This window comes from Pholcus phalangioides, unplaced genomic scaffold (genome assembly GCF_987345545.1).
Source record: "Pholcus phalangioides strain wild (caught in Gottingen) unplaced genomic scaffold, Ppha-v1.0 ptg000022l_1, whole genome shotgun sequence".
NCBI lineage: Eukaryota > Metazoa > Arthropoda > Arachnida > Araneae > Pholcidae > Pholcus > Pholcus phalangioides.
Window position 1 is genome coordinate 39,766,207 of NW_028301615.1, and position 72,089 is coordinate 39,838,295.

Below are 72,089 nucleotides of genomic sequence, written 5' to 3' on the forward strand. Positions count from 1 at the left end.
CCAATAGACGGCAGGATCCATTTTTTATCGCTTTCAACAGAAACATAACCATTTCTTCTCAAAGATCATCACTCATCTCACAAAGTCACCATGAAAAAAAAAATGCAGATAAGAATAATCATATACCCTTTCTTTACACATGTAACGTGTTCAGAAAAATCGATATGCACGAGAAGTGAAAAATCCCGGGGAGAAAAGGCTACCGGAAATTATTCGAGAGCAATTTAAAATTTAATAAAATGCATTAGAGATTTCGTTGCGAGATTTCATGAGAGAGCAGTAAAAAAAAAAATTATTTCGAACGAGAATCCACATGGAGATGGATTATTATTTTTCTTTAATAAAAGAGAATATGTGTGCTCCGCTCGCTTATAATTTCATTTTTCCTATTCCCCGAGTTTTTAATTATGCTCTAACTTCTTCCAGCGAGAACCAGAGGAAATGAGTGGAAAGTGGGCATTTCTCAATAACCGTATATGGCCATAGCCTTTTACTAAAGACGACGTTCTCATTTTATTTATGTTAGAATACGGAAATGGAAATTCTGGGAAATTATGGTTGAAAGCGTGCATCCAGAGGGGGAGGGGAGTGATCTCCTCTTATAAGAGCTGAATAACGTAGAGAAAATTGCCTGTTCCGTAATATACGGGATGATCCAACGAAACTGCACGATAAGTCGTTACTCGACTTATTACTTCGACACATCAGCCGAGATCCCAACCTGCCTCCCCTCCATTCGCTGTTGGTATAATGTCTGCTTCGACTTCCTTCGCAGCAGAAAGTGTCTGTCTCCGCTCCATTCCCAGCTGAAGCTACAGAAGATGCCTGTCTCCACTCCAGCTGAAGCTATCTGCCTCGGCTGTATTCTCGGCAGAAGATGCCTGTCTCTGCTCCATTCGCATCTTCTGCTGATGATATTTACCTCGGCTTTATTTGCAGCAGAAGATAATTGTCTCTACATAATCCGTTGCTAAAAATGTCTGCCTTGGCTCCCTCGCAGCAGAAGATGCTCGTCAACTCTCCATTAGCTGTTGATAATGTCTACCCCGTCTCTTTTCGCAGAAGAAAATGTTTCCGCTCCATTCGCAGCTGAATTTATCCACCTCGGCTTTATTCACAGCAAAAGATATATTTTATTATCTATCGATTGATGTTGGGAGAGCGTTTAACCCCATTGGGATTAGTACCAGGAAATGCTGGTAGAATCTTCACACCAAAAATCTAATGAAGACCAAGATATATACTATAAATTTACAATTAATTCCTAAATTTCCTTAACAAAACTATAACAAATCACAAAAACGTTTAGAGGAAAAATATGACCCACGAAAGAGTTAATTTAATTTTTTAATATTTTCCGGAAACTTCATGTCAATTTTCTGATTTTTATTCTGGACCAGTGTTGGTCCGGTACCGGTCCGTGGGAATTTCTTACCGGTCTGTGAAATATGTCTCCTAATTCTCGAAGCAATGCAGGATTATGAAGTTGCATTGCTGAGGAGAGGGAAAGAATCTGTTCGCTTTCAAGTCATGATACATTTGCATAGAAGAGACATTTTTTTATTTGCAAAAAACAAACACAAAATACATATAAAAGACAGAACAAAAACCACATAAAAAGGGCAAGACATGAACACAATAATCATATTGGGCCTCAACGGACATAACGTTCTTCCAGGCAGAGCTATTCACTGAAATGAAGAAACTTCGCATTGCGACTCCTGCTGCCACTTGTTAAAATAACAGAATTATTTGTTATAAATTCTTCAAAAAATTGCTATTGGTTTTATACCGGCGTGCATCTTTAAAATATGGTACGATATCATATACTGTTTATTTCCATGCTGCATACCGATGTTAATCTCATGCGCCATATTATACCAGTTACTGTATCTTTATGTTCGAAGCAAAATAATTTTTCTGCAAACATAAAACTTTGCATTATGGTGCATAACATTTACATCGATATGCAGGATGAAAATAAAATAAAAAATATATGATATCATGCCATATAATATTCTTCATGTTGCACACTGAGTTGAAACCAAAGAAAAGGTTGATTTTAAGAATTATAGTAATCAAATCAGTTCGCGTGCGTTTTTATTTCATACGTGGTCGCGGTCATACTAGCACAATTAATTTTTTTTTTTTCGCTGTGTCATAAATAGCTGTATAAAAGCATGGCAACAGATGTTGTGCCGCCACATATAATTTACACCAATTGGTAGCACGAAAATGAAAAAAAAATTATATCATGCTACACACCGGTTTGAAACCAACAATCAATTCTATTTGACGAATTATAACAAATAGTTTTGATTTTATTTAATAGGTGGTAACACTGGTCCCAGCTCAACGATGTTTCTATCACAGAAAAATTATAAATGTAAAGAAACTTTCCTAAATATTTCTTTTATTTTTTTATCCGCCGGTTTGGAAATTATTTCTCATATTTATGCAGTCGAGATAATTTTTTAGTTAATCTAACCGGTCGAAAAGTTTAAAAATTTGTAAAAACACTGTTCTAGACGGTTGCGGTTTGGAGTTTAAACTTGAACTGTAAAACCTAAACAAAAGAACTAAAATTTACATTGACTCTAATTACATCTATTGGACTCAAGGTTTAACGTAGAAGCTTCGATTGTTTCTGAAACAAAAAGGAAATAAAAATGGATGGAACGCACACACATCTCTTATCTAGTGATATACCATCTGATTACATTGAAATGATGTTTCCGCTGATCCTCTTTCTAGCAACTTGGTTCCGTCGATGATCTCCTTTTTCTTTTCGTTTCCCCATATATGTACTTTTTCCGTGACAGGTGAACATAAAAACCTGGAGCGGGATGAGAACAATCTATTCCGAAGTATAGAGACGTGAGAGCGAAATAATCACCTGGCGTGGTTGAAAGTAACGTAAGTTGCGAAACGTTATAGCCGTCGGACGACGTTATCATCGGAGATCGAACCGAAACGTGCAGTTTATCCAAGGAGAACGCAAGTTCGTTTTCTTTTTCTACTATTTTTTTTTTCCTTCGATTATTCATTTGATTGCATTATATCGGCAAGATGATATAAAGCGATAATCTTTTCTTGCCCTACACCGATATCTTTTTGGGATATAGAAGTGATATTAGTTTCTTTTATCTAGAGAATTTTTGTCGAGAAAATGTTTTTGAACGACGCTTGATTTTTTCGTATTTCTAATCTCATGAAAAAAGAAATTCCATATCACTTACAATGAAGAAGTTTCTAGCGAGGCTGGACGAATCTCCAAAAATGTACGTGCCCGGTACGTGCATGTAACTTGCAATAGTGGTTGCCCGAATCATAATTTTACGAGTCCGAAAAATATTATCACCGGATTTGTACCTTTGAAAAACATTAAAAATACATGAATTTATTTGCAAAAAATTAAATAAAAACTAACAAAAAAGTGTACAGGTTTTTTGATTTTTATTATCATTTTTCAAGAGAACTGTAAAAAAAAATACGAAAATCCTCTTAAAGGAATATGGTTACAAATACGACGCCACAACAGGCAAATTGCCCAACGAGGTGGCTGACTTAAGAACATCATGGATCCCCGAGCCATTTTTGGAGGCCCTACCTACTACTGCTACACCACACATGCACCGCGGAACCCCCACGAATCGGTACATGCGGGAATGTGCGTGTACGTGTAGTGAAACCTGACGTGAAGTTTTTTTTTGTTTCTCTGTAATGCTTGTTATGTGTAGTGCTGCCATCTGTCACCAGTTTTTTATAACTATGAGTGAAGTGTTATGATTGAATGATTTATCGTTGTAGGGCTGTTGCTCTCTGTGGCGAGACTTTTTAACGGGGAGATCGGCTCGCATTTGCGCCTTGAAGTTGGGAATCACAGAAAACAAACTTCAGCCGACCACCACTGTGGGGTTCGAACCCGGATCCTCACATCGCGAGTCCGTCACTATAACCACTCGACCACCACAGCGGCAAAAATCCACAATTCATTTAACCACTAATTGCAATTCTCCGCGCTTTTCACATCGGAAAAAATGTCACCATATTAGAATTCAATTCACGTAGCCGATTTACAGAACTTGAGCAGGCTCGAGCCCACAATGTATACAGGGTGGGCCAGACCATCAGACCACGGGTTATTAACTGGTGTTCTGCGTAACCCTGGGGGTTCCGTGACAGCTCTTCTGGGGTTCCGCATGATCAAATGGGAGATTTAGTTAACACCACAGAACCCTGAAAAATTCCCGATCCCGGAGAGAAGAAAGGAAAGAAAATGTACTTGTGTTACTCGCATTTAAAAGAAGTCCACAACTTTTGAATGGCTGACCCAGAGAGTGTACAAGTATGTGAGTAACCAAAAGAATGACGAGGTGAGCGAGGGACGAAAACAGTGACCCAGAGAGCCCCAGCGCCATATTTACGGTGTGGGGAAGAACTACACGGCCTCTGGAAAAAATTGTATGTGATATTGAATATTACAGTCCAGGCCGGCTAATTTAGAGGAATGAGTAGTCAAGAAAACTAGACAAAAATGGGTGAAGGGCGGCAAAACTATAAATCCGCTTCTGGAGAGTGGGCCCCTAGGCAACTATGAAAATACCTGGGGCTTGTCAATCGATCGAATTTTCGCGTGGGGAAAATGAGGCATTGTCCGAACGGCACCTGCTATTTATCATAACACCGGATACCATTATCGGAGGAGAAGACCCTCTGGGACGTGCTTGGTGGGCCCGGGCATTAAGACGGCCCTGGGGTAGTTTGTTATAAAAATTAAGAAATGTGTTCCTTCTTGAACTCAGAAACAAACAACATGAGTGAAGCTTTGATCATTTTTGTCACACCACGGTCATTTTCTGTACACGAGACCAAATTACACCGTGACCTACAGTTGATTGTTGATTCCAAACGGCAGCCTTTTTTATACTCACGGAGTGGTTGGTGTCCTAACCCCTCGGTGAGGGACTCTACTGGTAGCAATCTGTTTCTGTGTTGATGTTGCCGTTTCTGTCATACTCCCGCGTCAGAGACGTTTCTGACAAGGACAAATCGGGTATCGTACTCGCGACCCCCATAAACAACTTATCCATTAGTTTCTTATCGATCTGCGCTACTCTGCTCATAAGTGAAGCAGCACTAATGCTTGATAATTAATAAATAGCTACCCTCCGTTCAAAACCATCGCAGGTGTGGTTCTGTTTTTGTTGGGAAGCAGTTGTTGTTCATTGCTGGTGTAGTAGCGCCATCTCTCGTAAACATATGTAAGGAACATGGCTAAAGATGCGTGAGCAGGAATCCTCATTTCCAAGTCTAAGAATCTCTTGTAACACTACTTCAACGCTATGTGCCTAGCATATCAGGGATGAAATTATAAATAGCATCATTACACATTGGAACACCACCTGGTATCTATTTCTGATATATAAAAGATACTAAATATCAACGTGCTTAAAAAATCCCGCTGAGCTGAATCAAAAGTTTTATTTCGGAGTACCAATGATCTCTCTTATTTCCCAGATAGCGAGAGCACTCTCTTTAATTTCACCTGCACAGACCTTTTTCTCTGCCCACAGAATTTTGATTGGAATTTGTGTGGAAGGAAAAAAATATCATACGATATGGGGAATTTTTTCTTCAAAGCCAAAACTTTGTTTACACAGAAGCATCCTCAGCAGTGTTTGCCAATTTCACTTCAAATTTTGTTGAAGGATGAAATACTCCTTCAAAGTTTAGGTAATTTATTTTGATAGAGTTATTTCTCTTTTTTTTCAGAGAAGAAGAACAACCTCTCATCACAAAATTATTCCTTAAAATTTTGGAGAGGAGTAAAATTACTCTTTGTAATAATTTTTTGGACAACATTGATTCTCAGTCATTCTCAGACTCTAAATGTAAATACTTTATCCACCATGAAAAAAATGGTGTATTTCTTAGTCACTCTTGTCCATAGCAAACAAAAGGATAGAAATAAAAAAATTATCAGCCAAATCATGGCTTCTAGCAAATAATAACAAAGAGGTATGTATTATACAGACAAACATCATTAAACTAGAACCCCTTCTACCTCCTACGAAATAAAAATCCCAACTGTTATAACTCAAATTGGTGATCGGTTTCCGATTAATGTGCCACATAAAAAGAACAACACAGTATTATATTAGTAGGTAATTTAGAAGCAATAATGTTAATTGAAATATTGAGTTTCTGCGTGAAATTTTAACATTTGCTGTTTATGTGTAGCAAAATAACGTTGATAGAACTCGAAACGCTTCCTGTGACTAATTAGAAAAGCGTATAATCTGGTTATCGATTGCATGTTTTACTAATGTCATTTTACGGTATATAAATATCAACTGTCGAAATTCCATGGCAACATTCTAATTTATATTATCGCTTATAAAATATTCACTATCATCATAATTGTATAATTTTTTTTATCCGGTACATTAATCAAAAGTTGGCTGCCAATTAGAATCATAATAGTTATGCTTTTTATTTGTAAAAAAAAAACCCATAACTATAGAAAAGTACCAAAATATCCTCTGAGAAGTACGATTCAAGCCAGTTCCACACCAGCGGAGCTGCACAGAGTTTTGCAGAGCAAAAAAATGGTTTTTAAGGTGTGATTACCCAAAATCGACCACTAAAATCACCCCGCTGGTGTGGATAAGGTTTTTTGTATATACATTTAGAGATAATGAAATGCTTCAAAGAAAAGAATTGTCATTGCTTCTGTAATGAATCGTTAGTGTATTTGACCAGATCGCGAGGAAAATGTGGTTCGATTTCCCACAAGAGTCTGAATTTCCACTGCAAAAATCATCTCCACACTTTATATCCAGATCAATATAGTTTGCCCATTCTTGTTTTTTTTATTTCTATAACATCAGTTGTAAATTCTCCAAAAATAAAATTCTGCCGCAAAAAGTTCGTTGAATCAAAAATTTCCACAAAACTTTTTGGCATCAATAATTCGCTAACGTTCCTTAAGGCAACACTAAAACGCAATAATACAAAATTTTGCTAAAGAAAAGGAAAACGCATTCAGACACGATACATCCTTCCTACATCGGAACGCATCCCAACACAAAGAACTGAAAATATAAGAAAATTCTCATAAAATATACTAGATAAAAATTTATAAGCTTTTACGGTAAATAAGAAATATCATTTTATATATAAAAGTATTGTGTGATCCTCTCTCTGAAAATAAAAAATTTAGCGTTCTTTTTTTCTCCCTCTAGGATTCATAATAATAATAATATATAAAAAAAATGGGTAAAGGGGAGCTGATGATTCTCTTTCGATAACTTGACAGTTTTAAGAGAATCCTTCTTTTCTTTCCCCAGAAAAAAAAAAATTTTATAAAAATAATTTTTTTTAACAGTTACTTCAATTTTTGTTCTATTATTTTCGGGGAAAAAATATTTTTTGGCAAATGTTCAAAGAAAAAAAAATTTTTTTCTTTCATTCTGATATTTTTTTTTGCCGTCGATGGAAACACGTTACATTATTCAGTACGATGTGTCTGTTCTTCTTTCTTCACAGCTTCCATTTTAACTTCTTTTTTTTTTTTTTCATTTCTTACCTTTCTTATCCTTTCTAAGAAACCTATTGAACGGCTCTTTTGTATGGATAAAACATTTTCCAGAATAAAATTGCAGCGATGAACTTGTCCGAATAAAAGATATACAATTCTACTACTACTAGTAGTAGTAGTAGTGGTGGTGGTGGTGGAAGCACTTCTGTGTCATTTACTCTCAAGTTGTCTAGATGCTTCCGTGAGCGCGGTATATCTCGTAAAATTGGATAAGTCGGCAGTATTATATCTAAGTGAAATTTCTAAAAGCATTTAACAGCGAAATATTGTGACCATAATTTCACTTGATGAATCTCATCAGCAAGGCGCGGATGCTGTTTTGGTGATCTAAAAAGTTCTACAAAATGATCCAAAAACTCGAAAAAAAATGCCCTGCAAATTTTAAAAAAATGCCTTGAAAACTGAAAGTAAAATACCCCAAGAATTATAAAGAGAGAATGCAATTAAAATAACAACAAATTTGTTTAGAACTTTAACCAGTCGTTGTATGAACTGCTGGTAAAAAAATAATGATAATCGCATAGCATCTATTGAAAATCACATTCATTCTCAACATTAGATTTCACCGAAAATTGGCAAAGGAATTTTTCTAATAAGCAATTCATAAGTTATGAGTAGGTGAGGAAATCTACAAGACACAAAATAGAAATTTCTAAAAAGACAAGACTAACTTCTTTCAACATCAACAGATGCTATTGGGGATACTTGGCGGGGAATCTGATCTTACTCACAGTGCTAGTTTCTTCAATTTCAAAACTTTAATACGTTCCCGTACAGACATCAGAAAATTTTCTGCACACACACACACACACAGTCCACCTATCTTCCCCTTATTTTTCAAATTTCGTGATGGCAAATTGGCCTATCCCCGTATTAGTACACTGACTTTATCGATATCATCAATATTAAAAGCTTCATAATTTTCTTCAAGGACTGAATGGTAGAGACTAGAATGCTGAGGAATGATCTTATGTACGTCATCAGTTCATCAACATTCCTAAGGCACAACAAAGCTTACGAAATCTTACTGCATGCAGCATTCTTACGGATGATCAAAATTATTTAACACAAATTTGCACATTTCAAAATTCGCCTTGTAGTACATGCAAGTATTAGACCGGTTTCCCTATTATATAATGAAGGTTCCTCTCTCTCAACATCCCATATAGGATCAGAATTGCTTGGATTCACTTCCATGTATTGTTCGGCTGAGCATGGCCAGCTCTTGATATTTTTAATGAAAACTAAATTTACCTGGAATTAATGCTAAACTATTTTTTGGCATCTATAAAGGCAGATACAAATAAAGTGATGAAAAAGTACTGCATCTCTCTTTTTTTAATTTTAGTTTAATTTTGAAAAAAAAAATTCAAAAGTAAAAAGAAAAACTAAAAATGCAAAAAAGAATGCCCTAAAACTCTTAAAATGTCGTAAAAATGAGAAAAGTACTGAAGAATGCAAAAAATGAAAAATTCATCAACATCCGAGCCCTGCTCATCAGATTCAGAAAGTTAAATTTCAACTCTTGCTGATAGTGAAAAGCCCTGCAGTCTATTCAATATATATATATATATATATATTTTTTACATATTTTTTTTAAACATAATTATATTCCGTATATATAACATTACGTCGTATATAGCCTTACGTCATAAGTATTCCACTGAGTAGTGATGAGGAGAGAAAAATGTTATATCAGTGTGTAATGTGTAAGTTCTATATTAACTAAATTTCATGAAAAACTTCAATGACATTGTTTTCAATTTCAATGGCAATTTTTCGTCGAATTCCGAAGTCTTAAAACTGTATTTATATTTTATAATTACAACTGTCATTTTTTCTAAAAGTTTCAGATGTAATTTTTTTGAATTTCGATTGCTATGTTTTTAATTTTCAATGCCATTTTTTCAATTTTGAATGCTATTTTTGGGAGATTTTTAATGGTTTTTTTTTTAACTTTGAATGCTACTTTTTAAAATGTTCAATGCTATTTTTAAATTTTGAATGATTTTTTATATTTTTATTTTGAATGATTTTTTATATTTTTATTTTGAATGATTTTTTATATTTTTATTTTGAATGATTTTTTATATTTTTATTTTGAATGTTGTCTTTTTTCAGTTTTCAATACATACATTTTATTACAATCCGAAATACATGGCGTTTCAAAAAGAGCCGTCCGATTTAAAAAAATCATAACTGTTCAGCTTTCAATCCGTTTTGATCGAATAACGTAAATAGAAAGAAGGGAAATCTCGAGTTTCACGCAGTTGCCAACAGGTAGCGCTAACGCTCTTCCTCCGTCTACCACTTCAGTGTTTGTCAAGATTGGCTTTCCCACAGTTAGAAACCGATTCGAATGAATTCATTTTCTAGTAGGACGGGGCACCACCACACTGGAGCTTGGACGTTCGAGAATTTTTGAACAATCGCATTCCTAAACGATGAATCGGCCGTACGGGACCTGACGATTCAGTTAAACACCACTGTCCTCCAAGATCGCCGGACCTCGCAGTGTGCGATTTCTTCTTCTGGGGCTTCATAAGAGACTACGTTTATGTGCCTCCCCTTCCAGCTACATTAGCCAAACTGAAGATACGCATAGCAGCAGCCGTGGAAGCAAGCATGCTCGGAAAAGATTGGGACAAATTTGACTATAGCATAAGCATATGCCATGCATTCCACGGCGGACATATTGGGCACCTTTAATTTGTTTTGTAAAAAAAACTTTACGATTAAACCATTTAATATAAAATTGATCTTAAGCGTCATGTGTTCAATATTTTTCGTAATATACGCATTTCAAATAGGGTGATTCTTTTTGAAATACGCTGCATAATATATTTGATTTTTTCTTAATTTTGGATGTCATTTCTAAAGTTTTTCATTTTCAAAATTATATGTGGCTTCATTCAATTTGATGAAATTATAATAATATTTGATTTCAAAGTAAATTGAATCTTTAAAATAAATTTCCGCTTAATGTAATTTAATATTTCTTTTCCGAAAACAAATTTAATTTTTAATAACTTTTTTTATTACATGAAATATAATATCATTGTCTTGAAATTTAATTAAATTTTTGATGAAATTTTCATTTAATTGTAATACAATAACTTTTTTCCCCGAATTCAATGTAATTTCATAGCAGCATTGTTTCTTAGAAACGTTTACCATTTGAACAAAAAAATTTGTTTTGAATGTTCAAATTTAGAACTTTTCTTAACGTCTCTCTCTATCTTTATTACTTTCGATCATTTCCATTTCATTTAATTTTCGTAGTTCTCTTAATCCTACAAGTTTTTATCACACTATTATTAGTTTTTTTCCCCCAAAATGATCATTTTTAAACAATGATAAACATTTATTGCATTTTTTTTAGACCCCTCAAACCTTAATTCAAAAGCCAAAATTAAATTTCAATAAAATTATGATATTGAATCGACAATGCAATGCAAAAATTTCAAAGTAAATCCCAAAAAACCTGGTTTTCGCCAAAAAAAAACTTCACGGTGAAAATAGATTTCAATTTTCTTCAAGTTTTTGATTTTCGTAGATTAAATATCAGGACGGCTTGATAAATATTTAACATAAATGCTTCAAAATGAAAACCTTAAAAAAAGTCATTAAAATTTCAAAGACAAACACATCACATTGGGTGATCTCGAGTTGATTAAGAAAAGAACGAGGGCTGCTTATAAATATTTTCCATCTTTATTTTTTGATTTTTCTTGATTAGAAAGGAAAAATCAAAAATCCTTCGATATATACTTTCCAGGACCCTTCCCACCACGTTGAACGTAAAGAGATGGGGAAAAAAATACTGTTTCCCATGTTGTTCTTAATCCTCATGCTTTTCACGCGAAGCTCAAGAGATTTATAGGATTTACCTTCAGTTGATCGAGTTTTCACATAATCTGTCGGAGGAGAGAAAATAGTCTGTGCCTTCACTCCTCTGAGCTCACAATGTAAAAAAGAAAAAATATCTAGACTTGGCGATAGCCTTTTCCCCTCTTCAAAGCAGAAAAAGCATAAAGATTGGAAATCCTGAGTATGTTGGGGGCGTATTCCCTCCTCCTCTTCATCTAAGAACTACTTTCTTCTTTGGATCTCATCTTTTCAATCTTCTGAATGATGTTCATTACATCTCCCGTTGCCTAATAGAGAGTTTTCTCTTTTATCTATCAACAGATCTTTGGCTTTGCCAAGCAAATCGTCCTTTTCAGGAAGGACCTCTCGACAAGTTCGTGTTAAAATCTATAAATGAGTTGACCGCCAAAGAACTCTCACAAACAAATACTAGATACGTAGTGCCATTCGGTGTAATGGTGAGTATGGGATTTGTGTAATATAGGTTGTGGGTTCGAAAACCCACTCGATTTTTTACTGCTACGGTACCGCGATTGGTACATGCATGGCGTGAGATACATAGGGACAGTCGTCGAGCGGTCTGGGTTCGAATCCGAGCTGCGCCACAGCTTCACGCGTTTTAGCAGTAATGGGACAATGGGCTTTCTCTCATCACCAGCACGACTAGACCGACTGCGTTTCCAAGAATGGGGAATAAAGTAAATACTTTATAAACATTCACACATCTCAAGCACTATGCGGAAAATATGGATTTTTCAGTGGCTTTGAATAGATCTCGTTTAGACAAATCCAAATCACAATCCTACTGGCGTGAATACGTCATCCGTGTTACTTATATACCACACCGGCAGCACACTAGCGTAACAGATTATTTACACTTTTCTGAAAAAATCGAAATGCGGGCGCAAGCCTATGGTATGGATTTACAAATACATACAGGGTGTCCTGTAAGGGCTAGCGCGGCCTTTATCTCATCAATAGCGTAGAGGTATGATTTATATATTACCCTGTACTAGTTTTGAGAAAGTTTTCCCAACTTTTCGCCGATTTTTTGAATTCAAATATCTCAGCAAACATTGCATTTAGAAACATTAGTTTTTTTGTTCACTTCAGAAGAGACAGGGCAACAATTTTTTATGAGGTCTTTAAGGACAGGGTGTCGCTAAACAAATTTAGATTTTGTGACAAATTGTACTTTCACTCTGAAAACTGGTACAGGGTGATTTTTGAACACATTTCAAACATTTTTCTGAATGGGAATCATTCGTCTACAACGAAACGCTTGATTACTTAAAAACCGAATTAGGACCTATAGGACACCCTACATATAGAGCTTGTTTGAGCAAACTCACTTCATCAACATTCCTCTGGAAAAGTTCTAGCAGTTTGGTGCTTACCACAATGTATCGCATGAGAGTGGAAATACGTGGTTCTAATGTATTTATGATACCAAATGTATATTGGTGTTGTTTTTTTCGTATTTGAGATATTCAACCATTTTTCTTTCGTATTGAAAGCGAAAGTGACTAATACATAAAATTTCATGATTATGTAATATCAAAGTTGGGGGTATTTTTTATCTGTGCGAAAACGCTTTTTTGATTGGAATATCGATTCGCATTAGCACTTTTATGTTAAAGAACCGCAAACTTCGCAAACTGCGAGTCAGCCTATTGGTTGCTGAAAAATGCGTCATCATTTACTTTGTCGTTTTCTTCAAAACTTTCTTTGTTTTCACCCATTTTTTGGTAACCGAAATGGCATTTCACCGCCATATTTAGTCTTTGTATAGCCCAGTAGTAGATATTCTGGTTGAATCCTTAAGACATGTTTCGAAAAATCACATGAATTGATGTACTAGAGACAAATTCATTTTCTTTATCGGAAATGAATTTATGACCAAAACCATAACAGCATCATCAAGATAACGGCTTTAAACTCAACTGTCATGAAATGTGAATGCTCTCGTGCGTGGGTCGAGAAGACGAGTCTATATTAAAAGGAATTATGTTTGTTGGACCCAATGCAAGCACGCTGCTGGGAATTACTAAATTCTATTTCACCTGTTACTTACGATATGGTTGCCCCAATCACGATTGCTTTTATAACTAATTTGTAACTTTTTAATCACTTATCGTGTACCGAACAACTCTTGTGCCAAAGTAGGCAACAATTGCCAAAAGTAGAGAGCATTTGAGACAAAATTGTTTTAAAGCGTATGAAACTCTAGGCTTGATATTTTTGCTTAGTTTGAGGACCAAGTGAGCTCGAAGCTCGTACTAATGCATCATGTTGCTCCATGGAAATTGCAATTTATGAAATTACAATTCAGTCATCAGTTCCTTGGCGTAACTTACCTGAAATAGTTATGTTATGAAAATTGTTTTACTGTGATTAAGCTTCAATGTGTACGCCGCTCATTTATGTATTATGTAGATTATGGCTCATTTTCCAGGGACCGTTACTCAATGAACCACAATTATTTTATCGCTATTGAAATGTACGACCTGAGAATGAAACTTTTAAACTTGACGGGATCGTATCAAGCATTTTGGGGCATCCAATATGAATAGTCTGGGTAACTCATCAATTTAGACCTACTGGTTCTTATCAGAATTAAAATATTGTCTAACATCTAGAACATTTATTAATCATCTAAGTAAATCAGAAAACTCAGTGGAGGAGTTGTTATTGACGAAATTCATCTGTAACTTATATATAATAGGTGGGAAACATGAAAATAAATTTTCGAATCTTTCTATGTGCTTATCTTAAACTGATATTGACAAAAATTAAGTCCATTAAAATCCAATTCTGGAAAACGGCCCGAAAAAGCAGAAAATTATGTATTTAAAACAGCAAGATAACAATTTGACTGATAGTTGTCATTGCAGAAACTTATTTTTTGTTGCGGGAAAAATCGCTAAACATTGAAACATTCACGAAACTATGTAAATTCACATCGCACGTAATCTGATACATATTATAGAGTCTGAAAAAATTCCCATGATACATCTTTGTTGCATAAAGTTACACCCTACCGATGATTGCAAATCGCCAAGTGTCTCTAAAATACGTTCTTTAAATAAAACGCATTTCCGTAAAACCCCATCGGCATGTTGGTAAAAAAATGAAAATGCAATATGTATGTACATATAAATATAGCTGGCTTATCTTCTTTGGACATTTAGTGTCGACGCCCTTTCTTAAGAAACTATCTGATCAAACACGGAGGTGTGCTAGAGAGGACTAGAGGCTCTCGCTATCATATTTCAAACGCTTTTCGCTCTTCAAAAGAAGCTTCATCATATCAGTATGAAGCTATAAAAATTGAGAAACGGGTGTTCTACTCTCTCTCTCTCTCTCTCTCTCTCTCTCTCTAACGTGCCCGTCCACCATTTTTTTTAAACTTCTCTACGATCGCTTTTGCTACATCCTGATGCGTAGCAAGTGAAATTATGAGCCATAAAACTGAAATTTATGGTTGCAGGGATACTTTTTTCGTATATATTCATTCTTTTCTTAAATAACGTCTTGGAAACCTAGCCAGAGAAGTTATGGTACAGATACCATCATGAAACATGGATCGCGTTTATTTTTTTCCTTGCTTTAATAAATCTCTTAAGAAAATATTGGCTAAAAATAAACCTCCTTGCAAATTAAGGATTTACTTTTTTCTGCACTTCATTGATGTTATGAAAATTACGGTATTTTTGACGCGATTCAAAACCGAGAATAATGATGGATATGAATCAACAAGCTATTTTAAAATTCTCGATAATGGTGAATATTGCTTGATGAAAGCAGTGTATCCGAATGTCTTGGGATCGGAATATTGATAGAAATAGAGCTTCGTGTAAGTTAAGATCTGTACCTCGCTTCATGTGAGACGGCACAGACTCGTCGTCAGATCTATGGAGTAGGTTTCATGATCCGAATGTCATTAATGATGACAATGCTTCTAAATGATCGAAACTGTTATAGGACGGCCTGAAAAAAAACGCAGAATGATGCAAAAGAGAAAGTAGAATTTAGTGAAAGAGAAAGGAGAATTTAGTGAGAGATTATTATTCTTTTAGAGAATTTAGGAGAAGTGTTTCCAGAAAAAAAGATGAGAATTCAGAAAAAAAAGGCGAGAATGTAGCGAAAGTGGAGGCGAAAATTTGGAGAAAGTGAGAGACGACATTTCATAGAAATAGAGACGAGAATTTTCACAGAATATACGAATAAAAATATGATACTGAATTGTTTCTGACATGCATGATACCATGTTAGCTTAACATATTTCATACACTGCCTGGAAAAAAAAGCACACAGTTGGACACTCGATCCTTTAGCACGAATTACAACACGCATTCAGCATGAATTTGTTATGACGCTACTTTTATTACGACATGAATTACAACAAAAAGTTTATTTTCAGCCTGGTTTGTATTATTCTTCTCTCAAGATACTTGGTGGTTTGAGGAATAAACAAACGACTTCTCTGATGTCTAAAGGCACTGGAGAACTTTTAGAGAAAAAAGACTAGAGAATTCAGAAAGAGGGAGAGAGGCCTGAATTCGGAGTGGGGGGCGAGAATTTAAAGAAACAGACGAGCATACTTAGAGAAGAAAACTGGACAATTTAGAGAAAGAGAAAGGGAGATGAAAATTTTGAGAAACAAAGATTTACGGGAAGAAAAATGAGAATATAGAGGAAGAAAGATTTAGAAAAAGAATGATGACAATTTAGAGAAAGGAAGATTTAGAGAAAGAAAAATTTGGAGAAAGAAAGATTTAGAGAAAGAAAAATTTGGAGAAAGAAAGATTTGGAGAAAGAAAGATTTGGAGAAAGAAAGATTTGGAGAAAGAAAGATTTAGAGAAATAAAAATTTGGAGAAAGAAAGATTTGGAGAAAGAAAGATAAGAGTTTTGAGAAAGAAACGATGGAATTTTCAGAAAGAAAAGATGGAATTTTCAGAAAGAAAAGATGGAATTTTCAGAAAGAAAAGATGGAATTTTCAGAAAGAAAAGATGGAATTTTCAGAAAGAAAAGATGGAATTTTCAGAAAGAAAAGATGAGAATTTAGAGAAAGAGACTCCATAACTTGGTGATAGAGAAACGAGACTTTAGAGAAAGAAACACAAGAATATGCACAAAGAAAAGTGACGCGGAGCGAGGCGGAATTTAGAGAAATAGAGACGACGATTTTGAAAAAGGGACATGACAATATATATTGAAGGGAGAGAATTCACAGAAAGAGGCAAGAGAATTACATAACATATTACAAACACACTATTCCAATGATCTAAGGAATTCTAAACAGCAATAATGTTAAAGAGGTGTTTCTGAAAAGTGAGTTTTGTTTTATAATCATCATAAATTTTTATATTTTATTATCACGAATATATTCGTACAAAATCAGTGTATGGTTACCCAAAATTAAAATCCTTGTTTATCACACAAACCTCATGGCAATCTCGAATTATATTTAATCAATAAAAATTTCTGAAATTTACAATTTTTTTTTCGAAACTTTAACAGCAAAAAATATATAAACAAGAATACAATTGAAATTTTTAAAGAAAAAAATCCGGTGAATCCATACGCATTGAATATGCCTGCAAAACGATTGTCATATATGAATACGCCTGAGCTACCCTATGCATACAATTCTAAAAACTAAAAAAAGTAGTATAAAAGATAGCTACTTACGTAAAATTTCCACGCACAGGGCGAAGAAATTGAAATATTCCCGGAAAATACATTACTCACTTCTCTTTTCCCCACGGGATGAAAATTTACGTCGAATACAAAAAAAAAAAAAGAAGTAAAATAATTTCCAGAGAAAGAAATCATGGAAAAACGGTTCAAAAATATTAAAAAAAATGAAATTTGAAATTAAATTGGCTCGACTGAGACACGGAAATACGGAGTCAAAATTACAAGTTAAAGAAAAAAAAAATTCGGGAAAAAAAATGCAACAGAAATGTTCCTGAAATGAATAACGTCACCCAATCTCCGGAGAAATTTTTTCTTATATTTTATCCTCGTCTCTCTTACGATCGACTTTTCAATTAGGAGAGAGAGAGAGAGAGAGAGAGAGACTCCTTAAGAAATAAGCGATAGCCGAAAAGAAATGGCCGCTTTACGACAAGGATAGCAAAAAAATGCATTATATATATATATAAATTCTTGGAGCTATTGTTAAAGAGAACCTTAAATTACTTTTACTGCAATATTTCTTTCATTTTTTTTTTTTATTACGGACTCAGCGATACGTCGGCAAAAAAAAAACTAAAGAAAAGTCGTTTTCTTACTAAGTGTTGTGCGAATCTTGTTCAATTTCCTTTTTCTTTTATACGCTATTACGACCTATCGCTAAAAAATTGCACTTATGGAGCACATTTAGCTTCATTTTTTTTTTGTACATTTATTTATTTTTCTAGAGAATTTTCTTCCCAATTACGGTTTCCATTACTGTCTCGTATTGCAGGTCGGAAAATATATATATATCATATTCGTTCCAATATTTTCGAATATCATCGAGTTTATAATATTCTAGAAACTTCATCCCAATTATAGCTGAAGAAATGAATACGAGAACTCCCTTAAAAGAACTAATTTTCCGGAAATGTACTTGGAAAATTGAGTATTGGAAACGATCGTGTTATTTAATGCAGAAATATATTTGTTTATTTGATTGAATGCATTTCTGTGTTTCTGAATTTTTTTTTATTTGGGATTTGAAACGTCTAGTTTTGTCATAGGAATAATGAATTTTTTGAGGTACGTGAGCATTGGAATAATCTTGTTATTATGAATGTGAAGAAAACGAGATTCCGAGAAAGGCATGCGGTACAAAATTTTTGAAAAAATATATTTGTATGAAGTATATGTTGGAATTTTCCGAATTGATCTGTAGATGATGTCGAAATAGTTAGTTCATTTGAAATGACATTTTAAAATGTAGATAAAAAGTCGGCAAAGATGGATTGCTCAATCGAGGGGATAATTATTCGATTTTAACGGAAATGACTTACAATAAAATCAGGAATTGGTATATAAATTACTTGATGGAAACATTACAGAATATCTCGTCATATAACCACATAAACTCAGCAGAATAAGATTTACCTGCTCGGAGTAGATGAAAATTGTCCAGAAAAAACATAATTCTACGACCTACAAGAACTTATCGTTCAAAAACGTGAAACGATGTTTATGACGTCACGTCCGAACTGAACGTCATTGTCTTGTTCAATTTTCACTTCATTGCCAGAGATGTTACTTTTTTTTCATTACTTTCCACGGGGCCATCTGAAGAAATTAACGTATCTGAACATCACTTTTTCTTCAAACACTATACGGATTGTCCAAATTGTTTGCACAGCAGATATCTCTGCGACCGTTGACTTCAGAAACATATTTTTAAATACAAGAAGTTTTCAAATGACATGCAGTTACTTCACATCTGCATATTTGTTTGAGGCGTTAAATACATGAAATAATAAAATGAAAACACTTTTTATATAGTCCTCGTGTGCTAAAATTTCCAATTATTCGCATGTAGATCGTACACTCGTAAAAGTCATTTGTAAAAAAGGGATATTGGTCATATTGTTGAATGCAATATTCATCGAGATATGAAAATCGAATATTGAAAATTACTATATTTTGGCAACTTATCACTGCGTTAACAAGTTTAAGTTGGCTCAAAAGTTGTCTTTTTACGGACGGTACAGAAATAAAATGAACTTAACCATTTTATTTTTTAGTCAGAATAAATAACAATTACATTTTTGATAATTATTTTGACAATTAAAGAGTTTTTACAACTTTGAATAGAATTTACGTTCCCGCAATTTCTTAGTCACATTCTCAATCATTGGCGACAGTGAACTTAAAAGTCAAATATTTCCATTTGCATTTAAAATGTGCAATTTTTTGTTAATGGCTTCTCAGGCCTGCATTTAAATTTCACCAATTGGAAGTTTTGCCACACAGGGTCTACATAAAGAATTATTGTTCTATATTTTTTTTTATTAACAGTATATGGCTGCTTGGAAATTTTAGACATTTCGAGTGTTTGCATGTCATTTCAAACCTTTTGTCATTGAAAGCATGTTTATGAAGTCATGGGGGTGGGGGCTGCAGTGACATCCACTGTACAAACAATTCGGCATGGTCCGTATATGTTACAATCAATGTCTAAAGTCTAGAATTGGTCATCAACTGGTAAATCACATCGTGAAGTGGCCGGTGTCTGAAGCTTTAGCCTGAGATATATGCACAATATCCGTTCACCTCGTGGATTGCCCAAACTTCGAACTTGGAATATACAGTAAAAGCGGTTTTGCAGATACCGGTAGGACAAAATAAATTGTCCTCAATTGAAAGGTGACCGTAAAAAACAATAATTCCTATTGAAGCCTTTCAAATAAACTTATCATTTGACCATAAAAGAGGGGTGACCGTTAAGAGGTGAGTTTCACTGCATATAATTGCTCGCCACAAATGATACCAGTACTACACGGATAAGTCAATATTGGTCACGGTAGAGGACAGACTCGTGTGAGTTTTAGGATAGTGTTTGTCCTTTCTGTTTCTATATATCAGAAAAGCATGGGACATAAGAAAAGAAACCATATATAGAGTTGAGTCTAGAAATGGAAATGGAACTCGGATTCAGCTCTACTTTTTACTACGACGCTTCAATCATACTCACGACAGAGCAGTTCGTCTACGTATTCGACAAAGTTTAAAATGACATTTTGGAGAAAAATATCGACATTTCCTCATTTTTTATCGTTTATGAAATCCTTATTCTTTGTGATTCCGAAACAGGCCTTGTTTTTTTTTTATATATGACGCTCAAAAAACAGAAGTTACGTTCACTTTAGTGTCCCCTTTTTACATACTTATGAATAAAGAGTTCAACGCGTTTTACGAAGAATGCTATTTTTGAAATTTTAATTAAAATTTAAACAAGAATTTTAAAAATCAATTGTTTGTATCATTACAAAATTTTGATTTTATATTCGGCCATATACCGTTGGGAAAAGTCTATGTGTACGTGTATTTGTGCATTTACAATTTGCGCGATATTTTAAATGAAACTTCAATAAATAACACACGTAAAATAAATAATAAAATAAATTCGCACGTACATCAACAGATTTGGACGCAACCTATGAGCATACCATACAATCCTTTAAATTTTTATCCATAATCTGCATCATCACCAGCTATATATACTGTGAAAATAACAAAAAAAATTCATTCATAGAATTTTTTACAGTCAGGTATCGAACATTGCATGAATTTTACTTGGAATCAGACATAAAAATGACTTTCATAAAAACAAATCGCATACGCGTAGTTCAAAATGTATTATTTTTTCACCATTTTGTGACATTTTCCATCAAAAAGTGTTATTAAAGTTTTTATGTAATAGTGCTGAAAAAGTAGTCGGATCCCTTAACCTAGTGATGGGCAAGCTACGGACTTGGACCGCGAATGCGGCCCGCTTTGTGGTTATATTCGGCCCGCTGCAGATCTATAAACAATAGCGTAGAAAATTCAATTTTCTACGCTATTTTTGAAATTTTCAATTTCAGTATTTAAAAAAAAAAATCATCTTTCTTTTTTAACAGTGTGATCATCACATATTCCCAAGAGATCTTTACGATCTGTCCAGGGAATTTGTTAGGGTTAGTAGACATCCATGCCCGAACTGGAATTCGAACCCAGACCTGCACAGTGAGAAGCTAGTTCCCTAACCACTCGACTGTCGCGTCATTTTAAGAGGATGTTCTTTCTTCTGCGTATGGAAAATATAATGTGAGAATTTAAATAGAAATCTATTTAAAAACTTTTGCACTGGCGAAAAATGGAACACATATGCAATAAATAAGCATAGTTATTAAAATATACGTGTATTTACTTTTTCACAGTTGTAATGGATACACTCATGCAATGAAACCGTCGCAGTCTTCAACGTATACAACACATCCCGCAACTTTATTTCTAAGCATATAAATTCCAATTATGAATCAATGTTCGAATGTTTCAGGCCCGCCAAATATTTTTCGTTTGTTTGTTGGCCCGCTTCTGAAAATTTTATTCCATCACTGTCTTAAGTACGACACTGAAACTTCCTTCCGAAAGTCTACGAAAGAATTTGAACTATGAGTATCCACACTCCTTAGAATTTGTGTATAGATACCGGATTCTAGTCACCAATACTTTCCTAACGATCACTCGTTTCACGAATGCTATACTTAGCGTCTAAATGACCGAGCTTACAGATGAAATTCACAAACTATCGTCTATACAACAATTCGAAATCAAATCATCCTTCCAATTGAAGATTCTAAGCCTTATATGCTCTAAAAATCATCCTCTCTCGCATGTGTTTGTCGCGTCACCGGGCGAGATGACGACATATTTTGTATGCAAATCTTTATTTGGACTGCATCGTTGAACCGATCCCTCCAGTTGAACGATCTTCCCAAAACACACACAAAAGTATAGCGCTGTATGTGTTTGAACAGTGCTCGAAACTTTCTCAAGCGCATTAGTTGAAGGCTTCTGTTTCATTAGATCGAGCAGCTTTCGGGCAATCAGTGAGTCGTTTTCCCGGGGGAACCTGTCAAAATCCCCTCGTCCACGTGTTACAACGCTCGAGAGATAGAAGCTTTGTATTTTTAGTCTTCTGTCGAGACAAGATACGGATTTAAGTCTCTTCCCACAAACAAGGATCTCTTATTCTTTTCTACCTCACCAGCCAAAGATAATCTATCAAAAATGAGGCAACGAAAGTAGATTCTTGTACCGTAAAACAGAAATGACTCTAGAAGACACCGTGTTTTAATAATCTTCAACGGTGTGTCTGAATACTTTTATGATCATTTTCGAGCTACAGTAACATTTTCTGTTTTTGAAGTTCTACTTGAAACTCAATGAATCTTTTATAGTAGCTATTCTATTTGTAACCCCTTTTAGGTCCTAATTTCAACTGGTGGTAGCATCTACGCAAATTTATGTATTTTTCTATTGTTAATTATTTTCAGACTTACATCTGCAGGTTTCACAAGTGCAAAATCGGAAACCACAACAGAAAAAATGCCTGTTGGCTGGAAAATTAAGGAAACAGAAGGAAATATGTATATGTTCGGTGTCCACTGTATGTGTTATCGTTATCCACAGTTAGATATATATATATATATATATCCCTCTCTCTCTCTCTCTCTCTCTCTCTCTCTCTCTCTCTCTCTCTAACCAATTTAGACATGACTTTGAATTTTAAATGTTTCGAATGATGTGTCGCCCATCATCTTGAATGCCGTTCAAATGGAAAAAAAATATTAAATAAAATTTACAAAATTTAAACTTTTATGTGGTCCCCCTCTGTCCTCTAACTTCCAATTGGAAAGTTGTTACTCTGTCTCTCCTGAGGCCAACCAAAAGTTTCTACGTTTATTTCTAAAGTACAATATTTGCTGTTATACAGTAAAACCTCTCTTTTGAGGACAGCAGTGGAGCAAAAAAATTCGTCCGTTAAAGAAGAGTGACCGTTAATTAGCGGTTTGAAAACCATGCTTTTATTATACACGGGGAAATTGTTATTTTGCTATAAAAGAGGGTGACCGTTAATAGGGGTTTTATTGTATTTGAATTCAAAAAAATCAGAGGAAAAAAGGGATAAGAGCAGCATATATAAACTAACGGAAAACGCTTCTTTTCCTCATTTATGCTTTTCTTTCCCTTTTTTCTGTATTTTCAATTTTATTCATCACATCATAAAACTTACATTGGCAAAACGAAGAAAACCCATCCAAGGGATCGTTGTCGATCCATACTGGTAGACACGATTATTATTGAGTTAATTTTTAGACACCAATATAGTAAATATTAATAATAAACTAATCGTAATTTAAAAAAAAAATAAAAAATAAATAAGTAACAAACAAAACAATGTGGAAAATCTCAAGACAGAGAAACCATATAATGAATATGACATACATACATATACACACATATACGCAGACACAAAATATTACATTGATTTAAATTGAGATTAGTGATTAGTTTTATTCATATAAATAAAATAAATTATAAATGAAGCAAATAATTAGTATTAGTATTAAAATAAACAATGGCAACAACGGAAGGTGCGATTCAGAAATTTTTGAGTGATGGAGTAGTGTTTTCAGCCACCTCGTTGGGCATTTGGCCTGTTGTGGCGTTGTATTTGTATTTGTATTATTTGTATTTCCTTTTTTGCGATTCAAATATCTCAGCGCATATTGCACTAAGAAACATCGATTTTTTTTTGTGGGCCTCAGAAGAGACAGGGCAACAACTTCCCAGTCGGAAATTAGAGGGCAGGGGGGGACAGTATAAAAATTTAAATTTTGCTTAATCAATTTTTTTTTCTTCATTTGCATGGCATTTACGATGATGCGCGACATTATTTGAAACATTTTTTGTAATTAAAAAAAAATGTCTCTAAAACCAATGGTGCAGGATTTAAAATGGTGCAAATTTTAATAATTTATTCGTCCTAATCAAAGCTTAGGCTGTCGCCTCTTACAGCTTGCCACCCGGGTGCACCGGACCCCTTGCATGCTTGGTTAAGCCGCTCTTGATCTCTCCAAGTTTGTGTGCAAAATGGAAAGGATTCCGTTCTAGAGAAACATAGACAGAATCGTCTTAACAGGAGCACCATGGGTGACCAGGAAAAGTGATGTTCTGGAGCTCGTACCAAGCTCGCAGTAACCGCGTACCAACTGTCAATAATTACTCTAAGAAATCATTGTATATCTCTCTCTTTGTTGTAAAAGTAGGCATTATGATCATTGGGTCATAATGCCATGATCATTATGATCATGGATTGGTTTTCATTTTTGTGGGTTTTTGTTTTCTTGGCGCTAGGACCAATTTCGTCGCATTTCACCAAAAGAAGCAATAATCACGCTTCGCCGTTGCTCTTCTTATTCAAGAAAATAGGAAGTATAAGAATTTTCTCCACCTTTCACACGCAAGCCTCCTGGTTCCATGTCGTATTACTTTTATATAAGTAAGACACTGATTCCAATGTAATACCATAAATTATTTTGTGAGTTTTACTGAACACCTGAGTGTCCAAACATTGGCTGATTTGGACATTTGGACCAGGACTCCATGTGACGCAAACATGACATCGATTTGTCGTCGTTGTACGGCCTACACGAATATAACATGTGGCATCCAACGAACGTGGACGGACCGCCGCCAACGGAACTTTGGTTATTGTGTCCAGACTTGCCAAGGACGCTATAATATGAATTTAGATTTCGATTCTTAGACCACAATTCATCATAATTATTCCGTTGATTTATACTCCTGTAATTGGACTTGTTATTCTGTTATACAAATTTATATAGATACGTATACATATACTCATTTAATAAAATTCCGGATGTACCCATCTTTCGGGAACGCTTCGATATCTGCTTGAGATGGAAAGCGGAGTGAGTCCGGTCCTTCAGTGTTTAATGTTGAATGTGAGTTTTACTTCAAAACCTGCAAAGGTATCATTTCCTGAATTTCATGTATTCCGTATTAGGTTCTTGTTCCGTAGAACTTTTGAGTTCCGAACAGGACATCCTTGTATTTACTATAAATTTTCTAATTGAAAAAAAAACTATCAGTATGTTTTTATATCCTATAAATAATGATAAAAATACTGAAAAGTTTATTTGTAATAGATTATTTAAGCACGAAAGTCCATAATAATTTTTTGATCAATTTAATTTTTCAATATGCCAATAAATATTTTATAATTACAATTTCAGTTTCTAAAATTTGGTGAAATTTATCGTATTTCCCCAAAAGAAAACCGAAAACTACTCTATTTTATCTTTCACTGAATTTTAAAACTTAGGAAATCGAGGGGAAATTCAGTCGCTTAATTAAAGAGAAGCTAGGACGGCATATTTCAACAATGTATCGGGCATCGCGGTGAGCTGGTGATATCGATGTATGCGGTGATTTGAAACGGTTCTTTATTATAGTGGTCTACATAGTGTACGTGCGCTGTGCGTTCTCTTTGAGTGGTTTGCTGGGATTTCCCATCCATGTGTACGGTTGTCATGGAAATATTTCATCGCGAGTCAAGCAGCGCACACTAGACGAACGTCAAACATGGAAGGACCCGCCGACGATGGATTCAACAAAGGGACTATAGCGTTGCGTCTGTTTGATTTGTATAGGAAAGCTATAAATTTTTCGCATTGAAAAAAACTATCAGTATGTTTCGATGGCCTGTGAATAATGATAAATATACGGATAAAAGCACGTTTTTAATAGATTACTTAGGGTCGACATCCAGTAATAATTTTTTGATCAATTTAATTTTTCTCTCAATATACCAATAAATATTTTCTAATTATAATTTCACTTTCTAAAATTCGGTATACATTATCGAATTTCTAAAAAAAAATGTCAAAACCACTGGGTTTTTCCCCCCTCATTGTACTTTAAAGTTTAGGAAATCGAGGAATTGAGGGGGAAATTCAGTCATGTTTTCGCGGAAATAACGAGAAGCTGGGAAGACATATATTTTAACAATGTATCGGAAACAGTTCTCTTCGGTACGAGGTTATCAAGAACACAAACTGTACTCACTTTTAAATGACAGGCTTTTTAACTTCGAACCCCCCGTACTCTTTTCGAAAGTATTAACCGTGAAAAGTATCGATCTTATGGATAATAATAAAAAAAAAATTGGAGAAGAGAGAGAGAAAGTCGACAAGCCGATAACCTGGAAAAAGAACTGACGGGTACTGTTCCAATATTTATCAGGCTATTCGGAGGCAAATTGACTTCGAGATGCTACGAGGCGATTAAACGTCTTTGGGATATTGGAAAAATCTGAAGAATTTCCTCTCTCTCTCTCTCCTCCCATACAAACCTTTATTCTACTTTTAAAAAAAAAGGTTTTACTTTACTCTGTCTCTTTGAATTTCAAGAAGAACATTCTAGAAATTTCCCCTTCACTTTTCTCTGTTATCGATTTTACGATAGACTCTTTTCGCTGTCGAAAGGCTATTTTTTTCCCCCCATTCGCAAAAGTGAGAATCCGAACCAGACTTGAAAAAAAAAATCACTTTTAAAACTGTCCTTTTCCTGGTTTCTTATATTTAGTTTAGTGTCTTTTATTGTTAGGTATGTGATGATGATATCTGTGAAATTATACAGATATTTATTTTGATTTTATAAAGGGTGTGTCGAACGAAACACTTTCGGGTGGATTTACATCAACAATATTCATTAATGTTCCATATTAGTGTATTTTCCTTTCGTATAATACGAGGATTATCTGTTAAAAAAAATTGTTTAAGCATTAACAAAAAACGTGGATTATCTACCGCTTCGGACAATCTGCAGAAAATGATGTTATCAAGTCTGATGAGTGTGAATTTGAAAGTTTTTGATTGACTTTAAATTTTGTTTTGTGTGTAAATAATGCTGTTGTTTCGTAAATGAATTTCATCAATTAACATACCAATGGATTAGTTATTGAAGCAAAGGATAAGTTGTTATTACTACTATTTTTTGAATCCTGCGGATAAAACTCCGCCGCGGGTTATATACGTTGTTGTTTTTTTCTTTCATAAAATTCCGCATGTGGATTATGCCCTACCGCGGATTATACGTAGGAAAGTACAGTATATAGCTAGGGTTTTTAACAACTGGCTGTTGCGAAGATGAAATTTTTGGAAAGACAAAAAAATTCAACTCAAGAATTTTCTCTCTTTCCAAAAATTCCATCTTCGCAACAGCCAGTTGTTAAAAATCTTCGTATGGTAGCGGAGAGCGACGTCATCCTTGCATATAGCAGGGGTATGACGCCTTCATATATATATAAAGGGGTTCTAAGCGCGCGCGCAGGATTGTTCAAATTCTCCCTATTCGAGCACTAACATAATGGCTAATTGCAGCGTCGTGGTCCACAACTGGAATACAACCCATACTGTGAAAAACCACGGACAATTCAGTCGTTTCACTTTTAACCCTGGACTTTCTATTCCTGGACTCCCCTTCGTCATAAACTTCCCAATTATCTGGTATTGGTGAAAAGTGACAACTCGGTTTTTGTTTCCTCACATGATTGGTGGCAAAATGATCAATCGTTCACCCTTTTTTTTATTCTATTCTAAAAAAAACGGGACTTTTTTTTCAATTTCAACTTTATTGTCATTACTATCGTTACAAAACATATAAATCAAACAAAAACATACTATCAAGGGATCCCATAGGATCCATACTGGTGGACACACCAATTACATAAGGGTACAATCATCTTCAATAGTTGAGTCAAGTATGTAATTTATGTGTATGATAAATTCATATGTTCGTTCTAAAATCCTACATTTTTGTTTTGTTTTTCAGCCATTGTGATGCGTTACAATAGAAATGACTAATATATATCACGAATTAAAATATTTTTTGAATGTACATAACATTTTTGTATAATAAATCCTTTGACAAGAAATTTGAATCTAGTCAACTGAAAGAAACTGATTGAGAACTTAAGGAAATGGTTTTTTTTCCCTCACACATTTGAATTCATTATAGGAAGTCTGTTGTGAAAGCAGCTTCACACGTACGAATACTGGTGACTGATTGCGACAATGAGTACGGAAATGTTTGTCAACAAGGGAGAGGGGAAAGAACACCCTCGAGCCTCCTACATAGTCTTACAGCCTCATAACGGTGACTTACGGGGGGGGGGGGAAGTAAGTAGTGTTATACCGTAGCTTCAAGATGCACAAGAAAACTTTTGACGAAAAAAAAAAGATTAATAACATTATCCGAAGTCCCGATTACTGTAAACGAATTTTTTCCCATGTTATGATATCGGTGAGTTTTGTACTTTGCAAAAGTGATACCAATACTCGAATGATAACATTATCCGTGAGCTCAATAAGCGGCGTTGACTGTATCAGGAAAGAAATTTTTCTCGTAATTTTTTCAATAGTTTAATGCCGAAATTTCACATTCTATCACCACTTAAAATACAGAATGTATTTGCATACGTTACATGTAAAAATGGCATCGCATTCAATCTATTCATTTGAATAGATGTAGACTTTTATTTCGGTATTAGGAGCAGCAAAATATTATCCATCATAAGCACTTGATTTGTTTATTATTTCAGAAAATTTTGCCCTTGTGTGTGTGTGTTTGCGTTTTATATGCACTTTTTTTTATCAATGTTTTGTTCATTTATTTATTTGACATTACGAAGTATTTACGAATGTAATTCCTTTCATCAACAATAAAAACATTTGACTCTACATGTTAAAGATATTCTTTTATTTCGACAATACATTTTGATATATATTTTCAAGTGAAACAAATTGGTTGTATTTTATAAGGTGATAAACGAAGATAGAAGGTGAATCCCGATGTTGATGGTATTTGCTTTTTTTTTGCATCTTTTGCATTTCTCAGCTTTTTTAACTGTTAGGGGAATTTTTCATTTTTTACAGTAGTTTCGAGGTCCTTCTTGGCATTTTCACGATTTTTTCCCCTTTTTAAATTTTTTAACAATAGAAAAGATTGAGGAAATTATATGAGAGAATACTGATTGCATTGAGCACTTATGAAAAAAATATGCTTGAATTTCTTGGAAAATAAAATATGATTTTTTTTGGCTTCCTAACCATAGGCATTCGCAAGATTTTCTGAAACGGTGGGATTTCATTTTTTATTTTTTCCCTGCAAAAAACCCTATTCCGCCCCCCCCCCCAGTGTGCCAGTCATGGCCCAACATCTAACAACAGGGCCCTCCGGTCAAATTCTTCCTGGGCCTCTGGATAGTCTGAACTTCTTGTAAAATAATAAAAAATGATAAGAATTACCTCAGGCTCACTAAGCCGTAGCTCCCTGTCTCCTGTTGTGGGGGGGCCTTAACGACAGTCTTCCTAACCGATTTATGAATTATAACTCGTTTATTAGAAAAACTGTCATTTTCGATGAATCTAAGCGAGAGGAAAAAAATAGCATACAGTCAAATCTCGTTATAACGAACTCCAAGACCGGAGATTCACTTCGTTATAAGAAATTCCAGATTTTTCTATTCTTTCTATGTAAACTTATTTGGGGAATTAGAAAAGTGTTCGTTAAAACGAGATTTTCCCTATAACGGTATTCGTAAAAACGAGATTCGACTGTATATGATTTTGATGCTGTCAAAACTTTTCCTTTCGACATTCAAAACGTGCTGGTTTTTTCAAGGGAACTTTATTTTATTATTTTAAGGGCATTTTTTTCACAATTGTTAACGTATTTTTCTAAGTTTCTAAGGCATTTTTTAAAGTCATTTTTCAAGATCCTTAAGGGCAGGAACATCCGGGCATTGGTGATAACGAAGAAGTTTGATAAACGAAGTGATTATATTTGAATAAGGTGTTCGAAGAACGACGGTTGTGTGTTTTAAATGACACAAAACAAAAATTGAAGAGTTTCTCTCTAAAATCGACCCAGAAAAAGCGTCGGGAAGAAAATGCACCTATAAAAAAACGTAAAGAGATTTTACGGGCTTGATGAAAAATAATTTTATTTATTTGGTTAAGACAGCAATGCACCCAAGGAATTCGTATCTATGGTTCCATTTTGTGGGAGGTGATTATTTTCAATGAGATCTTGATAGTGTCTAGTCATTCATGGATAAATCCAAAATTGGCAACTACTTTGTAATCAACAAATTTAAGAAGCAGCATAAGATCAGAAAGGTTTAGTACGGGAAAAAACTATTGTCACACAAATTTACCTATTATTTTTTCCTTTTTCAGAAATCATCTCTATCAACCGAGGTTCTCAATATCCGATTAAACCCATGCTATTCAAGGTTCTATTGTACGCGTACTCTATATAATCAAAAGTCCGAGTCCACTTTGTAGTTTATACTTTTTTTTTGAATTGATGGAAAAATACTAAACGAATCACTCTGAAATTTCGGTCGTATATATATCCCATGTTTTGCATTGCATCATGTGAATGTCAAAAGCTTCAAGGCGTCTCCTACCTTTTAACATGGCAAAAATAATTTCTTATGTAGAAATATTATTATGTAAAATATCATTTGCCCACTGATATCTGTTTCAAATTGCATATCTCCAATAATTAAGTTCTTACAAATTTCCAAAAAAAAAAACCATTTAAGACAGTTTTTGCGCATGATAAAATAACATTAAATATAATTGAACAAAAAAAGATTAAAAATGAAAGAAATGTTTTCATAAAATGATGAAAAAGGTTGAGATTTTATTGACTGAATATTAAATTTTTTAAATCTAAATATTTATTAGTGGGTCTCAAACCTTTTTCATCATTTTATGAACTGAACAGTTTCCTTTATTTTCAATAAAATTTTATTCAATTTCATTGATTTCATGCTATTTTATCATGCACGCAAGCTGTTCTCGATGCGTTTATTTTTAAAAATTTGTAAAAAAAATAATTGTTTGATACGTAAAATTTTGTACTGGCATAGGATAGCAAACACAATCAAATATACGTGATGAACGTTTGAAATAAATCAATGAATAAATAATAATCTCAATAATATTTCTACATAAAAAAGTTTTTTACCACGTTGGAATAGGTAAGAATACTCTTAAGCAGCAGCTCTTCTGTTTAAATTTCACATTAGTGACCTTCTAGCCTTTACATCCGGCATACGGAAATGAAATGTAAGTTTATGGAAATTAAATTTATCTTCTCAGAATGAACACATTTAGTTTCCAATCGTAATGGGTCTCAATCAGGATGATGGTTTGGATATTGTGTTGTCTTCTCTGAGTTGAACTTGAATTATACTGATTTCATTTTTCTCTTGATAAATGCATGTTTCAATACTCAGAGTCCATGTTATGTCTCGTCCTCATCATTCAGTAATACCCGAAGAGTCAGCCATTCAGAAGCTCTCTCTCAGCTGAATCAATCCATCCTCCGAACGTTTGTTCAAACGACGATGCCATTGCCCACGATGGTGGAAAGTGGAGAGAGTTCCCCCAGTAGTGCTGACATTGAAGATAACGCTGTCAGTGAATGAGGTTTATTTATAAATGGTGGGAATGCTTTTGTATCACCGGAAGCATTTCGAATAATTTGTGCTCGAATAGCTCGCGATAAAAGTTATTAGAGTGAGGAACCGGACATGACGGCTTAATTTTCGGAATCGGAAGAGGAAATGGTGGCATTTCCCCACTTACTCTCTCCTCCACATTCAAATACTGAACTGTCAACCGCATCAGTAAATATTAATCTTATCGATGGCCCGTGGCCATTGACGGGCAATTTTGCGTACGTGCGCCTAACATTCGTCTCGTTCCCCCTGGATGGACTCTCTTATTCTGGAGCATCGCATTGCCTTTAAAATATCTAGGCATTAACAGATAACGTTGGAAACACATCTCATTTGAGTTTGGCTCCATCTAGGACAGTAATGGTTTGATTTGATAGTGGTGATGGTCACGAGAAATTCGATATTTAGAAGTGAGATCTTTGCTCAATGGTGAATTCATTCATTTTCAGGTTACGTGGTCCATGAAGGCATTTGTAACTGCAGCGGAAGGCAAATTTTAAGCTTATGGAAATATTTGTCATCTTTAATTCTCGATTAAGATAGTTGACTAGAAGGCCGAACTAGACAGTTTTGCGGTCCATTGTAAAAACAATCTTATTGTGTTTTAAAACACAAGTTTCCAAGTTTTTACGTCACGAAGCACTTTTTAAGAGAAAATTTCATCACGGAGCACTAATTTTGAAAACAGTCAAATAATCTTGATACACCAAAGTGTCATTACAGGCTTTTTATTAAAAATTTAAAAACGATGTATATTTGGAGTACCAACGATAAATCACTGAAACCGATTTCTTTATTCAACATTTAGGAAATCGGAGGGAAGGGATGAAAAGAGCAGGTTCTTTCATTGCTTCCTGAGCGACCCTTCTTCTATACTATACGCCATCTATATTCATCTTTTACTCGTTAAACCGTAGCGAGGTAGAAAGAATGAGGTAAAGAAAAAAATCAATTCCCGTTTATAAGGTTATCAATAACGCATCTCGTGCGGGAAAGAGCAGAGAGGGAGCTCGAATGTATTTGTACTTTAGGCCGAAGTATCTCGCTCTTGTACGGGAAGAAGTTTGGACAGTGTCCAAATGTAATAAAATTCTGCGGAGTACTTCAGAGTTAAAGTCGCATATGGGAAGTTATCAGCTTTGAGTGAGTTATGATAATTTTACCTTTTCATTCATATTTTAAGATGGAGAAACGTGAAAATCAATCATTTTATTCGATTTACAGTCAAAAAATGCAAATTGGTTTGACAATTATCAATTTTATACTGAAAGAAATTCACGCCGTAACATTTAAAGAAAATTTTCCGAGTAAACGATGGTCGAACATAGTAGTAGTAGTAGTAGATGGTATTAAATGATAAAAATGTTCATGGTCAGTATACACATTCTGGTAAGCTTTACATATTACCATCTCACTAAATATAATTTCACACATTAATTAATGAATCTGTAATTTTGTCCAAAGCCCGTTGGTTTGCAAAGACAAAGTAAAAAAGTTTAAGAATTTTCCTCCAGGTGGCATTTTGATTGTTTTTATCATATAGCGCATGTCCGATTCAGTATTCAAAGACACTACTTGCATCTCCCAATTTTCATCCATTCAAAAGTTATGACTACTAGAAGATAGCGTATACAATAAGCGCACTCTCTTACAATCATTCGCAGTCTCTAAGAATCATTTTGGGATGCCCGAGAGCAAAAATATTAAATATTTGGGACAAATAACAAACATTGGGAATTTCGAATCATATTGAAAAACCCCCCAAACATATGACAGATAGAACCATCAAAAGTACAAAAGTAGTGGTATAGCAAAACTAGTACACACGCCAAATAATAAGAAAGGTTAGAACGCCACCTGGTGTGATATTTAGGAACTTTGTGTTATCTCAAAATCTAAGATAGATAAAAAATTAAACTTTCAGGTCATAATAGGGCATTGAGTTATTGACACACATACTTGGTTATGAATAATGTATGCGAAGGCATTGAAGAAATTACTGTATCCAAATCAGGCATGATAATTAATCAGCGTTTATTATTCATGAGTTATTATACCTTTTTAAGTTATGATAAGTACCGTATTATGTTGTGGGTGTCCGTGGAAATCAACAATCTCCTACGAAGAATAGAACATAATGAGGTTGAAAAAAAAAGGTCCATCATTTAAGCACCAATATCGACATCAGTAGTGACAGAGCCTGGTCGTACTCGGTTGGATCAATTCGGACCACGAATAAGAGATAAACACCACGGCGTTACGGTCCCTGATCTGATCAGTAAGGGGGGTTGTAGGACCACATCACACACGGAGGTGGGGAGTCCGAAATATATTCTCATTCCAGCCGACCAAATACTACTTTATCGCACACCAATATCCGGAGTCATACGGCAATTTCCTACCCATGGAGTTGGGTGAGGAATGAAGGCGCCATCTATCGGTGGTCACCCCAGGCTCGGTAGGTAAAGAACTTGTTTTCAACATTCTTCATCCCCGGATCGAACCCGGTGTCCTGATTGTAACTTCATAGTAGAAGACGAGCATCTTACCAAATCACCATTCGGGCACCAGTGGTAAGATGCTCGTCTACAATCACAAAAGCTGCTCTTAGATCCACGGAATCGATTCGGGAGAAGAACATAGAAAACAACTTTTCTTCATTACCGAACCCGGGACGTCAACCGATAAGTCGCATCTTTATTTCCAATCCAACGCGTTCTTTAGTAAATAGCTATGGAAATATGACCGGAGTTTGTGTATGATGAAGTAGTAGTTGATCAAGAAAATTCCCGTACCTAGTTAGCCATAAAATGCCGAAAGCAACATCATCTAAAGCCCGATTTCTTTCAGAGGAAGAAAGATAAGAAATACACCCTTTCAACACTATACTGCAACGGGGCGAAAAAAAGCAAGGTAAGGATGATCATGGCGTCCTCTCGCTTAATCTTACTAATTTGCCATCCGGAAACTAACGAGACGATACCTTTCTCCCTAAAACGTCATGTATAATCATGGGTTAGCGGATTCCTCGACGCAATTCCTACGAGATTCTTCCATTTACAAGGTTCAAGAGGGAAAAAAATGTAGCAGAGATAGAGAGGAACTCTTTTTTTTAGAAAGAGAGAGGTGGTTGGCTGTACTAATTGCATCTCCCAATTCATGGAATAACTTCATTAAAAGGAACGGCAATAATTAAAACAAGCTTCCGTTCCACGAGGGCAAAAACACGCAATAGATAGGAAATATCGTGGAATATAGTATAGAAAGAGAGATTGGACGAGTACCAGATGGCATCCAATACATTTTTATCTTACTTGTTTCCTTGTAAAAAAAAAAGGTAATTATTGCAATTTGAATCTTGAATCCGAGTTAAAGAGAAAGAATGGAAAAGCAAGAGAAAATTGTATGAAATGGGCTTTCTCATTTGCTGTTCGAAGTTCACCAGTCCAAGGATTCATTTGAATAGTTTCAAATTTTGTATCGGGTGAAACTGCATTTTATAACTACTATATTACTATATTTTAATATGCAGGCAAAGGTCTTCAATTTTTTTCCAGTCGTGAGCACTGCTTGTACATGTAATCAAAAGAAGAGCACCCTTACGGCGTAAGTTTGACGTAAGCATGCATGAAACGACGATGATTTCAATCCTTGAATGCAATTCCTCCAAGATGTTTAATTGGAACGTTGATCTAGTGCTCGCGAGCACGAAATTGGACACGAGCATTGATCACTCTGGGTACTTCGGGGAGCACCGTGGTGCCCGCGAGCAACGGGTTGAAGATGCCGGTTCTAGGTTGATCACCTACCTCGGAATGACGAATTTTATGGAATCTGTAGATTTTTTTTTTACCAATACATTTTAAAAAATGATGTTCAAAGAATTCTTATTTTCAGTGGTGCCACAGGCGCGCGTGATGTGCGTCTGCGCTGAAATTCTAATCATTTGCATATCTCACCTCCGCTAATGCATGTTGTAAATTTCATATTATTTGCATGCTTCCTTCAGGGTGTTGCATTTACGGTGGCCAGCAGTGTACATACCTCTTGGCATGACCCACCCCCCTCCCTCCACAAGGGCAGGGCTGACAGGACCAGAACGATTCTTGTCACTTTTTGATTTTTCACTCTATGAATTAACCACAGAGGGGCCCCCTGTAAAGCTGGTTTGGGGGCTCGCCATCTAAATTCCACCCTATGGGCCCTGCTGCAGGATGTGGGAGCCTCTCGGTACATGCACATAACATGGTCCCGATGGGTCAAATGGGTCCCAATATATGCTAGAGTTAAATGAATACTTGACCCAAAATCGTAACAGATTTCCGTAACACAAAAACGTAACAGATTTCCGTCACTCAAAAACTTCACCCACTTCCGTCACTCGGTTGCTTAGCAACAGGCCCTTTTCGAGTTTGTGATTTTATATTATAGAGTAGATACGTACATTCAAAGAGTAGCGGAAAAATAGAGATAGTCGGTTTTTTCTCATAGACCAAAATATATCAAGGAAATAGATATTTTCCGGATTTTATGCCTGGGGACTCGGGAAAAGCAAACTCATCTGGTCTTCGCCGGGACTCGAATCCAGGACCTCTTGCGTTCCGGGCAAAGCATGCTACCATGACTTTTCTTTCCGAATTCACCTCTGCATAAAATAAAGAAAATATCTGTTTCCCTGATATATTGGACTGAGGAAAAAGGCGTCTGTCTCTATCTTTATCGTCCCACCTGGGAGCCATTTGCTGAAGTTCAAGAGAGGATACTACGCCGCGCACAGTGTGCGTGAAATAAGGAAAGCGAGGTCCTCAGATGGTAGCATGCCTGCCTGGAATGCAAGAGGGCCTGGGTTCGTGTTCCGGCGGAGACCAGATGACTTTTTACCGAGTTCACCTCGGCATTATATCTAGAAAATATGTCTCCTTCATTCCTGTTTTTCGTGTTCCTTTGTTTTATGAAAAATTTAACTTCCCGAAAAGTATGCGAGATATTTTAATGAAATTTTCTCACAGCGATTTAGATGACATTTGCTGTGCAATGAACTAGGATTTTGACTATATGTTCAAAATTTAATATTTTAAAACTGTCTAAATATAAAATATTAGAATAATTTTTTGCTAAGGTTCGTGTATCACTCCACAAAAACCGACATATTTCTGAAAGTAGTATTTCACTAGTTCATTGTACAGAGACAACCGTCATAGCCAGGGCAGTGACTAGGATTTTTGCAATCCCGGAACAAACATTATTTTACCACCCCTACAACTTTAAAACTCGATCATTTTGTATAACTGTGTTCTTTGTTCTCACCTAAAACTGCCGCCCGGAGCAGTTAACCCCCCCTGCCCTCCACTCTACTTCCAGCCCTGGTTATAGCAATATACTATATCGAAATTAAATGAATATATGGATTAGATTTTAGTGTACAATGTCTGAAGTAAGTACAAAAATAAGCTAATTTCGAGGAAACTATTTATAATACCGCAACAAACTTATTAAAATGTCTTGAAAATTTTACTGGATATATATATATATAAGTTGTCTTCAGACTGCAGATTATGCAATATTAGCATATATACCCTGAAATATAACATAACCTAAGCCTAGGAAAATGCGTGCTGTGGACAAGAATGGAAGTCTTCCACCATCTTCCAGTATTGTGCATATCAAAGGTAATCCTTCTATATAATAAGAGTGCCAGCCACTTCACCGATCTTAAAACATATCGTGGGCCACTTAAGTAATCCGTAAATGAGGCAATGATCACTTAAATGTAAATGACCCACAGGTGACTCAAGTGATCTGGGGATATCCGCGGCACATTTGCAGATCATTCCTAGTCATTTGACCACTTAAGTCATAAGGAAATGTGCCGTGGACTGCTTGAGGGATTTACAAATGTGCCGCGGGTCATTGAAGTAATCTGCGAATATGCCGCGGATCATTCAAGTTTATTTCTGCTCATCTGAAAATGAGCCGCAGGTCACTCAAGTCCGAGGCACATTCGCAGATTATTCCTAGTCACATGTCCAATTAAGTCATATGGAAATGAATGTGCCGTTGGCCGCATGAGTGATCTGAAACTGTGCCGCGAGTAGCTGAAGTATAAATATGGCGCGTAGTTCACTTTTACGAAATGAGAGAAGAGAGAGATCGCGGCGCCACGTCAAATAACTCCAAGGGCGACATTCGACCCTCGGAGCAGCACAGATAGAAAGGATCTCTTTCTTTGAGGAGTGGGTGAGGGTGGTTGGCTGTAGTGTGGTTGCATCTCCCAATTTAGGAATAACTTCATTAAATGGAACGGCTATAATTAAAACAAGCTTCCGTTCCACGAGAGCAAAAACACTCAATAGATAGGAAATGAAAAAATATATATACAGGATGTATAGGTAACAGGGATTATGGTACTTTACTGGTGAACCGTTGAACCTAGAGGCCTACTTCCAATTAGAAAAAGTATCCGAATAACGCGTAGTACTGAGATTTCATTCATGTAGCAAGGTATTGTATAGTTATTGAAATAAAGATGTTGACCTTTTATACGGACACCCTGTGCTCAAGAACACAATTACAAAGTTGTTTCCGTGTCTGCCTGATGCTAAGAAATTCCGCGTATATAAGTGTAATATTCGCTGAGATACTCGAACTCGAAAAACGGAGTGAAGTTGGGAACAAGCTGATTTAAATGCGAGTGAAACGGTTTATCGTAAGTGACAACTTCACCTGCATTTGACCATTTTTTCGGCTGTAAATGGCACTTTTACTTACTTTCAACATTTTTTTTTGGTAATATCCAGTAGTTTTATGAAGTAATTATAGTCAGTCTATAGGTATTTCTCGTTTAGTGTGTTTTTATACTTTTCTATTGGAAGATTTTTCGCGTGGGCCGGATGGACGGATGGAACCTCTTAGCGAACCACATTTGGCCCGCGGACCGGAGATTGTGCACCCTGAAATAATACATTCGAAAGTGGTGTCGCTCTTACTACTTTGTTTTGTTACAAGGAATGGAGGAGATTTATCAGATTTTGACAAATGGAAGGCTACGCTTGGATAACGGTAGTGGCACATTCATGTCCAGTCTGATTCAATAGTCATTCACAAATATTCGCTTCCTATGTTTGCCTCCCCTGCTACAATGAAGCACCAGCGGCATATACTGGCTACATAATGCTCCAGCCTGGCCGAATATTCCTCGGCGAATGTTTGCTACCAGAACACTCTCTGTGTCGTGACTGTTGGCCTTACTCAACCAATGTTTCAATCAGAAATTAAGACTAGTTCTTTGACTTGGAGTGGAAGCTGAAACGTCCTGGTCGTTCTCTTCGACCTTCCAGACTAACATTTGACGGTTTTTGCTAATGGTGGTGCGTCCACACAACTAGGCTATGGCTAACCTTGGAAGGTATTGAGCCAAGCTGGTCATGAGTGTGGCCCTAGCTTGAAGCAAGATTGAAAGCAAATATTTGTGAATGACTGTTAGGTCAGGGTTGATACGATTGTGACACTGGCTTAGGAGAACCACCATGATAACTTGGCTGGTATGTTGTTGACGTTCCGCATTAGTTGGTATCAAAGGCAGTGCGCGCGCGCGCGCGCGCGAAACACACGTAATCATTCTAATCGGTGCGATGACGTCTTATTCATGGCAGAGATCTGTGCCGTAGGCAGGAATTTCCCTCGGAGGGAGACAATTGATGTTACGGGAGAGGGGAACCAATTTGAGAGAGTGAAGCACCTACTTAAACTGTGCTATATTATACACATAAAGGGTGGTTAATACCAACACCCAATAGTTACACAAGTGATTTCTTGTGAAAACTCTTATACCAAAAAGTATTTTCGATTTTTTAATTTGACCAATAATTATGTGGTTATAATGGCTTAATAACTGATTACTTCATTTCGAAATCCTTCCATATTCACCAAATGTATGCCAAACGTATTGCTTGGCATTTTTTTTTTGCTAGCCTGGCGTTTAAAGCTCATAACAATGCTAACTCTGAGGAGAATCAAGAAAGCTGTTCAAATCAGTTTTTTTACCTTGAACTTTCCTCCAAAATATTTGACCTAACAGTGAAGGAGAGGAAATTACAACACTTTGGGAAAAAAAAGTTTTGATTTTGGAAGAAGAAATACATCTCATTTGGCTAACACTTCACAAGTTTGCTGATAAATTTGTCAATACAGTCAGCGAAAGTAACACGTGGTAACAAGGTTACAACATCACTCTGCACGAAGAGAAAGGCGCCAATCATGGAAGGAGGTCGAACTTAGCTGCTAACGGGATTGAATGTTTCAGTTCATTTCAAATTAGCTGCAGCCCGCTGAAGAAGCGGGACAAATTTACTTCCATTGGGAATTTGGCGCTAACTGACCGTTACAAAACTCACACGTTAAAAAATTTAAAAACGTTGTAAATCCCAGAATATCCATCCGATCCTAAATCGGAAAACAATTTCCTTCATTCGTTTTTCATGAGGAATCACACATGTAACTATTGGGTATTCGATAGTATCCACCCTCTATGAGTCGTTTTGACGCATTTCTGTAGGATGGATTCCCCCCACCCCCAGGTTTTCTACAATCTACCTACGACCTTACTAGAGATCACCGTTGGCTTTTCCGACATCCCCACAAAAATAGGACGGCGAACGTAATTCTTCATCGTTGCACATTCGTGCAATCAACAAAAGCAATCAGAATAATGGCGTGGTGCTAAAATGTTCATCAACCACCGTGAAGGTTCTCGTCAGGTTCCAAGTTCGAAACGGAGAAAGAATATAGATAAGTTATTTTCCTAACGAGCTTGGGGCGATCACCGGTAGATGGCACCTTCATTTCAAACCCAACTCGTAAATGACAGTTAATTGCGTTCAGTGATGTGGCCGGAGTTTGTGTGTGGTAAAATGGAATCTAACGTGTCCACGGCCGGAAAGCCCTGCATGTGAGCAGAAGGATGGGATGGAACTAGACCGAAAGGTGACAAAAACTGTTTAGTCAGACAAGGAGAACCGACGCCGAACCCGACCGATATCCTGGATTCCAGTGCACAATTCATGACCCTATCGTCGCCATAAGGGTGGTGACGGCTGAAGTTGGTTCCCGACTTCAAGGCGCGAATGCGAGCCGATCTCTCCGTTAAAAAGTCTCGGCACAGAGAGAGAACAACAGGCCTTCAGCAGTACAAATATTCAATCATTGCTCTTCACTCATACCGAAAAAATTAATTTCAGCAAACACTACACATAATAAGCACTACATAGGAACACACTTCACATTAGATTCCCGACATGCACATTCGAACGGGTACCAATTCGTTAGAAGTTCCACAGAGGAATGTGGACAAGCTGCATGTGTGATTTAGTAGTAGTACACAATTCATGCTGACCTCTCAGCAAGTGATCCGCAGGTTATGATATTTGTGCAAGAGTTATATAATATGCCCACGTGGGCCCCCTCCGCGTTGCTGATATCAGTTTGGACTAAACCTCGCAGGGATCTCTTATGATTTATATATGAAGATTAATTGCTACAATTTTCTGTTACTTTTTTTTTATATTGTTACCTCACTTTTCTATTTTATCTTTTCTCCTGTTCCCTTGATTAATCAGCCGGACTACCGACTGGGGTATTTTTCTGGCACGACCGCGCCCTCCTTGGCACCGAGCTCGCATAGCCAATGCGACTGAGCCCCGTCGTGATCAGTGTGCTCAGTTCAGGATAATGGGTCGACAAGCATAGTTACAGTTAACACAGGCTTTGGCTTGATTCTGCATATTGTAATTTACTCATAAACAATGTATGCGCGTTACACGTTTCCGATTACTTCCTTTGCCTGCATCATTACTATTAAAACATGAAATTATGAAACGTGCAGAAAGCAGAGAATCATTTTCTTGCGTACAGAAGATATGTTTATTGCATGACTTGGAGGAAATATATACGTCACTATAGTATATCAGAGTTTGGATAAACTGGGTGTAGGTGAGAGCGTTTCTTTACTGGATATGATGAACACGATGTGTAAAAGTCCAATTGCGCCATTCACCTCGTAGTCTTCTTTCTTTTCGCAGCTGATTGAAGCTGTTCCGCTCCCTTGTGATCGATCATTGCCTCGACGATGTCGCAAACCAGTTCTGGCCGTTCCTTGAAAATCGAACGGTTGGCTCTGAAATCAGTTTTCTGAAGCGATTCACAGAGCTGCTTCATGGCCCGATCTCGGAGTTTCTCGGCGTTGCTCAAGTCCGCGTGCACGAGCATTTGGCAAATGTTTCCGTCATCCAGAAGTGACAACAGATAGTCGGTGCAGTACGATTTCAGGTCGCTCACCTCGTATTTGTCACTGGCCCGAAGAAGTTCCAAGGCGGAATCTAAATCCATTTCTCGCACGTGGCCGGAGTAGATAAACTCCATCAAGGATAGCATCGTGTGGCTTTCGAAATCGGTTATTTCCACACGTCGGGTCTCTTTCTCTAGTGTTGCGTGTCTGAACATGGCGGCGAAAACTCTCGAACGGGCACCGAGCACAACGGAATGAACAGGAATGTCTCGTCCACCGCAGGAGATGACATAATCTGCATCATCTTTGCTCGTCCACAGCTTCATCAAATCATCGATGACCTTCAGTGACGGAACGACTTCCGGACAGTGTTGGATGTTGGCATCATCTTTGAAGCAGGTGTTACAATGAGACACTTCCAGGACGACCACCAAAGTATCATTGATCAACCCAGGTATTAGATCTTTTTTCGGCACGGTTTCCAAGTAACCGTATCCCTTAGTCATTACAACTGGATGCCACTCGGGAGTCTCCTCAGTAAAAAGGACGTCTCCATCTATGTTACGAAGCGAAAGACGCAATTTGATTTTAACGCTTTGCGTCATTTCTTTCACGTAGACTAAACAAGCGACGCATCCACTGGACCTCGCCGACTCGCCTCCAGGATATAGCTTCAAGTGCCATTCGAGGCCTTTCTCCTGAAGCTGGAACGTTTCACTTTGCTGGAATCTCCCGACCCTCGAATCCAACGAGCTGAAACGCGTGATGGTCCATGTACATTGGAAAGTTCCCATAAGGCTTCCAAAGACCTGCAGTTTATGAGACGGTACAGCCATTCGGAAAAGTTCGGAAAAACTTTGGCGAAGCTGAATGTGACGCTCGTCGACTCGTTCAAACACCGTTATAATTGGTCACTACGATCAGAATTAAACTATTTCGGTTCTTACTCCTTTAGAATCGTGATGTCCATTCTCTTCTGAGATATGACATCCGTTGACGTTTGTTCGAGTTTGGAATTGTGTTCGTAAGTTCATTATGTGTTTTTGCTCGCGAGACTCGTATAGAATTTCATCGCATGATGAAATATACATCGACTTGTAAACATTCAAGAAGAGAGCTTTGAAAAATTAGTGCGAAATGGTGAACATAAAAATCCGAAACTATGATGTCCACCCTAATTTCGGCCTTTCAAATTGTTAGCTTTTGGATGGACAATCCTCTGATTTGATATCGATGTCTTCTAAATTTATTTACTGGACGGTATTGAGGAACTGAGTTTCGTTTTTTGTTGATGTCATTATATCACCTACACAAGGGTAAAGCTCACACCACCACCCATGATTTTATACTAGTTATGATGTACGTTTTTTATAAATAAATTGGAAGAGATATCCAGTCCATGAGGGCAATGAGCCGATATTGCCAAATGTTGATGTAGTCTGGATATCTCTCAGCTTGACGGCGGGTGGAGCTCACATCCAGGGGACCCGGGACAATTACCATCATTTTTCTGTTTTTGCATGCTATAAATTTACTGTGGTAGATCCCGTGAAGAATCTGGCTTAGTGGGGGAGATGTCAAAGATCCCAGTTATAGGGCCCTGCTTCAGAATGTGGGGGTCATTGGTTGTCATAGCCTTCATTGCATTCTGTGCAATCAAAAATAATAGTAATAGTAACGATAATAATATTCGGCCAGAGATATCATTCACTGACTTGGCTTCGATAGACTGCGCCATTATTCATCCAACACGGATCTTACGCCAGCGGGTTATCGCCTCAAAACGTAGATAACTGAATGCGGCGCAAAGATAACATTATACCTCTTCTTTTTTTTGGACGATGAAAATTTAAGAGCCTTTTGGTCACCTTGAAATCCTTCCGTGTATAGTATTAAATAACATATGTACATTGTAATGCTTCACTACAGAAACCAGTGTTCATTATCATTTGAATTCCGTTATCAAAAAATACCGATATAATTTGCATTTTTTGCAATGAAAAAAACTATGGGACGTAATTTACGCCTGAAAAACAAGGATCCAGCATTAAAGATTCCCAATTTGAAAGTGGTGTGTATTGTTTATCAATAAACCTACAAGAATCTCACCTCGATCGATCGTTCTGATCGAGTCTTTCGCGAACAGAAAACCGATGGATCTGAAAGGCTTAATAATCTATCGTCTTCTGAATCTATCTACCAGAGAGAAGGGAAAAAATCCCCAGGGAATTCTATTTTTTGGTCGTTAAGGAGTTCAAACTAAAAAGCGGGCTTGTGTCTTCTAATTTCTATAGTCTAAAATCGAACCTATTAAATCATGGGGCCTGCAGCCACTACTCGAACACAAATCAGAGAAAAAGAGGACATTGATGGCTTTAAATGGTCAGCAGCAATATTAACCTTTCATAGAGGCCTCTACATCAGTGTTTCCTCCAAAGGGGCCAAATGGATCATATTTTTTTCTCGTGGCCCCGTCTTAACAGGACCTACCTACACACACAGGAACTAGATCCTTTCTATTTATTGAATCGTTCTCTGAAACCTTCGGCCAGGCACGGATCCAGAAGGAGGGCTAGTGATGTCATCCCTCCCGAGAGCCGAATTATATAGGTAAAATAGGTTTACGCAAAATACTAGACGATCAACGATCCTCGGAGTGAGGGGGGCCGTTAAATGGCAGATCCGGACACATTATCCGGGCTCCGTGCCAACCATTGGAATGGAACCCAGTAGCCTATATCTTCTGCGGGTTTCATGCATTGCCGTTTTAATATCATCAGTAACCGGGCAAAGTGATGTTCTGGGGCTTCTTTTAATTAGCTGAAAAAGTACACTTTACATATTTACTTACTTACATTCAAAAATCATAGTACCATATCCCCCCAATGTAGGCCCCCTATGGACATGTCCGGATGTGTTAAGTAAGATAGAGCCTATTTCCATGGACAATTTTGCTGGATTCTGAAAGTGGTAATATTTTTCCCCGTCATATTTCATTTGAAAGCTTTATCTTTTCACGGCTCACTCTGGCACCCCTGTCGTGACTCCCCTTTCATCTGATTTTTGACCGTGTCCTCCTGAATATCTCGGGGCCGCAAGGGAAATGATCCCACATGACTGCGGGGTGAGAGAAACAGCTCTACATCAACCACCGGTTTCATGAATAATCACAATAGAGCCACCACTAGCCTGAGTTCGTCAGTTTCGAACGTGTCGTGCTAATGTTCTTAAAGAAAACGGTGCATTTTTGATTCATTAGGCCACGCAACTTCTCTACATTGTACCCTGGTCCAACCGTGAAGACTCGCGCAACAAGTTACTGAACACTTGACGCTCGTGTACACGAACACGCATTTGTCACACAACAGTATAACCAAATTTAGGCTTCTTTTATAAAAATTGTAACTCAAGTTGTAATTTTGTTTTTGTTTTCGATCTAGAACATAGATATATACGTCCGAATACAAACAGGCCACGGACTGACACGGCTCATCCGACCGCAGTGAATCTGTAGTAGATTACCCATATGAAGATAAACTTGAGTTATCGATGGTGGGTTGAGTAAAAGTACAATATGGTATAAAGAGTGTCCAAAAAAACCAAAGGAGTCTCCGAATAGAACGGGAAGCAGAATTTCTGATTGATGCATATTAGGGCTCCTTGAAAAGCCAGTCTGACTGATCAGTCATTTTTGAGTGAAGTGTGAAGCCAGTATTATTGCTATACCAAATTGCTGCTCACTATCCTAAATCTTTATTTTTCAATGTCCCTTGGAGCGGCAAAACCAGTTTTTTGCAAACGACGGGTCCGTTACCTTTTTCTGGCCGCCTAACTAAAATTTCTACCAAATTTGTTCCAACGTCTTAATCAAGTGGTGAATGTTCATTGGATGATGCAAGATCACGCCCACTGACGCATGCGCGTGGGGCCTACTTACCCAAAGAAAATAAGCAGGATTCTATCCAACTTATATATTTGACAACAACTGAACCCGCGTGAACGGCCTTTAATGCCTTCATACATTTTAAAGCATTTGACGACTTAAAATTTAGTTAACAACTAAATTTTTTGACGAGGGTAAATGAGCCCTTTTAAGTACATGGAATCAAAAGTTTTAACGATTGCAAATAGTGATCCATCATTACGTAATGGCCTTGTCCGAAAAGGTTCTTCATCGATTAGACCCATAGGGTGATTTCTCTCGCCGGATATGACGTCATATATTGTTTTCACTGAATGTGAGATTCGTGGTTCGTAGAAGTATGGGTGTTTTGGACCTTTTTCGTTACTCGAAGAGAGGAATATTGTCCCGCAGAATTCATGAGGACTTTACAACTAACTCGACTTACAAATACAAAATCCGAGGCCGCAAATCCGAGGTAAATTGCGCTCAACAAGATGGCTGAAGTAAAAAATGAAAAAATTAAAAAAAAGAAAAATCAATAGAAATAATATTGGGAAAAAAACAGATAAAATTATGGTTGTCGTAGCATAAATCTACTTATCTTTCTACCCAACAACAATAAGCCAGAAAAAGTAACTGAAATACCTGCCCATAGAAATATGGATAGCTTCCCGATTACTCCCACCCACCTTATCATATTTCATCTTGAAGTTGTCTATCGTGGGGGATTCGCGACATCAGAAGACAAGCAATTCCATGAATTTACAACCCTGCTGAAGAAAAACTCCCTACGACACAATAACCTAGAATTATCCCTAACTAATCGATATTAGTCGAAGCATTTGAAAGACTGCGTAACGAAGTTTCATGATCAATCATATCGATCCCTTGAAAATCTTAAACACTTGAATCATATCTCCATGTTTTTCCGAAGAGAACATATTCAACAAATCAAGTCTCCTTTCATAGCTGAAGCCTTGAAGCCTTGCGTACCCGCTAGTGCACTAGAGGCTCTTTTTTTTTACGCCATCCTCCTTTAACCAACTCTATATCGTTTTAAAGATAGGGTGTCCGAAACCTCACGGCAACCTGTATCTTATTTCTCAATAATAACTGTTCTCGCATAAATATTCTTTCAAATTAAATAATTATCGAATTGTGGATTAAATGTACCACTAAACCACGAGCATTTAATGTTACAAATGATATTCTTAAATGAAAGGAAGGGGAAGAAACACGTAGGAAAAGGAATTTACATAAAAGAAAACAAAAAAGGCAGTTTTTCAAATGATTCACAAGCAACTCGAATTTACAAGACAGAAGCCGAATAAAACCACACTTAGTAGATGCCGTTTCATTCGTCATGCGTCAAAGTAAAGAGAGACGTCTTGTTCGAAGAAGAGAAATAAGACGTTACTCCCGCGAAGTAACATGAAAATTGGGCAACTTTTCTTTAAAAAAAGAAAAGAAAAAGGAATTGGGGAGACGCCTTCCAATCATGGCGACGACGTTGACTAATGCACCCCTTTATAATAGTGATTGGATCTGCCTTTGAATCAACGCCCTCCCCTGTCTTACTTCGTCCAATTTCTTCTTATTCTTACAACATCGGCCAATTCCAAATAAAATGAACAATTTCGTTAAAATCCCGATGCCTGTCTCTGTCCCGAACGAACGAACGTCGATCGAACATTGCGAGTAGATTTTACGACGATTTTAAACATGCAGATACACGTTTAAGTCGAATCATTTATTTTATCTCGGCTCTTTCTTTAACCACAAGAAATATTCCTTTAGCATTTAATTGCGTTTTGGTACTAATTTAAGGGAGTGGTTATTTGCAGGTGCTTCACCAATCGAAGTAAAGTAGAGTTTGCTCCAAATCCTGGAGCTCTGGACTTGGGATATTGCCACCCCCCTCCCCCTCAGACTAAGGTTTTCTCTCATGGACCAATACTGAATTTATAATATACAAATATAATACAGTGTTACGTCCCATAACGAACACCCCTCCCCCCGTTGACGGACGCTTTTTGAATTACGTCAGCGAATTTCGGTGTATCACTACCTATTAACAGAATTGACCCTTTATCATCGATTAGTATTTACGACGTGGCTTTGCTGAGCGTCTTAATCAGAATTTTGATGGCCATTTCCTATTGCCACATGGCTGGCGGACTGCACACTTAGCCAGAAGGATCGCCAACAATCCAAATGGCATGTTCACAGGTGTGTACACAGGGATCATCGGACGGGAACCACTCAAAAAGTGTCTCGTGCCGTGACCAGGATTATACCAGGATATATACCTATTAACTGACACTTCTCGTTAGCGGACAAAAGTTTTGGTTCCAAGCGTGTCCGTTAACGAGATGTTCCACTGTAACAATGAGATTCTACCAAATCCCCAAGCATGGTCTCCTGTCATCTCTCCCTTCCCTGTTCAACTTTGGCGAGATTTATTGGCCTCACAACTAACTTGGTGACTTTTCCTTGTATTCTAAAAGAAAAAGTTGTCAAGATGGTGGTGGTGGTGATACCAATATTGAAATCGCAGAAGAACACCAACGAAAAAATACAAAAATCCCTAATGCATTTCGACACACAATGGGTATCGTCTTCAGAGGATAAAACATAATAACCATATATAACGCACTGATCCCCAGTCAGTGCGTTATATATGGATACCCGATTGTATACCAAATCTAAACTCTATGCGTCTGTAAGTGAAACTTCGTAGTCAGGATTGTCAGTTAATTGAGAAATCTCCGCCAAGTTAGACCGGGAAGAGGGCTGACACGGCCATTCCTCTTTGTCCGAGGGCCCCTTTATACGTATGCTTCTACGCTTGTGGTAACTGCAAAAAATACAGTGTGTATAAAGACGAAAAAATTGGTGGAGATTCCTCAACTGGGATCACCACCAGCATGGCGTCTGCAAAATGTCCATATTTTTATTGGGCATATACGGTGTACTTTCGTTCCCAACCAAATACTGTACTCATATAGTCAATTTACCATCGGATGGCACTGAGAGTAGGCTAAATCGTGGATAAGGCAGTTACCGGCTCCTAGATTTCGTTTTCATGAACTCGGTCACTTCCCATTACTATCTCAAAAAAAATTACAAATATGTCAAAAAAAAAAAAAATCTTGCTAATTTTTTTTCAAAATTTCCCAAAAAAAAAAAACCTATCATGGTTAATAATTATTGAGGCTTTCATGGCCGGCGTTCAGTGACTTGTAAGCGGTTTCTGGGATATCAGGCTATGGCCTCTAGGACACTATTTTCCCAATGTTTCGCCCAAATCTGTGGCATCATTTTCTGAGGTAAAACGGACAAAGGTCTTCGCGATAAGCGATGTACGAAGCCTTTCTCGCTTGTCGCGGAGACCTACGTCCGTTACTACTACCACAGATGTGGGCGAAATATCCTAGACCATGATCTAATAGCCCGGAAACCGCTTAAAATAGATGGTAAATAATGATTATGATATTATGATAATTACAACTGTAAATAATAATGTTCATCTCACATATATATATAATGAGATACTGATATATATATATACACATTTTAATTTAATTAATTATTTATTAAACCAATCAGTGTGATGATTGGTTTAAAATATTCTGAAGTTGGAACGTTCCAAAATCTTTGGAACATTATATATATACACTGAAGAGCCAAAAAAACTGGTACACCTGCCTAATATCGTGTAGGGTCCCCGCGAGCCCGCAGAAGTGCCGCAACACGACGTGGCATGGACTCAACTAATGTCTGAAGTAGTGCTGGAGGTAATTGACACCATGAATCCTGCAGGGCTGTCCATAAATCCGCAGGAGTAGTGGAGATCTCTTCTGAACAGCACGTTCCAAGGCATCCCAGATATGTTCAATAATGTTCATGTCTGGGAATTTATGTGGCCAGCGGAAGTGTCTAAAGTCAGAAGAGTGTTCCTGGAGTCACTTTGTAGCAATTCTGGACGTGTGGGGTGTCGCATTGTCCTGCTGAATTTGTCCAAGTCCGTCGGAATTCACAATGGACATGAATGGGTGCAAGTGATCAGACAGGATGCTTACGTACCTGTCACCTGTCAGAGTCGTATCTAGACGTATCAGGGGTCCCATATCACGCCAACTGCACACGCCCCATACCATCACAGAGCCTCCACCAGCTTGAACAGTCCCCTGTTGACATGTAGGGTCCATGGATTCATGAGGTTGTCTTCATACCCGTACGCGTCCATCAGCTCGAAGCAATTGGAACCGAGACTCGTCAGACCAGGCAACGTGTTTCCAGTCCTCAACAGTCCAATGTCGGAGTTGTCGGGCCCAGGCGAGGCGTAAAGCCTTGTGTCGTGCAGTCATCAAGGGTACACGAGTGCTCCGAAAGCCCATAACGATGATGTTTCGTTGAATGTTTCGCACGCTGACACTTGTTGATGGCCCAGCATTGAAATCTGCAGCAATTTGCGGAAGGGTTGCACGTCTGTCACGTTTAATGATTCTCATCAGTCCCGTTCTTGCATGATCTTTTTCCGGCCGCAGCGATGTCGTAGATTTAATTTTTTACCGGATTCCCGATATTCACGGTACACTCGTGAAATGGTCGTACGTAAAAATCGAAATTTCATCGCTACCTCGGAGATGCTATGTCCCATCTCTCGTGCGCCGACTATAACACCACGTTCAAACTCACTTAAATCTCGATAACCTGCCATTGTAGCAGCAGTAACCGATCTAACAATCATGCCAGACACTTGTTGTGTTATATAGGCGTTGCCGACCGCAGCGCCGTACTCTGATTGGTTCCATATCTCTTTATTTGCATACGCATGCCATGTACCAGTTTTTTTTGGCTCTTCAGTTTATATATGCACTCATTACCATAAAAATTTGCGCACCAAGAAATAATTGTGGGATCGAAACGAAAGTTGGCCTGAAGGTACATGTCGGACAGATATGCAAATGATTAGAAATGCAGCGTGAATGCGCATTGCGTAATGCCACTAGAGGGCGTTGAACTTCGTTCTCCTTGGAGTATAAAACAGGTAAGCAGAGCTTGCTGGAGTGTATTTAATCGTTTGCAAAGGAAATGCTGAGGTAGACATGCCGTTACGCCGCCGTCGAAGACCATGTGAGCAGTTGTCAGAGTTCGATAGGGGAAGAATCATCGGGATGATGGAAGCTGGGTGGTCAGCTCGTCAACTAGGCCGTTCTGATTTTACTGTGAGGAGGTGTTGGGACCAGTGGACAGAAGAGACGTCATTTACACGGCGACCAGGTTCAGGACAGACTAGTCGTCGAGAAGACCGTCACATCATCCGAAACGCACGCGTAGAGCCAACTGCCTCATTGGCCGCTCTCCAGACACAGGCAGCAGCTTCACTACGGGCTCCTGTGTCTTCCCGAACCATCGCAAGGCGCCTGGCTGAAGGACATCTGGTATCGCGGCACCCATTACGTGTGCTGCCAATGACACCCACCCACCAACGCCTCCGTTTGGAGTGGTGTCGAGCACGACGGGATTGGACTGCAACGGAATGGAACCAGGTCGTCTTCAGCGACGAACCGAGATTCAACTTGAGCAGTGATGACAATCGTGTTCGTGTGTGGAGGCCCCGTGGTGAACGCTTCAATCCTGCCTTCGCTTTACAGCGACACACCGCTCCCACAGCTGGTGTCATGGTATGGGGTGCCATTGCTTACGATATACGGTCACCCCTAATATTGATCCACGGCACAATGACAGCCCAGCGGTACGTCCATAACATCCTTCAGCCACATGTGTTGCCACTCATGGCAGGGCTCCCAAGAGCCATTTTTCAACAAGACAATGCTAGGCCACACATAGCAAGGATGTCACAAGACTGCCTCCGCCACATTACCACCCTTCCCTGGCCTGCTCTATCCCCAGATTTGTCACCAATCGAGCATATCTGGGACGGCAAGTTGGACACCCTACGAGGTTGGTCGAACTAGAGGCACATTTACAGCAACTGCGGAACGAGATGTCTCAGGACATCATACGGAACTTGTATGCCTCAATGCCCGCTCGTATCGCGCTAGAGGGGGTCCAACAGAGTACTCAAACTTCTGTTCATCTGTACTTTTTTCTGCAATAAATTATCCTTTTTCTTGGATTTTCTAATCACTTACTTATATCAACGTAGTACTTACATGTGTAAAATTTCGTTTCATTTTGACGACTTCTTCTGGGTGCGCAAATTTTTATGGCAATGAGTGTATATATATATATATATATATATTATACTTTATAACGTTATACTTCGTAGAATTCATTTAAAAACAATGCAATTAGCAGTAGTGCTTCATTTCCCGTCATTGGCGATTTCAGCTATATTTCTCAACTTTGCTTACCTTTGGCGTCATTTCTGGCAATTATTGGCGATGTCCCATGTGTATTTGGGATTCTAATTTCCCGTAATTTTCCCCAAGAAACGTAGTCAACGTAAATTTAATGTACACTATCACCACGAAAAAAACTCCCGTATCAAAGAAAATATCGTTACTAATGAAGTTTTTATCAATTGTATCAGCATGACAGACATTCATATTTCTTCCAGACACATTCTTTTAACATTGAAATTTTTCAAAGGCTCGATTCGGTCGCAAAAAAGCCGAAAACAAAACTTTCTTTATTACGTATTCACATTAGCAGCAGCAGCAAGTTCAGCGTCCCGCTGTGACGTGCACACAAGGCGTTGACTTTTAACAATCACAACTTTGATTGATAGTCTTTTCCTTATCCGGAACAATGAAGAGAGACCACGTGATTTCTTATGTCACGTGATCCCATTATTCATTAATCTCTAGATGGAAATCTTTTACCCCTTAAAAAGGACTGGTGGGGGGTGAAAGAATGAGGATTAACGTCCTTTTCGGGAATTATAAATGCCAAAACATCCTCTGGTGTGTGTGTGTGTTTTTGCTTAATAATCACGTAATGTACGCGTGCGTGCGTGTTGGTCGTTGTTAAAAATGTGCGGCCGATCCCTGGTAATACAACCTGGGAAGTTGTACCTCGGTAATCCGTTTATTCTCGTATGATTAGCACATATTTCATATCTAACAATGGAATTCCTGACATCTATTACTCTTTGGAGATAAAAGACAACGGAATTAATTGTTTTTAGCACTTTCGCGAAATGTGTCTCATTGAATAATTTGCATTTATTCCGTGTTTAGGAACGAGTCGTGTTATTGCATAACTCAAGAAATTTTTCATGGACGTCAATAATTTATACGTGTCATTTTCTCTCTCTATGAACATGGTGAAGAAAATAAGAGGATTGATTAAAGGGAAATAATGCAAAATTTATTCAACTCTGCTTATAGTTTTTGTTGCGTCTCTTAACGAATTTCAAGAAATCAAATTAATATCAAATATAATTTTCCTAAACGAAATGCTAAAATATACTGCTACAGACTTTTTTTAATTGAAAAGAAAAATTTTCGCAATAAAAAAAAAAGGAAATATTTCAATTTTCAAATTTATAAAAAAGGAAAATTTTTCTAATCTATAAAAAAGGAAATTTTAACATAAAAATGAACAAAATTTTCGTAAACAAAATCCATCAACATGCTACTAGAGGTTTTTTTAAGTTAATTTTGAGTTTTAAATTTTTAAATTGAAAAAGAAATTTTCACACTAACAAAAAAAAAATAAAATTCACTTTCACAAGAGAAGAAAAATTTTCAAACCTATAAAAACGAAAAATGTTTTCAAATTTATAAAAAAAAAAATGTTTTTTCAAACAGACGAAAGACCACGCGTTCCGAAATGAAAAAAAATAAATTTTGAACTAATAATAAAAATAACTGTTGTTTTAATAACAACAATGGTATGTGTTTTTCTTGAAATGATTATGTATGTATTGTATTTTAGTTTTATATGATTTTAAACACTTTTGATCAATATTTTCTACTTTTAATTGATTTCTTTTCTTTCTATAAATCTTTTCTTCTAATTTACAGTTTCAATTTCGTATAAAAACTTTTTTTTCAAAACGTTTCAAAAAGTAATTTTTTATTTCCGTCCAATATTTTTCTTTTAATTTTCACAAATTTCTTTCAAAAAAATTAATTTTTCACAATTTTTTTTTAGAAATCTAATTTTTTTCCGACTTCTTTTCTGTGCTTCCCCAAAAAAAAAATTTAATTTTCTTTGTACATTTTTTCAGTTTTATTCTCAAAACAATCTTTTCAAAAGAGATCGGTTTGTCTCTTTTGACAATAATTTTTTTTCACAAAAAATTATTTTTGTCGACTCGGTTTTTTTAAAAAAAGCTCATCTCATTAAATTGAGATCTCACATTTTGTGAGTATAAAACTCAGTACAGAAAAAATTGTAATTTTTTTTTTGTTTATAGTAAGAATTTTTGAAACTAATTTTAATTTAGTGATTTTTTTTGTACAAAACATTCTTAAATTTCAGAGATAACTGGTTTCTAAAAATCATTTTCGTTCCTATTCATTTTTTAACAACTGATTATTCAATTTTTTAAATCCTATTTGGAGAAAAAAAATTTAATTCACTCATTTAATTACTTTCTCAAAATTAATTCGTTTCTTCAAATTTCTGAAACATTTTTAAAATTAAAATTCATAGTAAATTAAACTGATATTTTTCAAATTCATAATGTGATATGTATCATTGGTCTGTTGTCAACCCCCAATATATATATACATATTATATCAATATGCCCTAGATGGATTACGTAATCCGTTGCGCTATTACGTAAATGGTAATATGTACTTGTATTTTATGTGTATTTTGTTTTTGTATGTGTTGTTTATATTATGTTGTATATGTGTGTGCTCAATGAATTTCAAATACGAAATACTTCTTTTTTTTTCAATCCGAGCACAACTCAGGTCTATCGCCATGGGCAATTTACTACCTATTGAGTTGTGCCGGAAGTGTAAGTATATGTACCTAACAGTCTGAGTGCGTGTCTAGTGTTGTGTGTGATTTTTCAAAATACGAAATACTTCAGTTATTTGTGAAGTACTCTACTACCTCATCAAGAATTGTTTATATTACATTATGCATAGAATTTAAGGAAAAAGTGTCCTTGGCCCCACACTTTTTTCACTTTCTATCGATAAACTCGATCAGGGTATCGATGGAATTGTTAGCAAATTCACAGATGACCTGAAGCTAATGAGGGTAGTCGCTAATAAGAGCGCTACGGAGTTGCTCCAGACCAACTTAAACAGGATTCGAGCATGAGCAAATGAATGGAACATGACGTTTAACGTTGACAAGTGTATAGTTGCTCATTTAGGTTCCAACAACCCACGTTTCTCTTACTAACTGAATGGTGTAACTATCCCAAATGCAACTAGGGTAACCGATTTGGGAATTGTCATTGACGAGCAGCTCAAGTTTGCTGAACATTGTTCAGCGGTGGGAAGAAAATGTTCGGTGCATATAGAAAATGCTCGGTTTCATTTTCAAAAACGCGTGGGTATGAAAAGAGACTTCATTTTTTGAAGATGTTTGAATTGGAAGAACGCAGGTGTCGGGGAGAAATGATCGAAGTGTTCAAAATTTTCAACGGGATGGATAGGATGGACCATGAATTATTAATACGCCGTCAATTGACTGCTTCGGCACAAGCATAAATTGGTAAGGGACAATGCGAGGTTATGGTGTCGCAGGAAATTTTTCTCTAATAGGGTTGTTAATAAATGGAATAGCTTACCCCCGGGGGTAGTAAATTCTAACACAATTGACACATTTAAAAAGAAATACGATAAACATGCTGGGGTAAATCGAGAAAGTCTATCCATACTTAGAATTTGACAACCATAAGTATTCTTATGGGAATTGTATGATATTCCATCATGTATATATATATATATATATATATTGTTTGTAATTGCATTTTTAATTGGGTTGCTGTATTTTTGAAATATATGACAACCATATTTTTATGGGAATCTTTTTCTCAGCCACCTCGTTGGGCATTTTGCCTGTTTTGTTGCGTTGTACTTGTATATTAATTAAAGTTTCACCATATCTGTATTGTAATCAAAACATTGAAAAATTCCATTCTTTTAAATATGAAACTAAAAATATTTGTTATATTGGAATTTCACGAAATTAAACATTTAATTTCTTATACACAATTATTAATCAGGAATCACTAAAGATTTTAAAATAATTAATAAATAAGGCATAAGTTATTATTGGATATCTGGTTGGTTAAACTGCGTGAAATTTTGAATATTTGGGACACTGTACGTTTATTTCTGGAATAGAAGAATTGGGTAGGGATTCTCGGAAATAAAAGAATTTCCCCCAAGTGACCTATAAGTATATATATATATACGTAGATCTTGGGGCAGTTCACATAGAAAAGAAGCAATTCCTTATCAATCTTGAAACAAACAAAACAGTCTCGAGCTCCGAATTTTCCCCTGAGAAAAATGCAACCGTGATTTCTTTCCTCATCCCAAGTGTTCTAAAGGTGATGGCATCTCTCTGTAGAAAGATATAACCCTTTTTTGCTTTATTTTACAAAGAAAAAGTGCATTGTCTCGTATTGTATATCTTAAGAGTCTGGATTCACAAAATGGACAGCACGGATTGAGTGGCTAACGTCTGACAATGGTGGACATTGGAATTCACTGTGAGTGAGTAAAGTTTTGGAATTTAGACTTTTTTTTCGAACTTCTAGAAAAATACTCTTCTGTAATTTTGGCCATGTAAACATGACGCTTGAACTTACATTTTCTATTGCAAATTCGATTACGAGTGTCTGTAGGAGACCGACAAACAGTTAAAAAATAATAACATGTTTTTGATCAACCTCTTGAATCATAAGACACTGCAAATGATTTGCAACGTCCACCGAATACTTTACTTCATTAATTTATATCCTTGTATGCATTTTCGTTGAAAATAGCATATTTACGGAAAGATATAAATGTTTCTCATAAAAATTCCAATTTTCATCCCATGCTTTTTTTTGCTTATAACACGCGGAGATTCAACTAGTTTTTACGAAACTAACACAAAATTTGACTTTGTACATGAGATATACTGTAAAGAAATTTAGAATGTAAACTTTAATAATTTAGTTTTCGATGGAACATGAGTATTTTAAGCAAATTATTTTCAATTATTCATGTTCAGGAAATATAACTTTTTTATTATTTCATAATTTGTTTCCCCAGATAGAAATTATATAAAAATTCGTGTTGAATGTCGTGAAAGTTCAGAAAAACGTCGGTGATACAGTGAGCTATAACTCGCGTTACTTACTGAAAGTAGTTGGATGACAAGGATTTCTCCACACAAATCGATATTTTCATCTATTTTATTTTCTGTCACTTGATTAACTCTTCTTTTTTTTTGGCAGTCCCACTAAAAAATGCAAAATGCTCGTGACTGATCTACACTAAAAAGAGTGCGTTCAAGCATAATGTTTACATGCTCGAAATTGCAGAGTGCATTGTTCAGTATTTTTCTAAAAATATATATTTTTTAAAAATGTCTAAATTCCAGTGTCCACGGACTTATGGCTATAAAGGGTGTCCTATAAGTGCTAATGTGACCTTTATGTCATCAGCTACCTGTTGTAGAGATATGATTCCAATTTTAAAACCGCTAAAAAGGCGTTCAGGAATTACTCTTTGCCAGTTTTGAGAGTGACACACAGTGTGTCACAAAACAAAAAATCCTTTATGTTTCAAACGGTTTTCTTTTCCTTTAGCTTTCAATAAGAAAGTTGTTGGCCTGCATCTCCTGAGGCCAACAGAAAATACCATGTTTTTAACTGAGATATTCACTGAGATATTTCAGTTTAAAAATCGGAGAAAAATTGGAAAATGACAGCAAAATCTATCGGGCAACGCTCCTTTCCCCTCGTTTTATGCTGTCTATCCCTACTTTTCTCCGATTCTCGAATATCTCTGCGGATATTGCAGCTAAAAATATAGGATCACTTTTGTTGGGCTTAGAAAAGACAGGGCCACAACTTTCTAATTGGAACTTAGAGGACGGGGGAAGGTATAAAAATTTTACTTTTTTTTACTTTGTTACACAATTTCTTTTCTTTCAAACCGAGCACAACTCAAGTCTATTACTATCTATGTGTGATTTACTACCTATTGAGTTGTACCGGAAGTGTAACTGTGTGTGTGTACTTAACAGTCTGAGTGCGTATGTAGTGTTGTGTTTTTTCAGTGCTGCCATCTATATTTCAGAAGTGAAGTGAGCGATGTGTTATGATTGAATTACATTTGTACGTCTGTTGCTCTCTGTGGTGAGACTTTTCAAAGGGGAGATCGACTGGCATTCGCGCCTTGAAGTTGGGAACCAACGAAAACCAGCTTCAGCCGAACACCGCTGTGGGGTTCGAACCCGGGACCTCGCGACGCGAGTTCGTCGGTATGACCACTCGACCACCGTAGCGGCTTTGTTACACGCTATATATTTTCACTCTCAAAACTGGTACAAAGTAATTTTTGAACACATTTTGAGCAGTTTTTAAACTAAAACCAAAAATCTACAACAAACGGTTGATGAGATAAAGGCCGCATTAGCACTTATAGGACACCCTGTATATTTAGCAGAGAACTAAGAGATTAAGTCCGAATATCTCTGGCAATATAAATGGTATATTGTGTCACAGAAGAAAACTTCATTAGTGATTTAAGACAGTGTTTGTTTTCTTAACCTTTGTTGTCCATGCTCACCCCTTTCTAACATTTCCTCGTGCCCCCCTCCATCGAGAAGTGAACCGTTTGTACTTATTGAATTGATTTCTTTTTGAATACATCTATAGTGAACGAAAGTTTTATAAATAATTGCAATTTTCGGAAATTGAAGCTAGAGTTCAGTAGGCTTCCCTCTTGGGGAGGGTGGGGGGATTCTATGTACGGTCATTTTAAGAAATCAGGGTCCCTGAGCAAAGCTATGTTTTGGGCCCCCATACTTAGCTGTAACACCCTACATATCTGCATACTTATTCTCGAAAATCATATCCAGATCACTTGAGTAACCCACGACACAATTTCAGAACATTTAAGCGGCCGTCGGTGCAGTTGCACTGCACTTCAGTAGTCCGCCGTACATATTTATATCTTTTAAGTGATTTGCGGCACACTTAAAACAGCACATCGCTATTCCATGTGCTAACACTTAAGAGTCGCGTGACACATTTTCAAACTAATGAAGTGGCCCGCACTCTCTTAAAACTTTAGCACCATTGATTTAGGTCATGAAAAAATATTTTCGTAAAAGGGTCAAGAGAATTTCTGTGTCTTGAGAATATGTCGTGACGACTTCGAGATCTGAAAAAATTTGCAAACTCAGTAAAATGTAAAAAAAAAAAATCCGATTTCCACAAGTATTAAAAAATAATGTATATTCAAACTTATATATTATTTTTTCTTCACGAAATACACGTAAGTTCGCTTACTGTTTGTGGTCAATATTCAAAGAACATTACATTCTCTGTATCCCAGAAAAACCTAGCCTAGTAACACGCAAAATAAATAGGAAAAATATCAATTATACCAAGTACTTAGTCAATACTATCTATAAATGTAGTTTTCTTAGAATTCTTCGAAAGAAAAGAAAGTGTACTTATATTTTCGAAAATAGCTAATCAAATATTTTCATTCCACCCACACGATGTGCCCGAAATTAAAAGCTTACTACAAGAGCGGGGAAAAATTCTTATGAATAGAACGAGGCTCTCTCTGCTCAGCAACATTTATGTGCAGTTACAATCGTAAACAAAACAGGAACTAAAATAGTCGAAATTGTTTACATGAAATTGGGGCATCAAATATAAAGATAATTTTAACTTCCTGAAATTTGCTTTGTCTGATCCCGATAGACAATTTTTTTTTTATTTTTCTATTAGCTTATTTCTATCAGTGATTAGGACAAAATTATTGGTTACTATGGAGTTGTTATCGCTGAAATGATATTCTTATCTGAAAAGATGTGATGTAGAAAAGAAGTTCAATTATATCAGAACCCATGCCAAAATCTTTCTCATTTTATTCATCAGTATTGAATACGGGGATTAGATACTGTTTTTCAGACCAGACCAGCATCAATGTTTGCCCCCCATTCCCAGCGCCAAAGGGTAGATTGTGGGATTAAAGAAGGGCCCCCAGGTAGGCCTATGAATCACTGATCGTTTTTGTCGCACCACGGTCATTTTCTGCACATGAGGGCTAATTAGAACGGGACCTACAATTTATTGCCAATTCCGAACGGCAGGCTTGTTTTTTATACTCATCGAAAGGTTGGTGCGCTAACCCTTCGATAGGGGACTCCCTGCGGTAGCAATTTTTTCTGCGGTCATATGTCGCCGTTTCTGTTGTACCCCTGTGTCAGGAAAGTTTTCTGACAAGGACGAACTCGCGACACCTCTAAACATCCATTGGTACTTTTGGGCAAGTATCTTATCGACCTGGGCTACCGCACCCCCATGCATTCCTTATTTCCCCCGCGACACCTTATCTTCCTATGAAGGTAGGGAGATAAGGTGTAAGTCAGTATAATGTGTGTGTGAAGAAAATTCAATTCCGGGAGTCTTAGTCTATGCTACAGAAATTTAAGCCTGATCTTTTTGCAGGTTGGTAAAAATACCGCCACTTTTCCAGGTATGATGTTTCTGAAATGTAAGCTGATTATGCATGAAATACAACCTAAGTGAATCCGCCCAAGCAATATAATGCGAGCTCTAATAATCAAAATCTGCCAATAAATCAAAAATCCTAATATGGTTTCAAGGAACGCTCTGTCATTCAAATAACACTTCAAGGCAACTGCCCCTCGGTGGGTTTTTTTTTCTCATAAAATGTGAGATTAATATATGATTAATATTCAAGGTTAATGTAAGGTAAATATATGATTAATATGCAATATTAATGTACGAGAATGTTTCATACAATACAAATACAAATACAACGCCACAACAGGCAAATTGCCCAACGAGGTGGCTGACTTAAGAAGATCATGGATCCCCGAGCCATTTTTTGGAGGCCCTACCTACTACTGCTACACCACACATGCACCCCGCCCACACAACCCCCCCCCCCGCGGAACCCCCAACGAATCGGTACATGCGGGAATGTGCGTGTACGTGTAGTGAAACCTGACGTGAAGTTTTGTTGTTTCTCTGTAATGCTTGTTATGTGTAGTGCTGCCATCTGCCACCAGTTTTTCTAACTATGAGTGAAGTGTTATGATTGAATGATTTATCGTTGTAGGACTGTTGCTCTCTGTGGCGAGACTTTTTAACGGGGAGATCGGCTCGCATTTGCGCCTTGAAGTTGGGAACCACAGAAAACCAACTTCAGCCGACCACCACTGTGGGGTTCGAACCCGGATCCTCGCATCGCGAGTCCGTCACTATTGTTCACAGTACAACCTCACTCATCATTTCTAGCAATCATGTTATCCACCATTGCCAGAAGAGAAATGATTAAATGGGTGCCAGTGAGTAAATAGGTGCCAAAAGGTGGTATAAATATACCACGCAGTATATAACCTAAGATATTGCAATGCATATACAATCCAAAATGACAAAATAACAATGATAAGATAGGTGCCAATGAGTAAATAGATGCCAAAAAATAAAATTCAAAAGAAAATTTGCCAAATGAGATATATAAAATATTTACAAGAGGGGGTTTACAATTCACTCCCTCTCTCTTATCTAACATTCTCCCATGGGAGATGAAAGATTTGTTTTGGTCTCCTGTACACCTTTTTGCGAGCTGATGTTCCCGGCGTAGGAGATTCCCTCTGTAATCGACAATATCTCTTACATATTGAAATTCTGAATTCATCATGTTTTGAAATCGATTTTTGTTGAGTTCTTTGATATAATTAAAAAAATAGGTGGAATATTGAGGTTTTAAGCTTCTGATGTACCATGGAGCGTTCACAAATCCCCTCAAAATTTTATTTTGTCCTCTTTGAGATATTTTCATGTTCGTTATACTGGCATGTGCTCATGCAGGAGAGCATAAAGTAAGGTTGGTCGTAAGATTGATTTATAGAGTAGAACTATGTTTTTAATAGAAGGGTTGGTCTGAGGGAATGTTAATTTGTTTAAGGATCCCATAATTTTTAGTCGTTTCATTATATGCAAATCCGATGTGAGGAGTATAAGTCAGTGTTTTATTAAGTATACATCCTAAGTTCCTTATGTGTAGTTATTGTTATATAAATCACTTTATTTACATTATCATGCATAACAGGGTTTGCGCACTTGATTACATGATTTTGAAAACTTATATTTTCAAAACTATAACACAAAATATAATCTGTGATACAAGAAAATAAATACCAAAGCCTTCCAAGTTTTTCAACATCGCTCAATAGCAGCACCTCCATATAACGCAGTGTCAACGATTAAAAATGATGACAATGAGAAAAAAAATTGCGAATTAGAATATTCAAGAGATGTTTCTCTTACATGTGTGAAGCGTGCATTTAGAAATTTGTAACTGAAAAAAAATAATAATAATGGTTCTCTTTCTCTCTGTCAGTTTTTCAGTCACTGCATTGAAGTGCTGCCATCTATTGAGCGATGTTGAAAAGAAACTTTGAATGTTTTTCTTCATTTTCATGTATTACAGATTGCATTATGTGTAATAACCTTGAAAACATAAATTTTTAACATCATGTCATTCATTTGTGCAAACACTCAAAAATTCTTAGTCTTCAATCCAATAGTGTTATTTCAAGTAAAATGTAAGAAAAAAATAGTTTTGATAGACGTACTTTTATTTTGTTTCCTATCCACTATAAAATCATTTTCTATATCCGTCGATAAACTATAATTTATCTTTGCATTTGGGATTCCTATATGAACATGGATGTCATTCCCACACTCACACAGCAGAATGAAATTTTTTATCTAATTCTTACAAAATGTCTGGAAGAAGTACTTCTATTCTTGAGGCAAATGTGGAAGCGTTTTTAATTTTTTTCAAAACCTTTCTCATCAAAACAAATTTAAATTTGAACTTTTAAGTTTAATTTTTATTCACCAGCGTTTATTCTGAATTTTTAATTATTTAAAAAAAATTATTTTTATATATTTTAACTGGAATCCTAACAAGAGAGGATAGCTAATATAAACGATTGTTTCATACTTCACGGAAATTATTTACAGACATGCGGTTTCTCAAACTGTCGTAATTTTTTTTGAGAGGTCGTACATAGATTTGAAAAAAAGTCCCGTTTGCCAAAACTTCCAATTGGTGAAATATAGATCATGCTCGAAAAAGTCATTTGCAAAAAACTCCATACTTTTAAATTCAATATTTATGGAGACATCTCACTTTGAGTTTTTCAGCACTTAGCACCAATTATTGAGGGTGGGGTTCGAAAAATTGTGAAAACATAAATTAAATTCAAAATGTAAAAATTCTGTAAAAAGTGGAATTGCAATTGTGACTGAAAAAAAAATTGTTTTATTCCTCAATGATTTTAATAATAAAGTTTCTCCGGTTAAATTGTTTCACAATGAAATCTTTCATTTCCGTTTCTCCACTATCAGGCGCGAATCCAAGGCACTGCGCTGGGATGGGCGATTTATTATGATGGTTCGTAGGAGATTACCACCCGGGGTATTTTACGGGACAAACCGATTTTTCCTACATCATCATCGACTCTTGGGCGGGACGATGTCCTCCATCACACCTCCCTCCTTACCCGCGCTCGATAAAGGCTTGAAGTTGGGACCACAAATTTTTCATGCAATTTGATTTTATCTTCCGAAAAGACATTTTGAATACGTTGTGTTTTTTGTTTCCCTTTTTCCATTTTACTTCTTGGTCCCTAAAAGGAAGGAATAATCCGTTTATTACAATTTTGCTCGAGAAGGATGAAAAGTATCTTAAACATCAAGAATTTACCCCTTTTATACAAAAAATGAAATAATTATAGTAAAGCTACCAACAGCTGAGGTAATTTAACTTAAGCATTTCCCTTGAAGTGGAGATTCTCAAGCTAATTGAGAATATCCAACACATTGACGGGCCGATAACACCCCGCTTCATATCTCCAAGAAGAAATTTTGAAGCGTTTCCCGGGAGATGGGTACACGCCAACACAGCGGTAAGTCGAGAAAAATGATATTTCATATTTAGCATCTCGATGAATATTGGATTTAAAAATATGGATATTTTTTGCTAATGCCTTTTAAAAAAAGCTGGTTCTACATTTCATTAACTGGAAGATTTAGCACACGGAGATTGGAAAAATGATTTTTATTTTATACATGCAATATCTCTCAAACATATATGACATTTTAAGAAACCGCATGCATTTGAAAACTTTTATAAGCCTAAACTTTAACTAACTTTTTATAAGCTTTAATCTTTTTATTACGTCAAACAATGCAGATCCATATAGAAATGTCCTCTCCACTTGTTAATACAAGATTCATTGAAAGACTGGTTATTTGTGGAGATGAAGATTACAAGGAAGAAAATTCATCACTGCCTCCACGGGTACTCGAACCCCGGTCTCTCGCTTCCGTGCTCTACCATCTAAGCTATGAAAGCTGATAGAATATGGCAACCTTGGAGTGTATATATATATATGGTGAAAGGCTTCGTACATGGACGGCGGCAGCAATCAACTAATAGCTCGTGAATGACAAAGGCCACCAGATGGCCACATGAATATAGAAATGTCCTCTCCACGTGTGATGAATTTTTTCTTCCTTGTAATCTTCATCTCTACAAATAGCCAGTCTTTCAATGAATCTTGAATGCAGAGATAGCCCTATGAACAAACAATTCGAAACACCCTGTATAAATAACCTAAATACATTAGGGTCACGCATACACACATAACATACATGCCGGCATCTATCAGTCCCGTTATAAACCCCCCCCCCCCCCCAGAGGAATTTCATTATAAACTTCCCGAGAACGCCAATTTTTGACTTTATAGCCGAAGTGTCATTACAAACACATATGTCTAGTTATAGCATTAATTCGTTTGTCTTGAGAAGTGTGAGTGTATCATTGTGGCAATAGATGGAATTCGAAATGTGATTTTCGGATAAACAATTAATAATGTCACTCATCCAAAAAACATAAGTTGCAATTTGAAGCTAACTTACAAATTTTAGTAATATCAACTTACGAAAAACAATCTTAAATATCCTTATAATATTGTCTAAATATTTCTATTCTTCTAAAGATAAATGAATGACCATTCATTTCCCGATTTTTTTCCTATTTATCTTAGAAAACGATACAATCAGTTTTAAGATCTCAATTTCTCTATCTACCTACCTAAAAGGTAATTTAGCTGTCAAGAATAAATCCTACCGTTTAAAAACACACACATGCTATAGAAAGAAGCCCAAACGAAGTCGTACATACAAGTTAGTAGCACATTAAGATCTTTATACTTACTACCGGATGCTTTAGCATGATTCCGTATGTGTGTGTGGGTTGGACTTGATTAATGTTTTCTCTGCCGTTCATCCTGCACAGAGTAAAAAAAAAAGCGAGTAAATCGAAACACGTAATTCCGTAACTAAGTAATGCACTTGTTCATTAATCTTTGAGCTAAAACGTTTATCTGAGAAGTATTACAAGAAAGATCTAAAGAGAGAACCGAAAAAAAAATAGATGGCGTGGTTTCGGGCTCATTTTTCTACTGCAGACAATTCTGGTGACATTGGCAAGGAAATAACTCCGGGGAAACAGTATGTGAGTTTATTTGAAGTCTAGTTATATATAACATTAATTCGATTGTCTCGAGAATATAATCGAAAATGACGTTTTTACTGTTGTAAAGGTTAATGGGTTATAAAGAAAGTTTTTCAGTTCTCTACAAAATCGAAATGAAAAGACTCTTTCGTATATAGAAATTTGAAAAGTTTTGCATTTCTCTCGCTCTCAACACATCGCAAGCGTGGGATTGAGATCTCAGTCTAACTTCGTCTGACTTTAAAACTCCTTCTTCAGCTGCAGAAATTTTCTGAGAGTGTAATCTTTGCCACATTTTTAAAACGAGGGTAAGAGATGCTCGGATTAGATCTTTTCTTCTTTTCCTTCGGCTAGTTTGAGTTGTGAAAAAATATACCTACACTATATAATAGATATTATCTCGGCATACCTATTCCCTGATCAGAGGTATAAAAAGCAAGAATGGCAAGATTGCTATATTGTGCCAGCGTTTTGTCTAGAAAAAATGATAAAACACTTTTACCATTACAGCTGAAATTTTCCAGCTAAGAATTGTTAATAATGTTGGCAATACAACACCATAGATGTTGATTTTACATAATGTGCAGTTGCAAATAGTGCACAGAATCTTTTGGATAAAATTTGTTTTTTTAAAACGATCTGCGAAGATCGAATCAGATTCTACCAAGTGACGGGAATAACTATCTAATAAATGTTTTTACAAAGCTTTACGAACGTTTCGGGCACAGAAGAGATTAATGAAAGATTCTGTTCCAGCCCCGTCTGTCAACAAAACATCACAGCAAATTTTTCCCTGTACCAAAAAAAAAAATTCCCCCTTCATGAGGATAACTTTCTCGTAAATCACATTCGAATATACCGATTCCTTTAATTTTTATGTATTTTCAAACTATTTGCGAATTTAGAGGGGAAACCCGATATATTTTCTTTTCAAAATTCAAGTAAATCTAAACCATAACTAACTAATAATATATTACATGCTTATTTTTCTGAAAAAATATACGTATGTTTGCGAAATTCCCGCAAACTGTCGTTTCAATTTAAAATAAACTGCTTTTCCTTCGCTAAATTTTATCTACTAGACTTCTCAAATACGCCATGATAGAAAAACAAATGAAAAAAAATTCTTGTACGATCATTGAAGCTAGTGCATCACCAATTTTATGAAAAATAATATGCAATCTTGCAAATTTTGAAGAGGAAAAAAAACATTTTCTCTCTAGTATATAGACTGTATAACACTATATTTCACTAATATTGCAACATCTGTCATGATCTCAGAAATTATCTCTAGATATTGCCAATGAATTTGACGATACGTTACTGACTGGATCGCATACTGTAGTTCAGTGTTTATTTTTTGTAAAGGAAAAATTATGTTCTGTGAAATAAAAAAAAAATTAGCAGTGTTCTGCACTTAAAGAGACACTTCAAGTCTATTCCTGAATATTCCGAGAGTCTTGGAATTTTCAGACGTGGTAAATTATCATCTGGTTGGGATTATCATAATTAAAAGCTACATCACCAAGCTAAATAGCGTCAGAAATTTCTAAGGAAATAGGGCTACACTATAATTAATAGAGACATTTTTTGAAAATACGAAAATTTTCTTCTAAAAGCATGTCCGTACAATATTTGTGAAATGACAAACATCGATAAATTTCTCCACGATTTTTCTCAATTCCGCCATTAGGTTATTTTTATAGCTTCATATTTTACGACGAAAACGCGCATTGGATTGCAAATTAATTTATTCAAAATTTAGACTAAATACCTATATACTGTAGAAGGTTGCTATCACCGCACGACACTTCTCCTAGAACTAAATCGTTCAGTTCCGTTATTCCGCTAAAGCAATTCTTAAATGAATTTCTCCACCGAATGAAACTTGAATTTTTTCATTCCTAATTCTTTAAAAATCAAGGTTCAATCAAAATTACAAACATTTGTTTGATAAGAGCGGCAATGAGACGTGTTAATAGGGTGTCCTTCCAATTTGTAAATACTATAAAAAAAATTTTTATTTCTTTTGGGTACGAAAACAATAGTTCAAATTTTGTCGATAGAGGACGCTGCCTGATTGAAACTGATGCCTCTTCAATCTATTCTGTGTACTGAACGTTTGTATAGCTTCGGCCGGCGATACATGACAGAGGTAAAACAACTTCACCACAATAGTGCTTTATCCACCATTGTCAACATCAGGATGTAAATATTATGTAAGTGCCACTATCAGAAAAATTCAGAAATGAGCTGTTGATCGTACAATTTGCATTTTCTAAAACTCTGATTTGCATATTTCCATTGATTTGCTTCCGCGTGCAGCGCCCTATACCAAATACAAAAATCCCCTTTCGTAAGAAATAACTTTTCCGAAAACCGCTTTCAAATATATCAATCCCTTTATTATTATAAATTTTTTAACTATTTGCAAATTTATGGGACACTCTTTAAATTTGATGATATAATAAGATATTTATGAGGCAATAATAAGATATTTATGAGGCAATAATAAGACGTTTTTAAAATCTCGAATACAAAGTTCTTGTTGAAAATTGACATTATGGCATCACTGGCGGACCGCTGTGCAAGTAAGCAGAAATTCAAAATCACCATATTGATCATCAAAATTCAAAGCTGGATTTTCCTTTACCAAAAATAACCTGAAAATATTCGGTAAGTATGAAGCAAAAACCAATAATATTCCCACTACAGTCCATGCCGCTTAATGTGATCACCTTAGAACTCGGAGTTTCAAATAATAATAACCAAATGATAACTATATCCGAAAAAGTCCCATTTGTAAGTACGTTGGCCATACATCCCATTTGATCGAACAGGACGTATGATAAACGGGTATTGGTGAAACGCGAGTCCTTCCTCTTTATTACGTAATTGGTTGCAAAAAATGGTCAGTCGTTTCTATTTTTATTTCATTCTATTCTAAAACATGACTTCTTCGTAATTCAGCAATTGTGAGGAGTTAGAATGGAACTATCTAATATGTATCAGAAATTACGATATATATATATTTTTTTTTTTTTTTTAATGCGCACAATACACTTCACAGATCACTCGAGAAAGTCTCTCATTAAAAATCTGGAGCTGGTCAACTGAAAGAAATTGATCAACAACTGAAAGAAACTACTTTTTCTTTTCGTCTTGCATTTGCCTTCAGCTCACCACGTGTATGGATCACAGCGGTTCTCAACCTTAGGAATCCCGCGGCTCGTCGGTTGTAGTCGTTTTTTTTGAGTGGAAGGCCAGCACCCTTCCTAGAGGTAGAAGGTCCCCGCAAGCTGCTCGTTACGTCAGCAAGTAATCCATTTGCCCTCAGAATATTGAAGGGGAAAAATTCCCTGCTAGTAAGATCGTTGTGCGGAAAAGAAATGATCTCGAGCTCAGAATTGGCAATTTCTATGACCCACATCCAATCACCATGCGGTATTTGTGAGCCAACCAGGAAGATTTACGTCAAAATAAGAAGAAACGAAATAGGATACTGTGGTTCAAAATGTGACAAACTTGCTATTTAGTCTTAATGACGTTACAGATGGACTTGGCAACCCACACGGAGGTGCTGGGAAGACCCCCTAATGAACACAAGTAAGAGGACATAAATGGGTAAAATGAAACGATGAATCACTCTCGGCCCGGTTTGACTGATGTCAGGGTACCGGTATTGAGCCGCGTCCCGGCGGTTGAGAAACACTGGATTATGACATTCGTAAATTTTAGTGAATGAGGGAGGGGGGGGGAAGGGAGAGAAAACCTTTCAGCCTCCTACATAGTCGCAGCATGATAACTATAACTCACTAGAAAAAAATTAAGTTTTTGTAAATGTAATGTTAAGTTTGGTATAGTTTTTATAATTGCATTTTTAATTGGGTTGCTGTATATTAGAAATATGTGACACCCATATTTGTTATGGGCATCTTTTCCTGAGCCACCTCGTCGGGCATTTTGCCTGTTGTGGCCTTGTATTTATATTTGAATAAACCTTGGGCTCTGGAATGCGATAATACTGTACTTTCGACCGAAAAAAATTCATAGCGTTATCAGATAACTATAAACTAATTTTCCCCCCATGTTATGATATTAGTCCCTTGCAAAAGTTATAACAATACGTGAATGATAATATTATTCGTGATTCGAATAAGCGGCGATGACTGTATGTATATAATTCCGGAAAAAGTACAATAGCAATTATAGGTGCGTGATACAGTCATCATTAAAATTCAAAACTGAGTTTTCCCTCATTAAAAAATAATCTAAAAAAATTCAGTAAATATGAGACAAACAAAAACTAATAATTAGGGCTAGAATTTATATGCTCTAAAATTTCTAAAATATGTTCTATAAAAAATGCATTTATGCTCTTAGAAAACTGTAAATATGCGCTATAAAACGAAAAATATCTCCTAAATAATTTTTCATTCCTATCTCAAATAACATTAATTTCAGCAAAATAATATGATAATGAGAAGTGTTGATGCTGTTTAAATTATTTTGAACCATTACTCTTATTGCATGAACAAAATAATTCTTCGTTTTACTAACTAATCTCATAGAGCCAAAATTTCCCTTTTGAGTAAATGTTCTCCTACAAATTCGGGATTAATGTGCTGCCATCTATAGGTGAAAATACCTAGCCAAGTATGGTATTTACCTCACAAAAGCATCGTACAAAATTAAAATGAGTAAAGAATATATATATAAATAATTATTATTATTTGATAAAAACTCATTCCCCCACAAACGCTAAAAAGTTTCCCCATTTTTGCCAATTTTTCCCACGAATAACCATCACCGATTCAGATGATTAATCTACTTGCAGCCCCACACCAGGGTCCTTGAAGGGCTAATATTTTTATGCTCCAAAAATTCTGTGTCATTACTGATTGGTTGGAAAACCTGAATTTCAGGATTTTTTTTACCCAATCAGCAACGACGTTCCATTTTTAGTGCATAAAATTCTTAGGAGCTCTCGCCAGAGGCAGGAACCGCAAAAAACCAGTCTGAAGCGGGATTGGAATAGCAAAGGAAAAAATTGACTGTGTATCGAAAATTATGAAATATGCAAAATTGGAAATATGCTGTATCACGTAAAAATAGCGAAATATGCAAAGGCATAGAAATCCGAGCCCTACTAATGATATTCCCACTATTTATTACACCAGAAAAAAAAGTAGAATGAAAAATTTAGGAGCGTAATAATAAATAACTTGAAAAAGCTATTTTCTCACAAAATTCAAAGTGATTTTCGAAAAACATTTTTCTTTTTTAAACTGAGAGTGATTTCTGGAGATACAACATCTCGTGTAAAAGTACTACAAGCACGTAAGAACTCATGAAAAAAAAAAGGAGATTTTTGACTGTGTTAAATGAAAGGAGAAAAGGATTCGAAAAATAAGAGATGAGGGGAAAAAAAAAAATGTTAGAGCAATTTAAGGTTTTCTCACAATGACTTCGCCATTTTCTTTTCCATCTTCTTCTTCACCGATCCTCGAAATGAAGTCATTTTATAAGAACTAGCTCCTAATTGAAAAGTCGATCGCATTCTGTATTACATAGAGGCACGAGAGAGAGGTAGTAAGCGAGAAAGGGTATGAACTCACATGTTCTTTTTTTTACTTTGGAGAAGGATTATGAGAAATTCCGAAAAAGGACTTTTTTTTAATGTTTTCATATAAAAGTGTATGTACATGTTTCGATGATAACGGAGAATGTTTAATGATATACCTTTTGTAAAAAAAATGTTTTTTTCGAAATGAAACTGTAAATAATGGACTGTCCAAGGTTTGCGTAACACCTATTGGCGGTACAGGCGAACTTGGCTACCATATAATCGCACTTCTAGTGTAATTGAATATGTTATTAGTGCAATTACAGTGTAACCTCCCTTAAATGACGCTCCTCCTCCCCATTTAACGAACAATTTTTAATGTATTTCAGTCCCCGTTAGCGGACAGTCTCGATTAACGGACATAAAGTCAGGCAAACTCTTAATTTTTGTTGAGAATTTATTATATCCAACAGTGATTATGTACACCGGTGTGCAAAAATTAAGGACGAGACTGTTTTTCTAATGTAACGTCAGGCAAAAGTGTTCCAAATTAATACAAATATAATACCATAAGATCCCAAAACGTAAGATCACGGGAAAAGTAACCAAAACTTTCCAAAAAACAGAAATCCAAATGATGAAAAGGAATTTTATTAAAAAATTAGTTTGGAGCATAATTGGGTAGAAGACCGAAACGTCCATGTGTTAGTAGGAAAATCCAGCCTTTAGTAGGGGATATTATCACCCCCTGGCTGCTGTGCAGGATTTACATCGTCTGCCCATGCTGAGCACAAGGTTGTCGACGAGGTGTTGAGGCATTGCTGCCCATTCTTGTTGTAGCGCTAATCGCAACTCCGGAATCGTTGCTGGTGGCTGGGGACGTGCTGCCAAGCGTCTCACTAGAGTGTTCCAAACGTGTTCGATTGGATTTTAATATCCAGGGGGGGGGGGGCAATCGATGCGATGAATATCTTCACTCTCCAACAGCTCTGCG

General features: G+C 36.4%; 1 protein-coding gene across 1 annotated transcript; it reads right to left on the reverse strand.

Moving 5' to 3' along the window:
- Positions 1 to 41,645: 41,645 nt before the first annotated feature.
- On the reverse strand, positions 41,646 to 42,716 carry LOC149070425 (speckle-type POZ protein-like). Its single transcript, XM_089249318.1, has one exon. It carries the CDS (start codon positions 42,714 to 42,716, stop codon positions 41,646 to 41,648), a length of 1,071 nt encoding a protein of 356 aa, XP_089105444.1.
- Between the last annotated feature and the right edge of the window lie 29,373 nt (positions 42,717 to 72,089).

Coding starts and splice junctions, on each gene's coding strand:
- LOC149070425 (XM_089249318.1), bottom strand. CDS start 42,716: ATGGCTGTACCGTCTCATAAACTGCAGGTCTTTGGAAGCCTTATGGGA.